The following is a 70,345-nucleotide window of genomic DNA, read 5'->3' as shown; positions in this document are numbered from 1 at the left end:
GGCTCCAGGAGGGGAATGGGGCTAGTGGGTTAGAGCGGGAGGGGCTGGGAGCCTGGACTCTTGGGTTCTATTCCCAGTCCTGGTCAGGGGTGATGGGGCACAGACCTTTCCACTTTGGCTTGGGGGTAGTCCCTGTTCTGACTGACTTGGCAGCGCTGCCCCCGGCAGCCCCAGCTGTACACAGGATGCTCACCCCCAGGAGTGCCAGTCCCCAGTGGGTGCACCCAGCAGGAGGCAGTGAACAGGGGTCAGTGCTGCTGGAGACACACGGGGAGCAAGTTTACTGGAAATTGGTGCCAGCCGGGGAAGGAAGCTGTGGACAGAGCCACACCAGGGTGGGATCAGAGCCCACCTGTACCTCTTGGAGAAGGCTCAGGGCTGGGGAGCTGCTCTGCCTTCCTCCTGTCCTCTTTAGCCAGCACTTAGACAGCTGGGAGCAGCAGGGATTGCTGGGGCGGAGCCTGCACCAGGGGGAAGAGCGTCCTTCAGGGGCTGCGTGTGTCTTGAGGGGCTGGGAGCCAACACCCCCAGCTTCAGGGGGCTCAGAATCGGTACCCTGTGCCCAGTGCAGCCCCGCTGTCCTGGGCAGGAGGATCCCATGGGTGGGGTGGCCCTGGGGGTGGGGGTAAGGTCTTAGGTCCCCTGAAGGCGGCTGCAGCTGGGAGTGGTCTGGTCCTCCTGGAGCTGTGGCCTCTCCCAGTGCCATGGGGTCAGGGTGGGCATTTGTCCCTCCCCTGCCACCAGTCCGCCAATCTGCTCCAGGAGTCTGGCTGATGGGTGGAGCCCATCCAACTCAGCACATGGGGCATCAGGTGGGGGTTTTCCCCCAGCACATTGCTGGGTCCATCCTAGCTTGGTGATTGTTCCCAAACACCTCCCCCATTTATACAGCCCCACTTCATTAGCACATGCTAAAGACTCCCCCAGCCGGGGCATGGCTGCAGAGCCTAGGGCCACGTGGGCATGTCCCTCTGCCACCTCGACCAGAAAGCTCCCCCTGCCCCCTGGGCATGGATGGTCTACGGCAAAGCCCATCCCGGAGCTCTGCCTAGGGCTAGGACTCCTGGATTCTATCTCTGACTCTGGGAGAGGAGTCTGGTCTAGTGGTTAGTGCAAGGGAGGCCCCCAGGCCCCACTGTTATAACACCTAGACCCCACTCCCTTACCCCCAGTAGGGGACAGAACCCCGGGTTCCTGGCTCCCAGCCCCTCCTGCTCTCACCACTAAACCCAGTCCCCTCCCAGATCTAGAATAAAACCCAGGAGTCCTGGTTCTTTCAGTAGAGCTCTGGGCCAGGGAATCTCCCTGAGGCTGCTCCAGTAGTGGTTGCCTCTCTCCCCACCTAAAGGGCCAGGCTGTCTGCCCCCTGTGTCACCCACGAGCAGAAAGGGGTTTTTCACGAGGATAACAGCCTGCTGCTGGGGAGCGGAGTGGTTGCTTTAGCTCAACTGACAGAGGTTGGAGCTGTGTGGGGGTGTGTGTTTCCCATTGGCTTACCTAGGCGGGGCAGTGCCAGAGGGCTGCCATTGAGTATTATTTCCTTGGGGTGGTGGCCCCCTGGGTTTGCTGATTTGCATACAGCCAAGCCAATGAGAGAGCACCGGACATCCCCCTCAACATCCTGCAGCCTTTGGCTCAGCAGTTACCCTTCCCCACAAGGGCTACGGAGGGGGTGCTCTGTCCTCCCCTGGGCCATGCTGGGGCAGTGGCAATGCAACCTGCTAGTTGTGGAAGAAGGAATCTGTGGGGGGCCTGCTCCCCGCCCCCGTGCAGAGGGAATTTGCCCCAACGTGAGGGCCCTGTAGCCTGGATCGCAGGTGCCCAAGACATGCAGGGCTTGATGCTGACTCGGGAGTCCCCCAGATCTTGTACTTTTAAACCACTCCAGTGTGGACCCTGGTGCCAGCGGCACAGGGCTTGTGGGCGGGACATTTGGGAGGCCAGATGCCCGTCAAACTCATAGTGCCTGTAACAAGGGGATAGTGCCCTCAGTTTCTACCCAGAGTAGAGCCTCTCTTATGAGCCGTATCTATCTTTCTATCTATCTATCCGTGATTCTCTCCCCAGACTGGGTCCCATGCTCTGTTCTGTAGAACTGGCATCGCTCCCCTGGCCGATATCCATGCCCCGCCTCCTCCATGCCGGGCTTATCTCTCAGCTCCGGCCCTCCATCCTGCCAGCTCCCCTTGCCAGCTGCCGGCGCCCTGATGAAGGAGCCCTTGAATGCGCGGCAGCACTCAATATGCTGGTAATGAGGACATTTAATACAGCTTTCTCTGGAGCAGCAGAGCAGAAACAGGATGAGAAATGGTGCTGGCTCCCGCCTCTCCGCTGCATGGGCCTCTGCGCTGGGAAGCGACGCCCGGCGGCTACTCGGGGCCATCACTCACCTCCCTCCCCCGCCCTGTGGGTAGGGAGCATGACATCAAAATGGGGACGCCCCTGGGGCCTGGGCACAGCGTCCTCAGTGCCAGGTGGCGCCATAGAGCAGTGGAGGGAGGGGCTGGAGCCAGTTTCAGCCTTTGTGTTGTCCCTCACCCCTGGGGACCTGCGGGCCTTTTCCAGCGGTCCTGCCCCCAGCTCTGAGTGAAGGGGAGCGGGGTTGGGTGAATTGGAGCCAGGACCCAAGGCAAATCCCAGCCTTTCCAGAGCCATAGCCCGCTCCGGGCTGCAGGGATCAGGGTGAGCTCTGGCCATGTGATCACAGTACTGGAGTGGGGGTGTTCCAGTGGATGCTGGGAAAATCCAGGCGACTCTCCCATGGTGCACCAAAGAGCACCGTCATAGAACAATGCATGCTGGGGTGTCTTGCCCCACAGGTTGCTGGGATGGGGCCAGGCTGGTTACACATACTTTGTTGTGGGTTGCATCTGCTTAGTTGCTGAGCCTGGTAGAGGGAGCTGCCCCCGAGCTAGCCTGGATCCCTGGCAGGGGACACACGCCGTTAACTGACACCCCCACTGGGGTAGGACATGACCTTGGCTTAGCTGGAGTGAGGGGTCTCAACACAGCTGTGCTGGGAGCTCCAGGGCTGGAATAAAGGACATCCTGACTCCACAGCCCTCTGTGATCCCTGCCCCCCACAGCTCTGCCGGTGTCCCTCAGTCCCGACCTGCAGTCCTCTGCTCTCCCAGCTGGGCCAGCCCTGGGCTTCCCACAGCTCTGCCAAAAGATGTCAGCACTGTCCCTCTCCAGGACAGAGACCCCTGTGGCACAGTGGGGAGAGGCTGCCACAGCTGGGCATTCCACGTACGAGTCGGGGGTGGGGGGAGCACATTGCTCCCCCCCTTGCCGTGGGGAGGGATGGAGTGGGACCAGCCCCCTGAACTCCTGATGAACTGAGCTGGGAGGTCAGAGGTCAACAGCTCCAAGGCAGCTGACTGACACTGAGGGGTAGAGGGGTGGGATGGGGGGGGTGAGGCCAGTTGCTCCGGGTGGGCACCGGGCTGCCACGGAGAGGGGCATGGTACCAATCGGGGTGGGGAGAACAACCTCCCCATTCGAGAATGGGGCGCTCCCCAGAGGCATGGAAACGCACCTGGTGACGCAGCTGGGCCGAGACAGCTCCAGCCACCTGGGGTGGGATGAGGCTGCTGTTGGGGGGAGATCTGAGCTGTGGGGCAGGTTGGGGGAGCCAGCTGTAGGGGGGATGGAAGCGGGGGGAGCTATGAGCTGTGGGGCAGGTTGGGGGATCCACAGCTGTAGGGGGGATGGAAGCAGGGGGAGCTGGCTGCTGGGGTGGGGGACCTGGCCACGTAAACAGGGAGCCAAGGCTGGTAGGGATCCCCATGGTGTCAGGCTAGGGGCTCTCCCCTCCCCTCGCTCCTGGCCCCAGCACCAGCCGCTTCCATCTGTCTCTCCTGATCTGCAGGGGCGAGGGCCTCCCCCTCTGCAGCCTGGAGTCCCTGCAGGTCAGGAGGAAGGCTGGAGGGAGGAAGGGAAGCAACCAGCTTAACCATAAAAGTTATTTATTGCCAGGTAATAACCATACAAGGAGAGCCAAACAAACAAAACAGCTACAATATTAAATCTAGCTAAATTTCATTACAAAAGTCAGGTTTCGAAAACTATAACTGATCACACAAGTCAGGGTTAGAAAGCTATACCTAGAGTAGAAAAAAAACAGAGAGAGAGAGAAAGAGTTGAGTTCCCACCACTTCGTGAAGCTTAAACTGGTCGGGGTTCCCAGGTGGTGGTGGTAGCTGAGGGTCCGGAGTGCTGGAGACAGGCAGAGCCCCCAGCACGATCAGTCAGGAGAAGATGAAGCCCCAGTGGAACTGATGCAGATTTCAGAGTAACAGCCGTGTTAGTCTGTATTCGCAAAAAGAAAAGGAGGACTTGTGGCACCTTAGAGACGAACCAATTTATTTGAGCATAAGCTTTCGTGAGCTACAGCTCACTTGATTTTGGATCCAGGCATCAGAACGCTTACTTGAGCGTGTGTAGGTTTTTTTGTAGGGAAACAATGGTTCAAGGGAGAACACTAGAATTGTTTATGGGTAAACTGATGGCTGAAGGAAGTATCCCAAAGTTGTTTTGTTCAGGCTAGACAATAGGAACTGATCATTCCTGGCTATGGGCTGTGTTCCTTGGAGGGAGCTCCCAATGCAATTAGGCAGCTTCCATATTTTGGATACCAATAAAGGATTTATTACTTGAATTGGTCTGATAACTACTGAGCTGGGTGTGTGCAGGAGTGGGTTCATTAACATCTGGAGCAGAGATTCCCCCATCATGCACCTGCTTTTCTGGTCCCAGAGTTCAGTGCAGTTCTTGCCTTGGAATCTCTGTTCTGTATGTTAATGGAGGTGCCTCCCTGTCCTATCTTCGATGCAAATGAGGCCAGGGGAGTTGCCTTACTCCTGTCACCCTTGTCAGAGGGGTTTAGGGGTGTCTCCCATGGCCTTTTCATTGCTTTTTGTCTTTTTTCTGATCGGTTTTGCTTCAAGCAGAGGCTGGTGGGGGAGGGGGGTGTCCTTCGTGAGTCAGACAGCCTGGATACTGTGCCCTGGTTCCCCAAGAACACAGAGCTGATAGGTAATATGCCCTGGGGTCCAGGACTCCTGGGTTCTATTTACAGCATTGCCGACCTGTTGCTGCATGGCCCTACCCTCCTGCCTGCCTTGTGCCTCAGTTTCCCCCCTGGAGTAACGATGAAAGCCTGGCTCCCAGGGGCTCATGGGACCCAGCCCCATGGTGGAAGGCGGTGCTTTGAGATCCCAATGGACATCCCAAGTAAATGCCAACCCTTTGCCTTTGCAGGGGCTGTCTATTGGGGGATCTCAAAGCACCACTGAAACTCCCCAATCTCCTCCTCCTCTGACCTGGGACCCAACTTAAAATTGAGGCCAGGACCCCACAGATGCATGGGGCTGGCTAAGGGGCTCTGGCCTCCTGGCCTTGCACTGCAGCTTACACCAAGGCATCACTGGTGACTCAGGGAGATGCCATTGGACCTGTTTCAAACCCCTGATCCATCTCCCAGAGTGGATGTGATGTAGCAAGAGGAAAGGGTCTCCCAGCCGGGGACTTGACCCATGATGCCCCACCTAGGACAGGTGTTCCCAGCCGGCTGAGATGAGTCAGCCATTGCCCTGGGCTGCAGTCCCAGGCCATGATCAGGACCTGGCTGAGCGGCCTGCAGAGAGTAACTCAATAGGGGGCACTCTCCTGAGCCAGTCACCACTGGCTCCAATGCCCCGGTGTGGTCCTAGGGGGCGCTGTGCTGCAGGGAGCAGGGTGGGGCTCGGTAGGGGGCGCTCTCCTCTTGCAGTCAATGCTGACCCCAATGCCCCAGAATGGGATTAAGGGGAAGGTTCTGTCCTTCAGAAGAGGCTTAAAAACAGAGACTCCTAAAGATCCCAGGCAGCAGGGTGCCCACCCAGGGCAACTTTTGACAGGAGTTGAGGCGTTAACCCCGCTGGGGCTCAGCTCAGCACTTAGCTATTATTTGTTTGTTTGTCTGCATTACAGTAGTTCCCAGGAGCCCCCGTCCTGGACCAAGACCCCTTATGCACTGGATGTCAAGCTCTCCTGCAGCGGCTCAAGAGTGAGGGTACCAAGCTCAGGGCAGAGTGTTAGGAACCAGGGCACAAACGCCAGCAACCGATGATCCTCCTCGGACACTAGACCAGCCTTAACAGGGAGTTACTGACAGCCCCCTGGATACTCTGATCTGTCTTGCCACCCAAGCAAGCCTTCCTTTGTGACAGAGGGTCCCTCACACCAAGAATCACAGCAATATTCAGGTTACTCCCAGTCCCAAAGGACCAGTCACTTACCCCAGGTCACATGCACTTTAGAGCTCACACCAAAGACAACGCTTGTAGCCAGTCCTAGAACAAGCTATTTAAAGATTTATTATATAAGAAAAGGAAACAAGAGAGTTATTTACAAGGTTAAAGCAGGTGAACATATTCACAAATGAGTTACATTTTACATTTCAAAAGGCAATAAAAGCTGCTATAATCAGCAAGCTCTATATCTTCTTTAGGGCTAACCCAGGCTAAGCACTGGGGTTTTCTTGCTTATGCCTAGAAAACCTTCCCCCACCCAGCCCAAGTCCAGGCAGCTTAAAGATACCGTTCTCCCTTGTCAGGGCTTTTTATTTTCCCCACTTGTGCTTTGAGGTGCAAACTCAGCTAATGGAAGGAATTTACTTGCATGTCTCCCCTTCATGGAGGTGGTGGTGGTGGTGGGGGGAAGCAGTCAACAGTCTTTTGTCCTCTTTGATGTTCCACAATAGTTCGTCTGGTGTTGATGGGCCTTCCTTGTTGGTACGTAACACCTTCTGTTGGAGATCAGCATTGGACACTAATTAATGTCTCTCTCCTGGCTGGTGATTTACACAGTCAAAGAGGCTTATAATACAAACCCTTAAATATTACCTTACAATATGGGCTACAAATGCTAGAAGTGAGATTAATGCAGGCGACAACTCACAAGCATTCAATACCGTCTAAATACTAATCACATTTTTATAACTCTAATACATACGCTAACAACACTGACACACGCGTGAGCCAGACGGATTCCAGCTGTGTGGCTGTCAATATTCAAACGAGTTTGGCAGAAGCTGGCACCTGGTTTGCCAGCATCACACTGTACGTTATCGATTAGGGGTAATATAGAATCATAGAATATCGGGGTTGGAAGGGACCTCAGGAGGTCATCTAGTCCAACCCCCTGCTCAAAGCAGGACCAATCCCCACTGCCCAGCTCTGAAGTCAGCACAGAAGTAAGGGTGGCAATACCATGATCCTCCTAAAATAACCTTGCCACCCCCCCGCAATTCCCCCCTGGGCCAGAACCCTGAATTTGAGAAATGTTGGTCTCCCCCATGAAATCTGTATAGTATAGGGTAAAAGCACACAAAAGATCAGATTTCATGGTCCGTGACACGTTTTTCATGGCTTTGAATTTGGTAAGGCCCTAATCATGTGGAATCCTGATGTGCTCTCACTTGCTGTTTGGAGCATTCTGGTTGTGCCTGGGAGCCCCAGCCGTGGACCAGCATCCCCTTGTGCTCGGAGCTGTACATTACTTATTAGGTATATTGTGGTAGCACCTGAGACTCCCAGTCATGGCTCAGGACCCCACTGTACCAGGTGCTGTATAAACCTATAACCAAAAGGCAGTCCCTGCCCCGAGGAGCTGACAACTGAAGTATAAAGCAAGAGACACCAGATGGATGGCAGGTATAATAGGCCAGGGGAGGCTTGATGCTTGGGTCATGGTGGTCCTGCCTGTGCTCTGCTTCTTCCCTTCCCTGCTCTGCCCCTTCCCTGAGGCCCCCACTGCCCGCTGCTCCTGGTGAGTCTGTCCCTCCTCTCCTCCACTCCACCTCCTGCCCCGAGGTCCCAGCTGCTCACCACATCCCTCCTCCTCGCCACCCCCCTTCCCTGCAGGGGCAGGTGGTCAGGAGGGACGTGGCAGGTGTGGGGAGGGTCACGGGAGGTGGCAGGAGGGTTGCAGCGGGCGGAGGGGCTTTGTGGGGGCAGGGGGTGAAGGAGAGGAGGGATGCAGAGAGCAGTGTGTGTGTGGGGTCTTGTGGGAGTGGGGGGGTGAGGAGTGACACGTTGAATGTGGGTGGCAGGGGTCTCACAGAGATGGGGGTGAGGAGGGACGTGGGGAGCGGCGGGTGGCAGGGGTCTTGCGGAGGCAGGCGGTGAGGAGGGACGCAGGGAGAGGGGTGGTGGGGTCTCGCGGAGGCGGGGGGTGAGGAGGGATGTGGGGAGCGGCAGGTGGCAGGGGTCTCGCGGAGGCGGGCGGTGAGGAGGGACACGGGGAGCGGCGGGTGGCAGAGGTCTCACAGACGCAGGGTTGGAGGAGGGGAGGGACAGTGGGGGGGCTGAGTGGGGGCGGGATCTAGGGTGGAGTGGGGGTGGAATGTGGGCGGGGCCCCAGGCAGAAGAGGCAGGACAGGGAGCTAGCCTCCCCCAGGGGAAACTTCCCCCACTGCCCATGCAAATGGGGGAGCACAGGGAAACCATGAGACAATCCCAGTCAGTGTGACAGACAGTGGCCTCAGCCCAGTCGTGAATCTTGTTTTCGCAGGCATCATGGAAAGGGAGGGGTTTAAGGAGTGTTTGAGGAGCTTTGGGGTGTTTATTTCTCCTCAGGGAGTGGGGTGGGGTGGGGTGGCAGAAAGCCGCAAGCGGCTTGTTTGCAGATGTAACAGGTGGGGGATGGAGGCTGGCATGGTTGGCCGATCAGAGGCAGGAGCTGGCATCTCAATAGCAAACGAGAGACGAGAGTTCAGGTGGGGATCGGCCATGAAGGTCCTTGACAGTGAAGATCAGCAGCTTGTGTTGGATGCGATAGAGAAGGGGGAGCCAGTGGAGGGACGCAGAGAGAGGAATAATATGGTCAAAGGGACTTTTTGTCCCCCACCAGCTGTGTCAGTGGGTTACAGCGGCGGTTCTCAACCTTTCCAGACCACTGAACCCCTTTCAGGAGTCTGATTTGTCTTGTGTACTGCCAAGTTTCACCTCACTGAAAAACTACGAGCTTACAAAATCAGACATAAAAATACAACAGTGTCACAACTCACTATTACTGACAAATTGCTTCCTTTCTCATTTTTACCATATAATTATAAAATAAATTGATTGGAATATAAATATTGTACTTACATTTCAGTGTATAGTGTATAGAGCAGTATCAACAAGTCATTGTCTGTATGAAATTGTAGTTTGCACTGACTTCGCTAGTGCTTTTTGTGTAGCCTGTTGTAAAACTTGGCAGATATCTAGATGAGTTGATGTACTCCCTGGAAGACCTCTCTGTATCCCCAGAGGTACACATTCCCCTGGCTGAGAACCACTGGGTTACAGCACCTTTCTTCACTGTCTGGGTGAAGCTCATGTGTGATGCTGCTGTGGGCTGTTAAAACAATTGTCCTGCCCTGCCCCAGAGGTGGCTGCATTACAGTATTGTGTAGGGACCAACAACAACACCATGCTTACATAGTGCAGGTCCGTAGTGCTGAGCAGTCATGGCCACAGTGTATGGCTTGATTCCAAGTGTCTAAAAGCTCCACAAGGTTATTACTGATCTGGTGCAGCCAGGTTAATCGCACACATGGCCAGGCCATGTCCCCTCCTGACATCAAGCCTGATCTTCAGAGCTTGATGTGTGGGGTTTCTGTCTCCAAGGTGGGCTATATGACCAAGAAGTGCCAGCCAGCGGTGGCCAATGGTGACTTCAAGACCTTTGTGAATGAGGCGGTTTAGGATTCTCCTGAGGATGTCTGGCTGGCTGTGTCCATTTGAGGATAACTTACTGCCTAAATAGATGAAATCATCCACTATGTCCATGGTTTGGTGTATCACAGCTCCCTGTGACGACACTCCGGATTTCTGTTTTTGCCCAAGAAGCTCTTAGCCCAAGGGCAGCTGCTGGAAGCTCTCTAGTGTGTCTATAAGGTCTTTTGCATCCTGGTCAATGAGGACAACATCATCCGCATAATGGAGGTTGGTGAAAGGAATTTAATGGACAGTTATACCAGTATTTGCAGAGACATTCAAGGAGCCAATCCATTGCGTGGCAGAACAAGGATGGGGCCAGGACACATTCCTGCTTCACCCCAGATCTAGTGTAAAACCTGTGGGTCTCCCATCGCACCTGTGCCCTGAGACATTCTGTAGGTCTCGAATTACCCTCAGGGGGATGTCAGGAACGCCAGCGCCTCGTAGGGCCTTCCACTCGGCAGCTCCAGCAACAGAGTCAGGTTGCCGTTGGGTCTGATTATGCTTGTGTCAGAGGATGACTGAATTTGTGTATATAAAATCTCCCCACTATATTTTCCACTGAATGCATCCGATGAAATGAGCTGTAGCTCATGAAAGCTTATGCTCTAATAAATTTGTTAGTCTCTAAAGTGCCACAAGTCCTCCTTTTCTTTTTATGAATTTGTGATGGATCTCAGATAAAGGGTGAAGAGCAAGTATAGCATCCATTGCAGATCGCCCGGCAGTGAAGCCTGATTGCTTTGTGCATCAGCTTTTCACAAGGGGAGGCTAGAACATGTGTAAAAACTTTTCCAGGCCTAGAACGCAGAGCGATTGGCCTGTAGCTGCTGCACTCAGTGCGTGGACCTCTGCTCATACAAAGCGGGATGCTGATCCCTTCCTTCCCGCTCTGCTGGTACCTTCCCAGTAGGCCACGTACAGGCAAAATGTTGGTGTAATGCTGCCCTCGTGGGTTCTGTGGTGCACCTGAGAAGTTGGGGTGTTACTCTGTGGGGTCCAGCAGCATGCCCGTGTCACAGTTTCTCTATGGCAGAGTGGACCTCTTCCCATGCAGGTGGATGTAGGCAGGATTTGGGGCCAGGGATTGCATCTGCTACTAACACACCCAGATCTGGGTGGGGAGTTGCTTCAGGATGGCTAAGTGAAGTTTCAGGTGCAGTGTGTAGGGGTGTGTGTGTGTGAGAGGGGGGACAGCTGCAGTGTGTAGGGATGTGTGTATGAGGGGGCAGGTGTGGTGTGTAGCGGTTGTGAGTGCATGAGGGAGAGCTGTGGTGTGTAAGGGTGTGTGTATGAAGGGGCAGGTGCAGTATGTAGGGGTGTGTGAGGGGGCAGGTGCGGTGTTGAAGGGGTGGGTTTCAGGGGGAGGGGCAGTTTGTAGTGGTGGGTTTGCATGAGGGGGCAGATGTGTGTAAGGTGTATGTGTGGGGGGCAGGTGTGGTGTTGAAGGGATGGGTCTTGGGGGCGATTTGTAGGGGTGTGTTTGTGTGAGGTGCTGTGTATGGGGCGTATAGGGAGGCAGGTGCGCTGTGTGTGTGGGATGTTGGGGAAGACATAGTGCGTAAGGGTGTATTTCTAAGCAGTGTGGTGCGGTGTGTAGGGGTGTGTGGGGTGTGTGTGCCTATATGGGGGGGTAGTTGTAGTGTGCGTGGGTGGGAGAGTGTGAGGGGGTGGGTGAGGTGCTTTGGGGGGGGGGTGTGAAAGGGCAAGTCCCCGGTGTAGGGGTACCTGAGGGGTCAGGTGAGTTGTGCAGGGATGTCTGTAAGGGGTGTGTGTTTGTATGGAGGTAGTTGCAGTGAGCGTGGGTGTAAGTGTGCAGTTGGGGGTGAGTGTGTTTGTGTGAGTGGTTGGTGCAGTGTGTGTAGGTGTGTGGCTGAGTTATACCGTGGCTTTCCAAGGCCCCTAGCTCAGATCTGCCATTCACTGACTAGTGCCCAGATCCTTTGGCCTCTGCCTGATCCATGGGGTGCATCGTCTGACCGGGTGGGGCCCAGAGAGACGGGCTGCAACCTTCCCCACTGACTAATTACAGGTCTCAGCTCTGCCACCTGCTCTAACGTGGCAAAGGTTGAACATGCGACCCAGAGGTCAGGCCAGGGGCAGGGACAGACAGCCCTAATCCCTGTGCTGGGGCAGGGACAGACAGCCCAGTGCCAGGGAAGAAGGGATTGGGGCAGGAGGGAGGGAGGCCAGGGTTGGCGATGCAGTGAGAAGGGTCCGCTGGCCCAGGGGGAGGGCTGAGCACCCTGCATCTCTGTAGATGGACAGTCCTGTGGGCTCTCGGTGTAACAATGTTCCCGATCTACCCCTCCATGCCCACCCTTGCTTCCAGCACTACAGGCAATGAGCAGGGAGGGCCCTGTAGAGGGGAGTGGTCAGTGTGTACTGGGTCCAAGCCCCAGGGAGCTGAGCTGAGAACCCCCCAGCACCAGCCAGACCCCTTCTCCTCCAGCTCAGACTCTCCCGTGATGGGCACCCTTAGGAAACCCAAACAGGCAGAGTTTGCCCCTCCCCCAGGGAGCCCCAGAAAGGCATGAGGAAAATGCAGACACCCTCAGAGCCAGTGGGCACCACTCATTACCCATAATGCTCCTGTCCCAAGGGGGCATTTGGGGCTCTGCACAGGGGCATGGACAGGCTCTGTCTATCTGGGGGCTAAGCCCTAGGTCACCACCAACCCCAGCTCCCCATCCACTGTCCCTCCTAGCCCCTGATGAACGAGCCACTCTCATGGCTCTCCCCTCCCTGCTCCCCTCAGTCACGGGGAAGATGTCAGCTGGTGTGTGTGTGTGGAGGGGGGGAAGTGGGGGGCTTGGCCTAGCAGATGGGGGCTGTGGTGCTTGGACTGAGTGGGAGGGGGAAGTTACCTTTACAGCTTTGATGCCACCCGCTCCCAAATGGCCAACTATGCAGCCAAAATGGCTGGCCCCCCACAAGGAAGACCTGCAGCCTGTCTATCGGGGTGGGGGGGTGGGGTGACACTGGCAGACCAGGTCCAAGCTCATGCCAAGGTCTCCAGGCCTCACTGAACACTGAAAAATACAGAGCTGGGGACCAGGCTGGCTCGCCCGTGGGTTAGGATGGTTAAAAACGGTATTAGATTTATAGAGACGGGTTTAGTTTTTGGACTTTATGAAGGGCTTGTGAGTTGCTGCCTGCATTCATCTCACTTACAATAGCTCTGCCCCCTGTTACCAGGTAACATTAAGGGTTTGCTCTGAAACGAGAAGCATTGCCAAGTGAGAAATACTAGTTTACCACAAGAGGTGTCGTCTCCTGCCCAACAAAAGACTACCCACGGACCCCAGCCAAACCACTGTGGAACAGCAGAGGCCAGAAGATTTTGTGGAGTGCCCTCCCCACCCCCATGCAGAGGAGACCCATGAAGCAGGTGGTTTCGTCCCATCAGCTTGAACTCTGGGGGAGGGGAATAAAAAACCCAGACAAGAAGGAGTCAGGTTTCTGTGCTGCTTGGACTTGGAAAGGGCAATATTTCTAAGCTGCAGCAAGGGATCTCCAGCTACTTAGCCTGGGCCAGCCCTAGAGGACATATAAGGCTTGTATCTTATAGCAGCTTCTATTACTGTTTGGAACCTAAGACTGTAACTCATTCGTGTGCCTTCATTTACCGGCTTTAACCTTGTAAATAACTCTCTTATTTCTTTTTCTTAGTTAATAAATCTTTAGTTTATTACAGGATTGGCTACAAGTGTTGTCTCTGATGTAGGATCTAAGGTGCAGTGGATCTGGAGTAAGTGACTGGTCCTTTGGGACTGGGAGTAACCCGAATATTGCTGCGGTTTTTGGTGTAAGGCAGTGGTTTTCAAACTTCGGGTCGCGACCCAGTAGTGGGTCGTGGAATGCAAGGCACTGGGTCACCTTGTTCAGGGACCCTGGCGGCCAGCCAGTAAAAAATTAGTAGTACCTACCTGTTCTGACACTGTGCTGTGCCCCAGAAGTGGCCAGCAGCAGGTCTGGCTCCTAGGGAGGGGGGTCTGCAGGGCTCTTCATGCTGCCCCCGCCCCGAGCACCAGCTCCGCGCTCCCATTGGCTGGGAACCGGTCAATGGGAACTGGGAATGGGGGCGGTGCCTGCAGGTGAAAGACGTGCAGAGCCGCTTGCATGCCTCCACCTAGGAGCCGGACCTGCTGCTGGCCGCTTCTGGGGCGCAGCGCGGTCCGCCGTGCCAGGACATGCGGGAAGTCTGCCTCTGCACCCCGGCTTGCGCTGCTGACTGGGAGATGCTGGAGGTAAGCCAATGCCCCAACACCGCACCCTAATCCCCTGCCCCAACCCTGATTCCCCCCCCAAACCCAGAGCTCCCTCCTCCGCCTCATCCCTGGCTCCACCCCAGAGCCTGCATCCCCAGCCCAGAGCCCTGACCCGCTTCCTGCGCCCCAACCCCCTGCCCCAGCCCAGAGCCCCCTCCCACACCCTGAACCCCTCATTCCCGGACCCACCCTGCAGCCCTCACCCCTGCACCCCAACCCTCTGCTCCAGCCCTGAGCCCCCTCCCACACCTCAAACCCCTCATCCCCAGCTCTGTTGGGTCACGGGCATCAACAATTTTCTTCAACTAGGTCACCAGAGAAAAAGTTTGAAAACCACTGGTGTAAGGGACCATCTATCACTAACAGGTAGTGTGTAAGGTTGTGTTTGTAAGGGTGTGGTGGATTGTGGCAAAACAGACCGGAGTGCCCAGGGGGACTGTAAGTGACTCCATGTTCAGGCTGTTGTAGCACTTGAGGAGTTCACACTTCGTTGGTGAAATCTAAGTCTAGACCTCATGACCAGTTTGGGGATTGTGCCCTGCTTTGTCCCAGTCTGCCCTGAGGTTAGTATTCGTGCTCCTGAGCCACTCTAGACAGCTCAATGGCGGGGGGCCCCCCAATTCCCCTTGCTGGCCTCCCCACCTTCACAGCTGGCTGGGTACATCACACCACTCTAAGCATTGGCCGAGGGTGAAGCCAGCACCTCCTCCCCTGGGGCAGCCTGTCCTAGATCTCCCCCATTGCCTGCCCCCCACAGGACAAGGCAGGCCCTGGGTGAACCCCACCAACTCATGCAGCACCTCCTGGCAGGATCTGTCTATCTGTCTGGGCCACACCCCCCGGCCAGCCTGGCCTCCCGCCTCCCATCGTCCCTCTGCTCTAGCCTCAGGATCTGGGAGGGTGCTGGGCCCTGGGGTCCCTGTGGATGGCAAGGCAGCCCTGGGAGGGCAGCAGTCGGGCACTGGGCAGGGCTACCACATCTGGGCACAAAGACCAGAACAGCCGGGATGATCCTGAGCCCATCAAACTAGCCAGCTGGCAGTCTGTACCAAGCACGGGGCAGAGCTCCCGAGGCAGGCACCTCAATCCAGGGACGGGCCTGGGGAAACCATCACAGGCAGCAACCCCAGCACTGAAGGCGGCTGCCAAGATGCCCGCTCGTTGGCCTGGCTGCCTCCCTGATCTGCTGGGGACAGCCCCGGCTCTGACCCGGGAGGAGGGGCTTTTTGGATCCTGGATTTGGTTGTATTCCCCCTAGTGTGGCCAATTTCCATGCCCTGACTGAGCCTTACAGGCCTGAGCGGGCCCTGGGAGGGGGAGGCTACCATGGGGGTGAACAGATGGGGTGTGGAGGGGCGAAGGAAGCTGGGGGCTGTTCCTGGCTCGGCCTTGCTGTGCAAATCACCCTGTATTGTGCTCTGTGCATCAGAGTCCCTCAGTCCTTCCCCCCACACCACTGTGTGTGCAATGATACCGGCCTGCCCCACACAGGGTTGGCTGGCTCGGCTCATACAGCCCCTTGTGGGTGAGGGGCTGGGGTATCTCCAGATCTGGCAGGGACAGACCCTAAAGGAGGGGCCTGGCTGCTGATTGGGCATGAGGCAAACAGTACCTGCTGCCCATTCGGGCAGGGCCCTGCCTCGGGGCTTGTGTCTTCTCTGGTAGACATAGACTGCAGGGTTGGGGGCAGAACTGAGACTCTTAAGACCAAAATCTCTCACTAGCGGAGGATGGAGGGAGCCCGGTGGGTCATCCCGTCTGGAAGAGGAGTCCTGGGGGATCTTACCCTGACCCTCTGTGCTTTGGGTGGGCACTGGCTGCTTTCTCTGGCCTCTGTTCAGACACTGCCGGCCCCAGGCCTGCAGAAGCCACGAGGCTGGTTTAAAAACTATGAGATTTGACAAAAGTAGCCCAGTTTAGGCGCTTTTTGTCTGTCTCCCATTTCCCAGCATTTCTCTGCAGCCAGAGACTGCCTTTGAAAGCTGCAATTCTCCCAGATGCACCTGACTCCAGGGCAGTGAGGCAAGCACCAAATATCATGAGCCGCGCAATGGAACCCCAAGAGTCAGCAGCACCAGGAGCGGGTAGGGTCGCCAATTCTGGTCGGACGTATTCCTGGAGGTTTCATCCCATGACATCATCTTTAGTTAAAGATTCATCTGTAAGTCCGGGAGACTCCCGGACAAACCTGAAGGGTTGGTAACCCTAGGAGCAGGTCAGAGTGGGAGAAGCTGCACGCTTCCTTATGGAGCAGTGCCCTGAGTGGCGACAGCATCCCAGAGTGTGAGGCATCGTTCAGCAGGAGCTGGTGTGTAGGGGCTACAGGGCAGGAAGAAATTGGGGCTGCTGTCATCTTTTTATCCATCCCCTCCCTCCTATCTAATCTAATCTAAATCTAATCTATCTATCTATCCATCCCTATACACCTCATCTTATCTATCTACTCCCTGTCCATTTACACCAGTTCCTGCCTGGGCAGGGCCTGGCACTCCCCTTTGCGCTGGCAGAACGGGCACCATATGGGGAGATAGTGCCCCAGCTGCCATCTTCCTGCATCTCTCTCTGACTCTCATTCCCTTTGTCTCTCCTGAACGGACGCACGGCTCCGGAAGCATGGGCTGGCAGCCCCCCCCCCGCCCCCCGCTGCTCTCCACGCTGCACCAGCGGCGGTGATGTATAGGATGCAGCTAAAATGTCAGAAAATTCTAAATTGGCCCCGAGCCTTGGAGGCGAATTCCGGGCGGCGGGGTTGGGGTGTTGGATGACAGGACAGGGGCTGGGATGGGCTTTCCCGAATCTCAGACAGGTCAGGAAATAATGCCAAGTGGAAAAGGCCGTGCCCTTGCCCCCATCCAGAGAGGTGGGGGCGATGGGGGGCTGTCTTCAGAGGTGGGCGTGGCCGGATGGGTGATATTCACCCAGCCACGGCCTCATTCCCTGCTCTCCCCCCGCCCAGCCTAAATTAGATTTTGAAGAGCGAGGGAGAAGGGAGCGCGGCCGAGCTGCCACCCCGAGGCTGCGAGCGCCTGGCGCCCTGATGGATGTGGGTTTCATAACTTCCTCTGTATTAAAGTGCGGGTTCACCGGCAGGGCAGAGCTATCCATCATGCCGCTGAATGGAGTTTTGATTTGCTGAGAGCGCCGGGCGCTGCGCTCGCTGTCTGCTGGCGTGTTTAATATCGCAGCGGCGGAGGGCGGCGTGGGGGGGGGGGGGGGGATGACACACAAAGGCAGAGCGAGGCTGGGAACGTGCTGGAGAGAGCAGGAAGGGATGAATGGATCTCGGGATCTGGGACAAACTCCCGGCTTCGAATAGGAGACTGGATCTGAGCTGCGAGTCGGGTTCGATCCTCCCGGAGCCTTGTTAGGCCCCTGTTTTGGCTCATTAAGGGTCACCCTTTACCTCCCATAGGGCTATTCACATACAAGGCTCTCAAAGCATTTGGTGCGTGCTAATGAATTAATCCACTCACGTCCAGAGGCAGGCTGGAGAGATGGAGACACAAAGTGGGGAAGCGACTTGTCCCAGGGTCATAGTGGGAGGGCTGGGGTAGATCCCAGGACGGCTGGTTCCCAGCACGTCCCTTGCTCTAACCATTGGGAACCACTCCTTTCCCGAGCTGGGAATAGAACTCAGGAGTCCTGGCTCCAAGTGCTTCCCCTGCTTTAACCACTGGGCACCACTCCTTTCCCGAGCTGGGAATAGAACCCAGGAGTCCTGATTGCCAGCCCCTGCCCCCTGCTATAATCACTAGCCCCCACTTACTTCTCTGCTAGTTGCAGCGGACTGTGGGGACACCCATTTTAGCAGAATGCTCACATGACAATTTCATGGGCTACACACTGATTTCATACGTGTATCAGAAACTTCCAATGACATTTACATGTGATACCCTCTGAGTTCATGGATGTAGCCGACGCTTCCCAGGACCCCTGATATTTGCTAAGTTTCTGTATATCACAGAAACTTCCCATGACACATGCAGTACATGCTGAGTTCAAATGAGTGGCACATACTGCACATGCCACCCTGTGAAACACACAAACTGCTTGTGATGCACAGGGCTTGTGCTCAGGCCCCATATACTGCACACGAGAGCTGTGACGACTGTAGTCCTGCAAACTTGCCCCTGGCCGAGACCAGCGTGGCGTGGCTCCTACCAGCTCGTAACCAGCCCATTGAATTGGCCGCCCCAGGGGCAGTGGATTTCCATCCAGAATAAGCTGTTCTCTGCTTGGCCAGTAGGAGGCGATGGGAATGACCGAGGGAAGAACGACCTCAGGGCACGAAGGCCCTGGGGGTGGTTTGGACATGGTCTTCCTTGTGCTGTTCCCAGCTCCAGGACTTGGTCCAGATCCATGGCCGACCGACTGGAATCCTCTTGGAGATTGATCTTGAAAGAGACCGGCTCCTTGGCAGAGGGGCCAGTGTCCCAGGCAGGGGCAGCTAGGAGCTGCGCCAGGCAGTTTGGCTAGCGATGACAGGCAAGGATGGTGACAGCGATGCTTTAGATGCAGGGAGTGGGGCTGCAGCACCCGGAGGCAGGTGGGAGATTCTTAAAGGCCAGTGCAAAGGGAATCTCAAGTCAGACAATGTGTGTGTGTGTGTGTGCGTATAGCCCTGTGAGTGTGAGTGTGAACGTGTGTGGATGTACAGATGTGTGTATGTGTCCATGTGCATGAATGCATCTGCACTGGAATGAATGTGTGCGTACGCATGAAGGTCAGCAAGTGTGTGCACGAATGCGTGTGCACAGGAGTGGGAACGTGCTTGCACTGGTGTGACTGTCCGTGTGTGGTACTGAGGGTATGTATATGTCAGGCTAGATCAGTGTACATGTATTGGCATGAGCGTGTGTGTGACTGCGTGCACTCTCCCTCCCCCACACGCCCACCCAGGGTCCATCCCCATGCTGCCTTTGCCTGCTTTTCCCCTCTAGATGAATTGTTCCCTTCTCTGAGACGCTACGGCAGGACAGAGGGGCCGATCTTTGGCGCTGCCCTGCAGGACACAGCCTGAGGGTACGGTGCTGCCCTTCTGCCAGGCTCTGCATTGCACATGTGCTGCCCCAGAGTCTCATCTTCCCTCCTTGCTTGCTGGAAAGAGCAGCCCCGCGCCGTGAGGGCTCAACTGGGGACCCCTGGAGGAATCCACTCAGCTGAGCTGTGGGCCCCTCTCTGCTCACTTCAAAGGATCCTGCGTCTTAGATGGAGCTTTCCCCACCTTTTTCATCTTGAGCTCCCTCCTGATTAGCTTGGGGCTACTGGGCCTTCTCCCTCTGCATTGCATTTAGCAGAGGGCTTTTGAAGAACAAGGGAGCTTAGCAATGCAGGAGCATCTGGGTGGGCCTGAGCCCCTGCCTGACACCCGTTCTTGCCCCCCGGCCCAGTGGGATAGCATGGGCTAAGGACACAGCATCCCTTCCCCACCCAGCCTTATGTGGCATCGCCATCCAAATCCTGCAAAGACCCAGCCAGACCCCCCAGCAAATAAAGGGGTGGCGGTGGACGGGGTGCCTGGGAGAGAGACTTGGAGGCAACTGATCTTGCAAAGGGAAATACAAGCACGGGCTTATTTATTTTTTGCTTGAAATAAATGTATCTCAGGGCATCGAGTGACCAGGTCGCTTCCCCTTGACCTAGCCCGTCCTTGGCAAACCTAGTGTTATTTCTAGCGCAGCTATGTTTTAGGGAACCAGCCAGGATCACGGCTCCCCATTCCAGCAGGAACTGCACAGACATTCCCTACCCTGAAAAAGCTCACATTACACAAAGGATGGGAAACTGAGGCACAGAAAGGGAGAGTGACTTGCCTGAGGTCACATAGCAGGTCAAAGCCAGGACTAGCACCCCCAGGCCCTGATTCCCAGCTCAGGGCCTTACTGACTGGGCCATGCTGCTAATACGCAGCCAGCATCAGATCATCCTACCTTTGGCAGGCTGCCCCCCATTTTAAGGGGCTTGGGCTGTGCCTGATGCACTGCAGACCTGCTCTCCCCACACCAGCATGGGCCCAGCACAGCCTCAGCTATGACATGGGGACCTGCCGTGGTGCCATCATGATACTCCCTTGCCATGCGGACGATTCCGGGGAGATACGGTAGCACCCCAGGAGGGGGCGTGTCTTGGGACATGTCCCCCCAACTTCTCCCTAGGGGTTAAGAGATTTCTGAGTCAGCTATCAGTCCCAGATGGGATGCGGCCCTGTTGCTCCAGGGTCTTGTTCTTTCAGCCCAGAGACCCTAGGTTCAAACCCTGCTGCGGCCCCAAGTGGGGCTGGTTACACCATCACGACAGACCCGTGGCATCACGACGATGCTTAGCTGCGATGTGGGTCGCTGGCTGGCTGAGGCCCCGGGCGGGGAATAATTGGTCTGGCCAACGCTAAGCAGTGTCCAGACAAATGAGCTGCCCCGCATCGCTGACATCGTTAACACTGCATCAGCCCAAATTACTAGCCGCTCAGCCCCGAGCTAGTGGCCGTAATGGGATTAGCTGGTGAGAGGAGATGCACTGACAGCTCCGGACTGTAACTGCCTCCCCAGTGCTATGCAGATTGGCTCCCCTTATGCAGAGTGATGGGGTGAGCTTTACCCCCCTTCCCAGGAGGAATAAACTTGTACCCTCCTTGAACTATCTCCTGTGGCTCCGCTCCCCAGCTGGGAGTGGCAGGAAGCCCTCTCCCTTCCCAGAGAGGCAGCAACACCAGCTTTCTCCATCCCCCCTGGAAGGACAGCATGAACCTTCCTCCCCTGGGGGCAGCATGGGTCTCCTCCTTGCCCCACAGAGGCAGGGGTGGAGGAGAGGGGCTCTCAGCCTGCCCCCAGCAGCTGGGGTGAAGCTGATTGGAGGGGGTTGTGACTGCTCTGTTCATCCCATCCTGCTGCACACACAACCCCTTGCTGGGGTGGGGTTGGTAGCCCCCTCCTCCGAAACAAATGGGGCTGGGAGTTAGCAACCCACTGAGATGCATGAGGCAGTTCCTCCTCTCAGAGCAATTAGCTCAGGCTCTCTGCAAACTCAGGTAGATGTCTCTATATCAGTTACACTCAAGTCACATTTTCAAGCTTCTCTTCCCAACCATGAGTCCTAGAAACTTTTTAGTTTAGTGCTTTTAGTTTAAGGAAAGCTGAGATCCTGCTATGATGCCCCAAGCTCTGGGCACGCAATTTCCAGCCCAAATTTCATGTTCTTTCTGGGTAAACAATTCTTCTTCACTTCATGATCCAGCCTGCTGTGTTGCTGGTAACCAGCCACTGTGTCCCACCCCAGGGGTGGCTGCATGGCAGCGAGGGATGGTGCGAGTGCTGTGGGATCAAAATTGTCATACCTAAGGGCAGCTGTTCTCCTGCCTCTCAATCTGGGTTCACCCTGTATGGGGTGGGGTGGGGGGGAATGCAGTTCCATGATGATGGCCTGGGGTGAAAGCAATTGCTCTTTCTCTTCCCATTGGGAATGATCCCCCTTCCCCGGGGGGGGGGAGTGAAGGGGAAGAAGTGTTTAGGGAGGAGGATGGGATTGTGCTGAGAAGTCATAAGATAGTTGGACTCTTTCGCCACCTTGCCCCATAGTAGGGCATGATGGGGAAACTGAGGCACAGGCAGGGGAAGAGTCCTGTCTTGCCCTCTAGGTCACATATCCCAGGCCCCATCACGGGGCACCCCTCCCTTCCCAGACACTTTTCAGAGGTGGGTGGTATTGATGGGTCAATATTAACAATTTTCAACAAAAAATTAGTGAGGGAATATCTTTTATTGGACCAACTTCGGTTGGTGAGCGAGAGCAGCTTTCAAACCATACAGCGCTCTTCTTCAGGTCTGGCTCTGTGTGGCTCAAAAGCTTCTCTCTCTCACCAACAGAAGTTGCTCCAATAAAAGAGATCATCTCTCCAACCTCGTCTCTCTGATGTCCTGGGACCGACATGGCCGCAACGACGCTGCACACAGCAAAAAGTTGTCATCCGCCCCCGCCCCTTTGAATATGGCCAAGAAAAAAAAAAAGTTTCAATGAACTTCCTCATAAAAATTTCTAAAGTCGTAATGTCCCAACTAGCTGGTTGGAAATCAGGATGAATTTTTCCCCAGGAAAAATTGCACACCCACAAGCACAAAATGATTTAGCAAAATTCCAATTTTTATGGCTACAAAATGCACATGACAAAAAGGGTGGTAGTGTGTGTGTGTGTGTGGGGGGGGGGACAGAAAAATTAGGCCAGTTTTCTAATTTCTTGCACTTGTAGCGATCTCAGGTTAGGGGGAGACAGTTGTTTTCTTAGCTGACACACTGGGAACTGAACCAGGACTTTCAGCCCTAAAAGCTGGAGTGGCGACAGCTTAAGTTAAAAAGCAAAGGCTCCACCTCTGGGACCATAATGGCTCATCATCTCTGTGGCGTGACACAGAGGGGGCCCTGTAACACTCGCTGGTGAATTATAGGAGTCAAGACTGACTAGAGAATCTTCGGGTGCCCACCCTGAGACCCTTGAAAGAGGCCTGGTTTTTCACAGGGTGGGTGCCCAGCACATTCTGCAAACTGGGCCCTTTAAGGGGTCTCAAATTGCACACTCCAGAAATGAAGGCACCCAGCATCGCCTGCCACAGATGAAAATCTCAGCCACGGCAGCCATGTTCTTAATATCAAAAAACCAGGACACGTTTGTGCTGACATTTGTGAATAGACACAGAATAGTGCTGCAAACGGCAAAAAACCCTTCACTTTTCAACTTGCACTCGTGTCACTGCAATTGGCCTCCAAGACTGCGGTGTACTGAAAACTGTGTTAAAATTACACGCCATAAATTCTATAGGGTTTCCTTGGCCTGCTTGGGGCTCACTAGGGAAGTGTGAGATCTGGGTCTTCAAAGCACTAGTCTGCAAAGAGCCAGCCTAGAGCAAGGTAGGGCGAGTTGAGTCTCTCTGCGTCTGGGAGCAGCCTGCTTTGTCTCTCTCTGCTTTTGATTCTTGTGTGTTAAGGTTCTGGATTCTAAACATTAAATAGCGTTACCTCCAGCAAGAGTATTTTATGTTTTTATCTAACTTCGCTGTGCATGAACATAACATATACATAGTGACGGGTATAATTCTTAAAGGGGAGGGTTTTTTCCAGTCATGTGAGTTTACCACAAAATCCTGAATAACTGTAAAGTTATGCTGAAAGATGTTAACAGGGTGGGAGCCCTTGGCTCCCAAGACAACCGCAGGCTTTGTTAAAGTCGATGAGTGGCCAAGCATGCTCTTTTGGGCTCAACAAGAGGAGCAAACCAGCCCCTTTGTGTAGTAAAGACTGAGGCAGACAATGGAGGGACTGCTCGAGGCACTTGGCTGCATGGCAGGTCAGAGCCAGGCTGTGTGGACTGCGGATTTTCCTTGACTAAAAATGCAGGAGACAGGAGATCAGTTGCAGGCTGCGCGTGTGTTGGCAGCCAGAAGCCCAGAGAAACAGTTGTGAGTGGTACCCTTAAAGGAAGCAGAAAGATGGAATTCTTGGGCACAGAGCTCACTGGAGGGGAGAGGTAGATAAGCTGGAGGGTAGGGATAGGGTCCAGAGTGACCTAGGCAAATTGGAGGATTGGGCCAAAAGAAATCTGATGAGGTTCAACAAGGACAAGTGCAGAGTCCTGCTCTTAGGATGGAAGAATCCCATGCACCGCTACAGGCTGGGGACTGACTGGCTAAGTGGCAGTTTTGCAGAAAAGGACCTGGGGATTACAGTGGATGAGAAGCTGGATATGAGTCAGCAGTGTGTCCTCGTTGCCAAGAAGGCTAATGGCATATTGAGCTGCATTAGTAGGAGCACTGCCAGCAGATCGAGGGAAGTGATTATTTCCTTCTATTCGGCATTGGTGAGGCCATATCTGGAGTATTGCGTCCAGTTTTGCCCCCCCAGAAAGGATGTGGACAAATTGGAGAGTCCAGCGGAGGGCAACGAAAATGATCAGGGGGCTGGGGCACATGACTTACGAGGAGATGCTGAGGGAACTGGGGTTATTTACTCTGCAGAAGAGAAGAGTGAGGGGGATTTGACAGCAGCCTTCAACTACCTGAAGGGGGGTTCCAAAGAGGATGGAGCTCGGCTGTTCTCAGTGGTGGCAGATGACAGAACAAGGAGCAATGGTCTCAAGTTGCAGTGGGGGAGGTCTAGGTTGGATATTAGGAAACACTATTTCACTAGGCGGGTGGTGAAGCACTGGGTTACCTAGGGAGGTGGTGGAATTTCTGTCCTTTGAGATTTTTAAGGCCCGGCTTGACAAAGCCCAGGCTGGGAGGATTTAGCTGGAGTTGGTCCTGCAGGGGGTTGGACTAGATGATCTCCTGAGGTCTCTTCCAGCCCTAATCTTCTATGATTCTATGTGGTGAGTTCTGAGCAAGAAAGCTGCTGCTGTTTGTTTCTGTGGTGCTCAGGAAAACTGGACTTTGGTGCACAATATTTTGGAAATAAAAAAAATATCACACTAAAGAATAGCCATGACTCCCATAGTCAATTTCTCCTCCTCATGGAAACAACCCAGCAAAGCCCCAAATATTGGCTAACCACTCAGGCCAAAAGAGGCCACACTTATGAATACGTGAAGCGGTGTAACCTAGTGGCTAGAGGACTGCACTGGCACTCAGAAGACCAGCGTTGTCTGCCATTGGTCGACTGGCTGTCCATGGGCAAGTCACTTGTCTGCTCCGTGCCTCAATTTCCCCAATTATAAAATGTTACTAGCCTCCTCTGTAAATAATTGTAGTAAAGTGCTTTGAGATCTATGGATGGCAAACCCTAGATAAGAGCTAGGCATTGTTATTATTAATTGCTGAGGGCCAAAGAACAGCTTTATTAGCACCTGAGTTCATCTGTTTTTTTCTTCTTCACTCCAGACACTGTTCATCGCACAGAACCCTCCTTCCATCATACGCTTGGCTCCTGGCAAGCCCAGAGCAAATTGGGCTCGGTGCAATGATACAGCTCGGACAAAAATTGTGTGCCTTGGAAAGACCCAAATGTTCTGTCCAATGGACTGAAAAATCAGAACATTTTGTGTGTCCTCAAAAACGTTCCCAGGACATCAGATGAAAAACTGGGACTGGCCCAGTAAAATGGGGATGTCTGGTCTTTTTGGGCCAGTTCCCCAAGTGCAATCATTTGCACCAGTGCAAAGTGAGTGTGAAACACAACTGTTGTGATCTAGTAGGATTCTACTCTGGTGTGCATGACAAACAAGGTGCAGCACGATGGGGAACCTGGCCCTTAATCTTAGCTGGCAGGAGGCACAGGGTTTCCAGGGGGTTTTGAGCTGTCTCTCTGAAGAAGTTTATGATGTCCCAGTCTCATTTGCCTGTGCATGGACTTCTCCCCATGTGACACTGACATTTGCTTTTCACTGACACTGCGGGAGCTTTGGGACACCGGAGCACCCCGGGATTGGGAGGATGCTCTGGAATGGTGTGCAGGGCTGGCTCAACGGCGACGCTGACTAGTAATTCGATAGCGATCTGATCAAATCACCACCGACCACCTTGTAACTGCCATTTCGATCGACCAAGCCAACGGAACCTGCCACCTCCCAGTGCCTGGCCCATATTGTGGCCGCGTGGGTAACTCGGAAGGGGTTGGATCCCAGCAGCTGGGGCCACCCAGCCCAGCTGACTACCAAGATCCACAGGTGGTGCTTTGCCCTAGCTCCTCAAGACTTTGCTTGCCTCCTGCATCTCAGTGCGGGTGGGTTGTTGCCCCTAAGGCTCGAGTCAGGAAAGTAGCTTGAGCAAGTAGTTCTAAAGCTAGTTTCTGGCCAAGGGAGCCACTGCTATGGCCCCCATGTACTCCCCTTCCCAATGGAGCCCCAGGTGAGGCCAAGAGATGGGGTTTGCAGCTGTGAAGAGTCACAAGAGCCTGCTGGGACGGGAGCAGTCAAGCTGATTTCTTAATATCTCTGACCTCCTTCTTGAACATGCTGCAAGCGGAAGAGACTGATGATGTGTGATGCAGGACCCAGCTCACTCTCCCATAGCCAGATTGGCTCTTGCAGGGCGGAAGGAATGTGTATAGAGTAAACGGATGGGATCTATCTATCGAGGTAGCGGGCTGGCCCCAATCGCCATAGGGTCTGAGTGCCTCACAATGGATTTTAGCCTCAACCCCTCTGGGCGAGGCAGAGAACGGTTATCCTCATTGTATAGATAAGGAAACTGAGCCAATTCCCTCTATGACTCAGTATTCAGTGCTCTGAGGTTTTGGGAATCCATAGGATGCATGATCCTGGCACGTACTAGACATTGTCTCTGGGAAGGGCTGCTTGTCTTGCTTCCCAGGACCTCCTGAATTGGGCAGGGAGGCCTTTGGCAGTGTTAAGTCTCATCAGAAGATCATTCTACTCTCCAAGAAGATGCCTCTCCTTCCCCTTGCAACCCCCGCACACTCAAGAGCCTGGAAGAGGCCTAGAGAAAAGCCTGGAAGAGTCTGGCAGGGGTGATAGAAACCAGGCAGATTGGGCGGGACACAGAACATATCACAGCAAGCCTGAGGAGGAGTTCCCTGACATTTGCCAGGAGAATCATCGAGCTGGCCAACTGTCCATCGTGAAGCCAAGAATAGGACAGCAGCCCTGAGTGTGGGGGTGGGGGCTGGTAGAATAAGCATGGGGATTTAGGAGGCCTGAATTCCCCACCCCGCTGTAAACTCACTCAGTGGCCCTGGGCACATTGGTTTACTCCTCAATCAGGCTTCCATCCATTGTGAAAATAGTGGTAAACCACCTGCCTCCCTGCGGGGCTGGTCTCAACACCTGGATGGTGTTTTGAAGCTATAAAGGAATGCAAAAATGCCTGTCACTGTTATTTTCTGATCAGCGGTTTGTCCACAACCCAAGCAGATTTCACCTTTATTATTATTATTTGCAGTGCAGCAGTTCCTGGGAGCCCCAGTCCTGGACCAGGACCCCATCGTGTCAGGCGCTGTACATTATTTATTAGGTGCTGGGACAGGGACACTCACCTCTTGAAGGTGCCTCTGTTGGCTGGGTGTGATGGTGCAAGCTCTCCTGCCCAGGTGCCTCCTGTAAGTTGTTGACCTCACTAAGTGGCTCTTCAGTGGCTCAGGTCACACCCTCTAAAATGGATGAACCCCTTCTGGGGGTAGGAAAGAGTTCAACACAGTCTGCCTTCACCAGGGTCTTCAACCCCATCTCTGGACCCCTTTAAGTGCTGCCCTTCACTTTGGCTTCCCAACAGAGCCTTGTCCCCTTCTTGGGTCTTAGACCGCTGCACTTAGACCACAGTGGGTGGGGGGAGGTACAACCCAGGCCGGCCCACTACTATGGGTCCCAACCCAGGGTCCCTACATACAGCAGCCACATGCAGTTTCCTTCAGTTTGCTGCTGCTCTTCTTTGGGCCCTTTCCCACATAGCCTCTTTCTCTTCACCCTGCCCTCTGGGCTGAAGTTCTCAAATCCTCTTCCTCCTTGCTGAATGCACGTACCACCAGAACCCACCTTCTGGGTCTCTTATTGAGCTCCTGTGACCAGCAATAAGCCCCCTTCCTTGCTCCTCTAGCCCCAGCCAGGAACTGACCTGGTGAGGCCATGCACCTCCTTTTAGAGGAGCCTGCTGGCTCCGATTGGCTGCTTCCACAAGGCCTCTCTAGGCAGGCCTGGAGGACCCACCTTCACTGTTCCTTCCTGGAGCAGGGTGTGGTAGGGCTGTGGGGCCTCCAGCAGGGGGCCTCAAAGGCCCTAGTACACCCCTTTACATACTCCCCTGCCCCTCCTGCCCGCCCGCCGCAGAAATAATTAGGGGTAAGTCTTCTTCCTAAGAACAGAGTCCCCCACTATTCGGGAAAGGATGTCTGTGCTCCCATGTCGGGACCCTGGGCGGTGCCTTATTGTAAAGGCAAAAGGTTGTAGCACCAGATACCACCATGTAATCCACAAGCTGGTGTCTTTCATTGCTTGCATCCAATTCATAGAATATCAGGGTTCGAAGGGACCTCAGGAGGTCATCTAGTCCAACCCCCTGCTCAAAGCAGGACCAATCCCCAGTTTTTGACCCAGATCCCTAAATGGCCCCCTTGAGGTTTGAACTCACAACCCTGGGTTTAGCAGGCCAATGCTCAACCACTGAACTATCCCTCCCCACAGTTCAAGGGAGTGTGGTTCATTAATAGTTCGAATGGGACTCCTAGGAGATAATAGCACAATGCCACCGCGGCCCAGCGACTAGCCAAGCATTCCCTTTCTGTGGGGCAGTACCTGCTTTCGCGTTGCTGGAGCTTCCGGCGCAAGCAGAGGATTGGGTGCTCTGTCCCTCGAAAGTCGTGAGATAGTTCAGCCCCCACGTCTAGGGTGGAAGCGTCACTGTGTAAAATAGAAGGCAGTGAAAAGCCTTGGCACCAGTTGCTACCCCAAAATGTCTTTTATTTTTTGCAATGCCTCCTGCCCCTCCTGTGTCCAGAGTAGAATAGTTGGTGCAGATGTCCTGGTGAGATCTGTCTAATGGTGCGGCTAATGTCCCCAAATGGGGAGTAAACCAAAGCTAACCACTGGCCCGGGCTAAAAAGGTCAATCCTTGTTTTTTTGTTTGCGGGACGGGAGTTTTTTCCAGTGCCTCTGTTTTATTTTGCAGGGGCTGTATTCTCCCATTCCCTTCAAGATAGCTCTGTGGTCTCCTGCAGGCCAAATTTACACATTTCTTTGGGTTCACCATGAGCCCAGCCTTCTCCAGTGATTGCAGAACTGCCGTTACGTGCCATAAACGTGATTGCCAATCTTCACTGAAAACCACTACATCGTTCAGATACGCAGCAGTAGATTGCCTGAGGTGACGACGTACATGACCGTTGAAAGTTGGCCGGTGCCTCATGCAATCCAAAGGGCATAGTTAGAAAATGGAACAGCCCTAATGAGGTGGCAAATGCTGTTTTTCCCCAGGAGTCAGCTGTAAGGGTTTATTTGCCAATACCCCTTGGTCAAATCCAGTGTCGTACTATCCTTCGCTTTCCCAAGCCGATTCAAGAGTTCATCAACTCTTGGCATAAGCGTCAAATTGTGAGGCTGCATTCAAGGCCTGGAAATCCACACAGAACCAGGTTGTGCCATCTGGGCACCAGTACCACTGGACTGCCCCAAGGACATTGGGATTCTTGAATGATGCCCAGTTCTGGCATTGCGTTAACCCCCTGTTATAGTGCTCCTTTGAGTTTCTTTGGAACATGGTAGGTCCTATTTTGGGGCTTTGCAGATGGGTTCATCTGTATGTGATGGACCAGGAGGTGGGTTTGACCTGGCTGAGAGAAGAAGAGATCACCAAAGTACCCAAACAGGTTCCCAGCCTTTCATCGCAGGCGTGGAGGGAAGCTCCCTGCTAGGGTACGTCTGCAGGGCCTAGGCGGTATGGCAGGTCTCGAGCAAAGGCAACGCATGGGGGCGGGGCATGCAGGGTCATGTGCCCCCCCCCGTTTACTGCTTGGCTTGTAGTGAGCATGCTTACTTAGACTGAGCATGCTCAGTAACACTGCTGAAGCCGGCTGCCCTCACTCTGTCGCCCCACTATCAGCAGACACGGGTCGTCTCTGGTCTTGAGGATGTATAAAGAGACACTTCTGTGCTTTCCAAGCCTTTAACAAGTTCACATAGATAATTTGTCTTTCCTTCTTCTTATCCAGGAAATGGGTCTCATAATCCACATTTCCTATTCGTCGTATGACCTTGTAGAGTCCCTGCCACTTGGCCAACAGCTTGCTATCAGTGCGAGGCACCAACAAGAAGACCTGGTCACCTGGATGGTAGACTCTTTCCTTGGCTCCTTTATTCTAATGTTGGGCCTGGGCTTGCTGAGCCTGCCCCAGATTCTCTCCAGTAAACCTTAACATGCAATTTAGTCGTTCACGTACCTGGACCACGTACTGCACTACATTTGGGGCTCAGGAAGCCTGCTCTTCCCATGTCTCCTTGAGCAGGTCCAGGATCTCCCAGGGTTGCTGGACATAAAGAAATTCAAAGGGGAAAACCTGTTGATGCCTACAGCAGCTTTCGTTCCACAAACATAAGATACAGCAGGAGTTGGTTCCAATTGCAGGTGTCCGTGTTTGCAAACTTTTTCAAGATGCTTTTCAGAGTTCAATTAAACCTCTCCGTTTCGGGGTGGTACATGGAGTTCCTGAGGGATTTAACCTTGAGGAGTGCCCAGACCTCCCTTAACAACCAGGACACAGAGTTTGTCCCGTGGTCTGTGAGGATCTCCATGGGCACGGCCACCCGAGAGAAAAGCCACAGCAGTTCCTTTGCTACAGTTTGTGCTGTTACCGAGAGCATGAGGATCACCTCTGGGGATCGTGTGACATTGTTAGTAAGTAGCCCTCTTCCTCCTCGCTGAATGCAAGTACCACAGGAACCCAACTTTTAGGTCTCTTCTTGAGTTCTTGTGACCAGCAACGAATCTGGTCAAGCCCTGCAGCTCCTTTTATCTGAGCCTGCTGGGTTCTGATTGGCTGCTTCCACAAGGCCTCTCTAGGCACACCTAAAGACCCCACCTTCACTGCTCCTTCCTGGGGTGAGGGGATCAGACTGTGGGGCCTCCAGCAGGGAACCTGAAAGGGCCTGGTACACCCCATCACAGGTGTGTTATGGTACTGCCAAGGAGCCCCAGGCATGGAGCTAGAAACTGTACATTATTTATTAAGTGTATAATGGTAGCTCGTAGGAGCCCCAGTCATGGACCAATATCCCATTGTGCTAGGTGCTGCACATTATTTATTAGATGCATTATGGTAGGTCCTAGACCGTGGTGCTGGGGGCTGCACAAACACAGACCACAGAGATGATCCCTGCTCCAAAGAGCTTCCAGTCTAAATAGACAAGTCCTACCAGGTGGGTAATACAAACAAGTGGGCAGAACCAAAACAGTCCTGCGGTGGAGTACAGACTAGCTCTGCACACCATGTTTAACCAGCCAGGACCCACAAGATCTCACCCCTCTCTAGCTGCTAGAGAATGGCAATGTCCTGTCTTACCAAGGTACCGATATGGTCCCGGTAACCGCAGCATCTGAGCCCCTTGCAATCTTCATGGTATTTATCCTCACCACTCCCTGGTGAGGCAAGGCAGGGCTGCCCTCCCCGCAGTACAGAGAGGCTACGGGTCCGGCTGAAGGTGTGATTTCCAGCTCGAGGATATAGGCACACGCGAGCGTGGATCGAGTTGGCACACAGCACTGGCAGCATGTACCTATGATCTCAGATGGGATTGGGCTCAGGGAGCGAACCTGGAGCTGCCCTGTCCACACTGCTATTTTTAGCACCCTGGCTCAAGTGGATCGACCTGAGCTGGGAGTTACACCTCTCGGCTGCAATGCAGGTATACCCTGAGAGACCTGTGTGAGGTCATGCAGCCGCGCCGGTCCTCTGGGCTCCAGACTGGGGCCTAACCATTAGGCCATGCTTTCCTGCATGCAGGACTCGAAGAAGACGGCAGAGGTCATGTTGTGGATTTCAACAGGGGCTTCCCCCACCACACAAGTGGCATCACAGGAAGGAACAAAGCGACTTGTGCATGAAGCAGAGCATCAGCTGAGCAAAGCTGGCTCGTTGGAGGAGGGAATTTTCCTCTCTTCACCCACCCCTGTAGCTGGGACTGAGCACCACTGTGCAGGAGCATTGTCAGGATTTCCACTCCGCTAAAGAAAAGCTGAGTTTGCTGTGCCTGGTGCGGCTGCGCTCCGCAAATTTCCCAGTGAGCGGATTTAAAGCAAACATTGGGCGGACAAATATTCCTTCTTTAGGTTGCCAGGGTTTTGTGGTAGGTCCCAGAAGGCCTCAACCCAGGCACTGCAGTCAACAGAGTGAGAGACCCTCCCTGCCCCACAGTCTAAACAGACAAAGGGTAGGAAGAGAAACTGAGGCACAGGGTGAAGTGGGGAAGTGATTTGCTCAAGGTCACCTAGCAGAGCCAGGAATAGAACCCAAGTGTCCTGAGTCTACTCACTGGGCCACGCTGCCTCTGACAGACATGGTGGGTTTGGCACTCAGCAGAGAATAAATAATGAACTCATCAAATAACACTAAATAACATTAATGGGAGGACAACATTAGCAGCTTTTTTCAACCTCATTCTTTGTAAGGATGCGGAAGAAGCTGAATACCATGTCTGAAAAGCAAAGCATAGAGGGTTGGGAGCATGTGACTGCCTATGTGGGGTGCTGTAGGCTAGGGTTAACTACACACCCAGTGACCATGAGGTCTAGCTCCCACGTCAACTCTTCCCATGACAAGCTGTAATAATGAAGTCTTCCTATTGCATTCACCCATCTTTACAGATAAGATGACCAAGGGCTTGCACCAAATCATATCAAGCAGAGCTAGGAGTAGAATGCAGGTTGCTAATGTAACAGCAAAGTCTCAGTCACGCTGCCTTTCAGAAGGAGCATGCCATACCCGGGTGCTTCTGTAACCCCCTTTTGTAACCTCCATGCTGCTCTCTAGGAGCTAGAGCACATATTGAGGCTTGTGACTGCCCTGCTACCTCCAGAGACCTGGTTCTTTACCTCAAGTGGTTCTTGCTTACATGCATCCCAGTGTCACGCCCAGCGGACAACCCAAACAGGGTGGTTGTTACATTTGGCTGCGCTTCTGGAAACCACTAGACAACACTGCTCCCAGAGCCAGGCACAGAGACCAGCAACAATCCCGATGCCCACTGTCCCACCGCTACTGTCTCACAAACTCATGTGTAACTGACCGCAATTTGTATATTGCATCTTCTCATATGGCCTGATCCAGGAAAAAATAATGGCATGCTGTCCCCTGCCAATTACTGCTGTAGCTAAAGCAGCAGACATCTGTCCTCTGGATTTAATGGTTGTGCATTCAGACTCTGCCATTTGCCCACTGGGCAACGTGGGAGATGCATTTATAAAAGCCAGACTTAGAACCCTGGAATAATGGGTGGGATGATTTTACCGGAATGAATTCGGATGTTCTGCTAATATTTGTTTGTTGCATTTATTATAATAATACCTGAGCTCTTCTCTAGCACCTTTCATCAGTAGATCTCAAAGCACTTTACAAAGATCAATATCATCCCCATTTTAGAGATGGGGAAACTGAGGCACGGAGAGGTGAAGTGACTTGCCTAAGGTTACCCAGCATGCCAATGGCAGAGCCAGGTCTCCTGAGTTCCAGTCCAGTGCTCTCTAATGTTTTTGTTTTGGTTAATGGGCTCTTTCCCTTTAACAACAGGGTGGGGTAGATATTTGTAGCGCACAGAATCATAGAACTGTAGGACTGGAAGGGACCTTGAGACAGAGTCTTCAAAAGGCTAGAACTTGATTTAGTAACCTGATCTTTCTGGAAAACAGACTCATTCTTCAAGGTGGGACATCAGTGCTAGTGGGGACTGGCTACCGCAGGCTGTCACTAAATAATGAGCCATGGACCCTTTCACATGTAGGTCACCAGTTTTTATCCTCCCCAGCATAGCACGGGTTGAAAGTTGTTCCCGTCTAATGGCTGTTTGATGGCCCTGATATGAGATGAGTTTGGTAGGTTCCAGTCTCAGCTCTCACATGACCAGCTCATCACTAGGCTCTGCATTGTACCGTGAGCTCTCTGGGGCAGGGATTCTCTCTGGGCAGCGCTTGGCCCGGTGGGGCCCCATTCTCATTTGGAGCCTCGATTAAGAGCTCCAGTAGTAGAGTCTCCAACCACATTATTTGTGAGAGCTGGCAACATTGTGATTATCACACTCACAAGGGCGAGGAGGTCAAAAGTCAGAAGACAGGCCCCAAACAGGACTTAATATTTTTTTAAAAGCTCCTGAGTTGTGGGCCAATTTCATGAGTTTTGGGGGCGGGGTCTGACTCACGATTTTTGAATGTCTGTAGTGAGCAATACTGCACATGCACACACAGGCACATATGCACAAACGTGCTCACACATATACACATGCATAAACACACAAGTACAAACATACATGCATGAGCACACACATGACCATGCGTGCCCAAACATATGCTAATGCATACATGCACACACAAGCACAAACACATGGTAACACACATGGGCAGGTGTGCACACGTGTAAAAGCACACGCTAATACATGTGCGTGTGTGTGTACACGCACAAGCAAACACATGCACCTGCATGCACAAATATACGTGAACACACGCACGCACGTACGCACGAACACACAGTCGCATGCACGGGCGTGCACGCACAAATGCAAAATCACACACTAATACATGTTTCAGCGTAGCAGCCGTGTTGGTCTGTATCCGCAGAAAGAAAAAGGAGGACTCGTGGCACCTTAGAGACTAACCAATTTCTTTGAGCGTGAGCTTTCGTGAGCTACAGCTCACGTCATCGGACGCATCCCGTGGAAAATACCAATAATACATGTGGGCACACACATGCACCTGCATACACAAACATCCACGAACGTGCACGCGTGGACACTAGTGCACATGTGCATGAACACGCACTAACATGCATGTGCACGCGTGCAAAACCAAACAATAATATGTGCGTGCACACACACACACAGACACACACACACACAGAGGCTCCCTCCCTCGTTCCTCCCTGAGATGCCGCCCTCCCCTCGGAATGAGCCTCTGCATGCCGGGCATTCCAGCCCCACTTCCCTCACTCAAGCGATAGATGGTGCCCTTTGCACAACACACTTTCCCCAGCTCCAACAGGGGACACATCCTTTGGTGCTGAAGCTGAAAACATTAACCCCTTCCTGGACGCTGGCTGGGACAGGGCGGGAGGGGGAGGGGAAGGGGCTGAGCTCCGGCCTCCCTCACAGCTTGCACCAGGTTTAGCAACCTCTTGGATCTTTGTCAATCACAAACCTCAGGTTGTTTCGGTGCCGACCCGGCCAGCCGAGCTTTTTCAAGGGCAGAGATTTATTGGGCGTATTTCTGCTGGCGTTTACAAAGGAGCCGATGGAAGTTTGGTGCCTGAATCCCATTGACTCCTAGCCACTTAGGCCCCCTTTGAAAACTCCAGAATTAGACCCTTGCTGCCGGTGATCAGATCCTGGTTTTTACCCTTCGGCTCCGGCACTTTTTGCAAACATTTATTTCTTTAGATGCATTCATGGTGTCTACAGCAACCTGTAGGGGCATTCATAGGCCAGACAGGACCCCTGTGATCACCTCCTGTATAACACAAACCTTAGGACTGCTCTGAATTAATCCCTGTTTGAATTAGAGCAGAGCTTTTTAGAAAATCAGCCCCTCTTGACTTAAAAATTGCCAGCGATGGAGACCCCACCACAGCTCTTGGGAAGTTGTTCCAATGGTTAATTACCCTCCTGGTTCAAAAAATGGCAGTTTGTTTCCAGTCTGAATTTGTCTAGCTTAAACTTCCAGTCACTGGCCTGATGATGATGATGTGTTCAGAAGTCCCAGCCGAGCCCGGGGCCCCATCATGCTGGGTGCTGCTCGGTGCTGGACTGTGAAACAGCTCCTGTTTGAAGAGCTCACAGTGTAAACTGGCCTATTGCAAATTTACAGTTAAAGCAGGACAGGAAATGGCTTTCCTGAGCTGTGAAAATCTTCAAGATATATTAAAATTGGAAAAAGTACAGAGAAGGGCAGCGGAAATGATTAGGGGTATGAAACTGTAAGAGGAGAGATTAAAAAGACTGGGACTGTTTAGCTTAGAAAAGAGATGACTAAGGGGGGATGTATAGAAGTGTATAAAATCATGAATGGCGTGGAGAGAAAACCTTTTGTAGTGGTAAACACCCATTTTTTCATGCTTTGTGTGTATAAAAAGATCTTCTATACTTTCCACAGGATGCATCCAATGAAGTGAGCTGTAGCTCACGAAAGCTTATGCTCAAATAAATTGGTTAGTCTCTAAGGTGCCACAAGTACTCCTTTTCTTTTTGTGGAGAAAGTGAAGAAGGAAGTGGTATTTTCCCCTTCCGGTAACATAAGAACCAGGGGTCACCCAATGAAATGAATAGGCAGCAGGTTTAAAACAAACAAAATGAAGAACTACTTCACTCAATTCAGTGATAACCTGTGGAACTAATTGCCAGGGGATGTTGTGCAGGCCAAAAGTAAAACTGGGTTTAAAAAACGAGATAAGTCAACAGAGGATAGATCCATCAATGGCTATTAGCCAAGACAGTCAGGGATGCAACCCCATGCTCCGTGTGTCCCTAAAATTCTGACTGCCAGAAGCTGGGGATGAATCACTTGATAAATTGCCCAATTCTCCTTATTCCCTCTAAAGCTTCTGGCACTGGCTACTGTTGGAAGACAGGGTACTGGGCTAGACGAACCATTGGTGTGACAGTATGGCCGTTCTTATGATAAGAAACAAATTTTCATGTCCTGAATTAGATGAAAAGTCAAATCTCGAAATTTTTGCAAACTGAAAATCTGAATTTTTTTTTCAGCTCGGGTCAGTTGAAACGTTTTGTTTTGAGATTTACAAAGGGTTTGTTTCAATTTTGACCTTTCTCTCTTTTCCCCACCTTTTAAAGTCTAAATTTCAAAATGAAAACTCTTTTCAGCTCAAAAATCTTTGCATTTCGACAATTTCCAAATTTCCCCCCCCCCCAATAATTTTTCATGGCAGGAGGTTCATTAAAACCAAACCTATTTGTGAAACAGGGTTGGTTCAAAATGAAGTTACAATAGACTTTCATAGACATCAATAAACTCAAATAACATGCCCCTGTGACTCCTCTGGATGCCAGCAAAGAAGCCCTTGTTCCTCAAACAAGTGCCCACCACATCTTCCCTGTCTCCCTACCCCACTCGCCTTACAGGACTCTTAGCAATCTAGTCAACCCACAGCTCCATGTTGGAAACCCACCTTCCGACCCTTGTGAGTGACTGCCTCAGTCACATGACTTTGTTTCCTGTCCCCAATTAAATGACCTCATCTTTCAAAGTGACTTCCCCAAGCAATTTCTGTCTCTGGGTCTGAGGGCCTGGGGATTGGCTCTTGGAAAATATTCCTGGACACGGAATTTGGTGGCACTATGTATGCAAATAAAATTAACATTGCAATAATACCTCCTAACTCTTATATAGCACTTTACATCTGTAGATCTCAAAGCACTTCACAAAGGAGATCAGTCCCATTATACAGGTGGGGAAGCTGAGCATGGAGCAACAAAGTGATTTACCTATGGTCACCCACTGGGCTGATGGCAGAACCAGGCCTAGAACCCGTAACTTCTGAGTGACAGTCTAGTGCTCCAGCCACTCAGCACTAGTTGCCTCTTCTCATCCCAGAAGGATCAGTGTCCTTAGTCCCATTTTACAGACAAGGAAAGCAAGGCACAGATGGTGTGACTTGACTGACATTTCGCTATGTGCCAGGAAGTGACCCCGGGAGTCCTAGTGCCTATCCACTGCACCACACTGCCTTGAACAAGAAAAGGGACGTTAGCATGAGCCAGCCCCTGCTTCTATTAAACAAACTGGTTGCAAACATTACACAAGCAGCTCTAATGCTGACACAGCCCTGTGCGCCCCTTTGCACCAGGGAGGGGGAAAACCCCAGCGAAAGGGAGCAAACCATTAGCTCCACCCCAGTCCAGAGGGGAAGAAGGATCAGGTCCCACAAAGGTTGTTTTTACCTGGGGAGGGCCTATGCCTCTGCCCAGGTCAAACTCGACCGTCACGGCTGCCGAGGGGTCGGTGTGACATGAATTGGCCAGCTTGGACCCTTCCTGTCCCTCGCTTGTCAGCCTCAGCAGAGAAGCCAGGGACACAGACTAGATCATGGGGTGTGAACCCTCCTCCCTGCCCTAGTGTGTAGGGGGTGTCTGGCACACATCAGGCTGGGTGGGACCAGGGAAGGAACTTGCTGGACCACTGTTGGGGGCCTGGGGTAAACACAGGCCCTAAGGCTCCCAGGCTGGCAATCAGACACCAGGGCACGTGAAACAGATTTTCCTTCCCTCATTGCTTGATGACGGCCTTTTTGCACCCAGCTCCTCACCCTTAGAACCCCATCTGGCCTAGGAGCTATTGTCCACCCACCAGCAATCAGAGGACGGAGAAGGTGGAATTGCTCTGGCAGAGCCCATCTCCTCCTCAACCTTGCCCCAAACCCAGGAAGTTTTGAAATCAGCCAGCATCTCCCTGCCAGCCCCAGGGAGCTGTGTCGGCGTCAGCTGTTCTCCTGATGCTGTATTGATTTCTGGCAGCAGTTCATTTATAACCAGTGGGTAGTTGAACTTTCACCCCGGCATTTCCTCCTGATGTCTCTGGGAATTGCCGGAGTGAGGGCTTTGGGTATTATTTAAAAGGTGCTTACGGGAGGAAAGGACATGGCCTCATTCATAGAAACTGCAACCCTAGGCTGGGGAGATCTGCCAAGGTGGCAGATGGAACTTGCTGTTGGTGACTGGCGTGGAAATGCCGGGCAGCGTGGATGGCTCTGCCGAATGGGGCTGATTTCTTGCCAAACCTTCGCCAGGAATTTCAGGTTTCGTTACAAACCAGGACCTCAGGTGCAAAATCCTTTTGGGCCATCAGCATTTCAAGTGAAATGGCAGCTAATTATTATTAATATTATAATAACATGCAGGTACAGCTGAGATCAGGGCCCTGCACAGACACAGTTCCTGTCCCAAAGGGCTCAGAGTCTGACTGGCCAAAGGGTGGGAAGAGAAATAGACACCCAGAAAGGAGAAGAGACTTGCCCGAGGTCACGCCTGGGAACAGAATGCAGGAGTCCAGACTCTCAGCCCAGCATCCTACTCTTTCATGGATGGGGGAACTGAGGCATCAGGTAGATTAAGTGATTTGCCCCAGGTCTCACAGGGAGTCTGTGGCAGAGCCAGGTTTTGAAGCCAGATCTCCTGTAACACAGGCCAGTGCCTGAACCACAGAAGTGTCCTTCCTCTTTAACTTGGCCACCAGGGCTGTTGACAAACTGGATGTATTACTCTGTAATGAGACCCAGCAAGGGTCACAGGAACTTTGCCCTTGATCACAAGGGTTTTCTCCTGCTCCAGTGCAGAGCCCTCACCACTAGTGGCCATGAATGATCTACCAGAGTAATCCCACTGAACACACCTCTGTTAAATCTAGAGCAGAGCCATTTTCTTTTCTCTGTCTGAGCCATTCTGCATGTCTGCATGACCCTGTTGGGTGTCCTAAGACTGTATAGTCTATCTAGGTCTTGACAATCATTTAAGAACACCTTATTAGATGCCCAAAATAGGCACAATCCCACAATCAAGGAAGAAGGCTGTGCTGGTTAAAAAATTGATGTGGTGTAGAGATAAAGTGAAGGCAGATGGCAAAAAACAATAATAAAAATAATATATAACAAATGGAAGGAAGGTGAAGTTGATAGTAATGAATATAAATTAAAAGTTAAGAATTGTAGAAAATTGATAAGGGAAGCCAAGGGACACAAGGAGAAATCATTGGCAGCAGAGTTAAGGACAATAAGGAGGAGTTTTTAAAAAATATATTCGGAACAAAAAGAACCCTGACAACAGCACTGGTACATTACTAGATTGGAATGGTAGAATTATAAATAATAATGCAGAAAAGACAGAAGGGTTCAATAAATACTTCTGTTCTGCATTTGGGGAAAAAGCAGATGATATAGTCTCATATGGTGATAACACTCTTTCCATTCCACTAGTATCTCTGAAGCATACTAAATACAAGCTACTAAAGTTAGATATTTTTAAATCAGCAGGTCCAGATAACTTGCATTCAACGGTTTTTAAAAAGCTGGCCAAGGAGCTCACTGGACAATTAATAAAAAGAAGAGGAGTACTTGTGGCACCTTAGAGACTAACAAATTTATTTGAGCATAAGCTTTCGTGAGCTACAGCTCACTTCAAGCTTATGCTCAAATAAATTTGTTAGTCTCTAAGGTGCCACAAGTCCTCCTCTTCTTTTTGTGAATACAGACTAACAGGGCTGCTACTCTGAATCCCTGGACAATTAATGTTTATTTTCAATAAGTCTTGGAGCATTGGGATGACTCTAGTAATCAGGCTGACACTGATCCTATGCAAGATAATGGAGTGGCTGATATGGGATTTGATTAATAAAGAACTACAGGAGGGTGATGTGATTAATGCAAATCAACATGGGCTTATGGAAAATAGATCCTGTCAAACTTACTTGGTATCTTTTTTTAATGAGATTACCAGTTTGTTTGGTAAAGGTAATGGTGCTGATGTAATACACTTAAAATTCAGTAAGGCGTTTGACTTGGTGCCGCACAACATTTTGATTAAAAAACTAGAAGAATATAAAATTAACAAGGCACACATTAAATGGATTAAAAACTGGCTAACTGATAGGTCTCAAAATGTAACTGAAAATGTGGAATCGTAATCGAGTGGGTCTATTTCCAGTGGGACCCTGCAGAGATCGGTTTGTGGCCCTACATTACTTAATATCTTTATCAATCACCTGGAAAACAATATAAAATCATCATTGATAAAGTTTGCATACGACACAAAAATAGAGGGTAGGTAAATAATGAAGAGGACAGGTCACTGATTCAGATTAATCTGGATTGCTTGGTAAATGAGGCACTAGCAAACAATATGCATTTTAATACAGCTAAAAGTAAAAGTATATATCTAGGAACAAAGAATGTTAGCCATACCTACAGGTTGGGAGACTATCCTGGGAAGCAGTGACTCTGAAAAAGATTTGGGGGTCATGGTGGACAATGAGCTGAACATGAGCTCCCAGTGTAATGCTGTGGCCAAAAGAGCTAATGTGATCCTTGGATGAATAAACAGAGGAATCGAGCAGGGGTACAGATGTTATTTTACCTATTTAATTAGCACTGATGTGACCACTGCTGGAATCCCGTGGTCAGTTCTGGTGCCTCAATTCAAGAAGGAAGTTGATAAACTGGAGAGGGTTCAGAGAAGAGCCACGAGAATGACTAAAGGATTAGAAAACCTGCCTTATAGTGATAGACTCAGGGCCATGCCTACACTACAAAAGTACTCCAATTTTACAGAAGTCGATTTTTGGGAACAGATTGTATAAAGTTGAGTGCATGCGTCCACCCTAAGCACATTAATTCGGCGGTGTGCGTCCACAGTACCGTGGCAAGCGTTGACATTCCGAGCGGTGCACTGTGGGTAGCTATCCCACAGTCCCCGCTGCCAACTGGAATTCTGGGCTGAGCTCCCAATGCCTGATGGGGTCAAAAATGTGTCGCAGGTGGTTATGGGTAAATGTCATCAGTTAACCCTCCCTCCCTCCGTGAAAACAACGGCAGACAATCATTTCGTGCCCTTTTCCCTGGATTGCCCGAGCAGATGCCATAGCACAGCAAGCATGGAGCCCGTTCAGCTCACCGCAGCAGTTATGACCATTGTAAACACCTCGCACTTTATCGTGCAGTTATGCAAAACCAGCACCTGAAAAACCAGGCAAGGAGGTGACAGCAGTGCGGTGATGAGGACATGAACACAGATTTCTCTAAAACCATGGTCCCCGGAAATTTGGAGATCATGGTGTTACTAGGGCAGGCTCATGCTGTGGAATGCCGATTCTGGGCCCGGGAAACAAGCACAGAGTGGTGGGACCGCATAGTGTTGCAGGTTTGGGATGATTCCCAGTGGTTCCAAAACTTTCGCATGCGTAAGGCCACTTTCATGGAACTTTGTGACTTGCTTTCCCCTGCCCTGAAGCGCAAGAATACCAAGATGAGAGCGGCCCTCACAGTTCACAAGCGAGTGGCAATAGCCCTGTGGAAGCTTGCAATGCCAGACAGCTACCGGTCAGTCGGTTATCAATCTGGAGTGGACAAATCTACTGTGGGGGTTGCTGTGATGCAAGTAGCCAATGCAATCATTGAGCTGCTGCTATCAAAGGTAGTGACTCTGGGAAATGTGCAGGTCATACTAGATGGCTTTGCTGAAATGGGATTCCCTAACTGTGGTGGGGTGACAGACGGAATGCATATCCCTATCTGGGGACTGGACCACTAGGGCAGCCAGTACATAAACCGCAAGGAGTACTTTTCAATGGTGCTGCAAGAACTGGTGGATCACAAGGGACGTTTCACCAACATCAACGTGGGATGGCTGGGAAAGATTCATGACACTCGCGTCTTCAGGAATTCTGGCCTGTTTAAATGGCTGCAGGAAGGGACTTTATTTCCAGACTAGAAAATAACTGTTGGGGATGTTGAAATGCCTATAGTTATCCTTGGGGACCCAGCCTACCCCTTAAAGCCCTGGCTCATGAACAGGCACCCTGGACTGTAGAAAGGAGCTGTTCAACTATAGGCTGAGCAAGTGCAGAATGGTGGTAGAGTGTGCATTTGGACATTTAAAGGGTCGCTGGTGCAGTTTACTGACTCATTCAGACCTCAGCGAAACCAATATTCCCATTGTTATTGCTGCTTGCTGTGTGCTCCACAATCTCTGTGAGAGTAAGGGGGAGACGTTTATGGCGGGGTGGGAGGTTGAGGCAAATCGACTGGTTGCTGAATACGTGCAGCCAGACACCGGGGTGGTTAGAAGAGCATAGCAGGAAGCGCTGTGCATCAGAGATGCTTTGAAAACCAGTTTCATGACTGGGCAGGGTACTGTGTGACACTTCTGTTTGTTTCTCCTTGATGAAAACCCACCCCCTTGGTTGCCTCTAAATTCCCTGTAAGCCACCTGCCCTCCCCGCTTCGATCACAGCTTGCTTGCAAAAGGAAATAAAGTCACTATCGTTTAAAAAACATGTATTCTTTATTAATTGATTATAAAAATAGGGAGATAACTCACAAAGTAGCCCGGGTGGGGTGTGGGAGGAGGGTAGGAGGGAAGGAAAAGGCCACTTCAAAACTTGTTGAATGACGGCCTTTTGTTGCTTGGGCTGTCCACTGGCGTGGAGTGGTTGGGTGCCCAGAGCCTCCCCCCACGCGTTCTTGGGTGTTTGGGTGAGGAGGCCATGGAACTTGGGGAGGAGGGAGCGCGATTAAATAGGGACTGCAGCGGCAGTCTGTGATCCTGCTGCCATTCATGAACCTCCACCGGACACCAGAGCATGTCCGTTTGATCCGGCAGTAGCCCCAGCGTTGCCTCATGCCTCCTCTGATCTTCCTGCCACCACCTCTCCTCATGTTCATCGGCCGCTTTCCTGTACTCTGCTATTTTGTCCCTCCACACATTCTGCTGAGCTCTGTCAGTGCTGGACGACTGCATGAGCTCAGAGAACATTTCATCACGCGTGCGTTTTTTTCGCTGCCTTATCTGAGATAGCCTTTGGGACGGAGGAGGGAGGCTTGAAACATTTGCAGCTGCTAGAGGAAAAAAAGGGAGTGAAGTATTTTAAAAGATACATTTTACAGAACAATGGCTATACTCTTTCATGGTGGACAACACTATTCACATTACATAGCACATGTGATTTTGGTACAAGGTCGCATTTTGCATCTTATATTGAGTGCCTGTGGCTTTGGAGTTAGCGATCACACACGCAGTGCCAGGTAACAGAATTTGGCTTGCAGGCGGTCATGGTAAGCCATAGCCTTTCGGCTTCTGCAGCCTTCATAACAGCAGCCTCCTCCTCTCCCATACCAAGTAAAGCACGTTGAGTTGGCCATTTAGTGCTGCAGTTTTCCTGTTAACGTGCAGCAGCAGAAACCAAACTAACCCCGACCCCCACCCCCACATCCAATTCTCTGGGATGATCGCTTTACCCCTCACCCCACCGCATGGCTGGTATCAGGGAAGATCCCTGCTAGCCAAACGCCAACAGCTCAGCGCCAGTAGCCCCCACTCCCACTGCGTGGCTAACTGCGGGGAGGATTTCTTTTCAGCCACAGGCAAACAGCCCAGTAGGAACAGCCACCTCTGAATGTCCCCTTAATTAAATTCCCCTATTTCAACCAGGTTACCATGAATGATATCACTCTCCTGAGGATAACACAGAGAGATAAAGAACGGATGTTGCTTGAATGCCAGCAAACACCGGGACCATACGCTGCCAGGCTTTGTCATGCAATGATACCAGATTACTTGCTACTAGCATGGCGTGGTAAAGTGTCCTACCATGGGGGACGGAATAAGGCTGCTCTCTCCAGAAACCATCTGCAAAGGCTTTTAGAGTACCTCCAGGAGACCTTCATGGAGATGTCCCTGGAGGATTTGTGCTCCATCCCCATACATTTTAACAGATTTTTCCAGTAGCTGTACTGGCCACGAATGCATCCCAAGTCCGCAGAGCTACTTAATCATTAAAAAACGCTTGCTTTTATAACATATATTATATTTTAAAAGGTACACTCACCAGAGGTCCCTTATCTGGCTTGGTTGGGTTGGGAGGGTTTTTCGGTCAGGGTGATAAAAAGATCCTGGCTGTCGGGAGAACAGTGTGCTGTGTGACCTCCTCAAGCTTGTCCTCCTCCTCATCTTCCCTGTCCGCAAAATCCTCAGGCATGGCGGAGAGTACCCCATCATCGGCGTCCACGGACGGGGTGGGGTAGTGGTGGCGGTCCCCCTTAGAATTGCATGCAGCTCAGCGTAGAAGCAGCATGTCTGGGGCTCTGTCCCGGAGCGTCCGTTTGATTCTTTGGTTTTCTGGTACGCTTGTCTGAGCTCCTTAAGTTTCACGGGGCACTGTGTTGCATCCCTGCTGTAGCTTCTGTCCCTCGTGGCCTTGGAGATTTTTTGAAATGTTTTGGCATTTCGTCTTTTGGAACATAGTTCTGATAGCACGGATTCCTCTCCCCATACAGCAATCAGATCCAGTACCTCCCGTTTGGTCCATGCTGGAGCTCTTTTTCGATTCTGGGACTGCATGGTCACCTGTGCTGATGAGCTCGCCTGGCCAAACAGGAGATGAGATTCAAAAGTTCCCGGGGCTTTTCCTGTACCCCTGGCCAGTTCATCCAAGTTCAGAGTGCTATCCAGAGCGGTCATAATGGTGCACTATGGGATAGCTCCCGGAGGCCAAAACATTCAAATTGCGTTCACACTAATCCTAATTCGAAATGGCGACGTCGATTTCAGCGCTAATCCCCTCATCGAGGAGGAGTACAGAAATCGGTTTTAAGTACCCTTTATGTCGAAAAGAATGGCTTCGTTGTGTGGTTGGGTGCAGGGTTAATTCGATTTAACTCTGCTAAATCTGACATAAACTCGTAGTGTAGACCAGGCCAAGGAGATCAATCTATTTAGTTTAAGAAAGAGATGGTTAAGGGGTGACTTGATCATGGTCTGTAAGTACCTACATGGCGAACAAATATTTAATAATGGGCTCTTCAGTCTAGCAGAGGAAGGTATAACACAATCCAATGGCTGGAAGTTGAAGCTAGACAAATTAATTCTGGAAATAGGGTGCACATTATTAACTGTGAGAGTAATTAGCCATTGGAACAATTTACCAAGAGTCATGGTGGACTCTCCATCACTAACCATTTTTAACTCAAGATGGGATGTTTTTCTAAAAGATCTGTTTTAGGAATTCTTCTGAGGAAGTTCCATGGCCCGTGATATACAGGAGGTCAGCAATGACCACAATGTTCCCTTCTGGCCTAAGATTCTATATGGTGCTCAGCACCATAGTATCTGAACATCTCGAGTTCACTATCATTACCCCCATTTGACAGATGGGGAAGCTGAGGCACAGCAGCTGACCAGCAGTAGAGCTAGAAATATAATGCAGGTATTGTGAGTCCCAGTCCAGGACTCTAGCCACTAGGCCACACTGCCACCCCCACACTGCTGAATGTACTCTCCACGTGGGCCATTAGCTGTGAGCTACTCCGAGTGAATATGCCTCCTTCCAGACTTGAGTCTTGCATTTCACTGCTTTGCACAGCCCCTGTCTGGAGAAAGTCCAGAGCAAGCTGCGGGTGTCTGATGCTTTGAAATGTTTGGATCTTTGGTGAGCCCTCGGCCTGGGCCTTTAAACATCATCTCACTGCTAACAACACACACACACGCACAGAGGGGCAGCTGTGGGGAAGGGGACAAGGCCACTGCTCCAACCCAGCTGATAAGTCCTAAGTGTTGACAGAAGCAATAATTAGATCCAGTCATTTCTGCTCATCGTCAGGTCTGGTGTATTTATGCCAGAACTTTTTATTTTCTTTCTTTTTTTCTAATCAGAGCAGAACATGGAATGGAAAGAGCCAGCAGTGAGTGAAAGTCCCCGGATTCTTGTCTTCCATTAGAAAGGTGATCAAATGGCAGCCCAGAGCTCTACCCACCCCAACTTGTGGGAATCCAGTTATGTATCAAAGTAGTCGCACCGTCAGCCAGTGCAAAGCGAAGCTACAAAACACTTTTCTGTTTTTCAACATGCTCCTAAATTTCCCACGCGTTCAGCTTTTGGGAGCAACTTCCTCACAGTTGGTCTTTGTCCATTGGTGAATGTTGGAGCAAAATCCCTTCAGGCATTTTGGAGTTATGGGGTGAGGGGGAGGTGGGGGCTTGTTCTGTCTTTTTTTTAATCTGGATGGAATTTTCAAAAGTGACTAGCTATTTGTGATGCCTCTGCATATAGGGGTCTGACATTATTATTATTATTATTATTTATTAGGTGTATTTTGGTAGTTCCTAAGAGCCCCCATCACAGTCATGGAGCAGGACCCCATTGTGCTAGGCGTTGTACATTATTTATTAGGGGTATTACGATAGCGCCTAGTAGCCCCAGTCATAGACCACAACCCTGTGGCTTTAGGCACTGTATATTATTTATTAGGGGTATTATGGTAGCACCTAGGAGCCCCAATCATGGAGCAGGGCCCCATTGTGTAGGTGCTCTACAAACACAGAACAAAAAGATGGTCCCTGCCCAGAAGAATTTACAATCTACACTGAGATTAGAGGTGTGCTATGAACCAATGGTTTGGTGACCAAACCGCACTCAAATGGGGGGGGGGGGGGAATTCATTTGCTTCAGGCTGCCTAGAAACAAAAACATGTCAAATTTTCCAGTGAAATGAAAAAGTCGATTTTTTTTGTTTCAAGTGAAATGAAACATTTTTAAATCAAGGTTGGATTTTTTTTTATTTTCAACAGATCTGCTCTAGCTCAAAAGGAATTAATTTAGGGCAGTTCTCTGGCCTGTGTTATACCCCAAGTCAGACTAGATGGTCACAATGGCCCCTTCTGGCCTTGGAAACTCTGAATCTACAAAGTGGCAGGGGCGCATTTTGCCCCCATTCACCTGCTTGCTGGTCTAAGTGTGAGATGTAAATCTGCTTCCATCTGTCCTCTGCACAACAAGATCTTGGGGTCCTCAAATAGCTCCCCCCTTTCTTACCCCCTGCCCACTCCCTTCTCAAAGCACGTGGAAATGCAGTATTTGTCTGTGGGGAGATCAGGCCGGTTTAAAGCAGACCTAGCGGTTGGGATCGTTCATCCATTAGGGTGATTTGTGAATTTTTAACTCCTGTTTTAAATTGGTTTTCACCTAAGGAATAATTAGACTGGGTCATTTTCATGGGATAATTGAATAAGGATCATTCTGCCTGGACTTGGTTCTTTGAACCACAGTGAATCTCCCAGCCCCTGGTGAGACTGCCTGCTTTTCCCGGTCTCATTGACCGAAAGGGAAGCATAGATTGTGCATAGCAACTCTGGATTCTGCTGGGTGAGGGTCAAGTGTGATTCAGGGATTCAGATATATCTGAGGCTTCAGAAAAAGGAGCAAGAAACTTCATACCAGGGAATTAGGGCCAGATTTTCAAAAAATCTCCAGGCCAAATTTCCAAGCCTTTAGTACCTCTTTCTATTATTTATTACTGTACTATGGTAGCACCTAGGAGCCTCAGTCATGCACCAGACCCCTTTGTGCCATACAAACACAGAACAACCCTATAATCAGCCACAATCCAGGACAGATAACTCTTGTGATTTTAGCATGAATCTCAAAACATTTGCTGTTTTTCTTCAGGCTTCAGATCATGGAGCCAGATTACTGGTCATGTTTTCAAGTTTGTAATAAAGACTCATAACCCAGAGGAAAAAACAAAAAGAAACAAAACAACCCAACCACCACCACCACCACAGATGAATTATTGCATTGTAACACCTCATAATTTTTAAATCAGTCTCATGATTTGCTGGGGCTGGCCATGATGTATTATTGTTTATTTAGATTTAAAATAATAAAAAGCCAATGCTTAAGCCTCCCTAACACATCCTTGATTGTACAATAAAACACCAGCAGCATTAAAGTTATAATTTAAACAGGAACTCAAACACCAACACATCTTCTTAGTTGTGGGAACCATATTCTGAGCCCTCTCTATAAATCCTAGCATACACATCTAACTGTATACAGTACACATCTTTTGTGTTTCTGTGTGTGTGTGTGTGTGTGTGTGTGTATGTGTGTGTGTGTGGGGGGTTGTACAGTGTCTGGAACAAGGGGGTCCTGTGCTGCTGCAATACAAATGATAGCAATAATATATCCTGTAGGTGGCTTGGAAAAATCTCACCTAGGATGTCTAAGATGTCCCCCTTTTTAGTCTTTATGAGATTATAGAGTAACAAATGGAAGGACATTTTCAGTGTGACTGACCCCAACTGTTAAAATTAATCATGAATTAATCAGGTCTTGCAAAATCACAAGACTAGCTTAAAAAAGCACAAGATTTTTATCAAAAACGATTGATTTGGGGTTCTTTTTTTTTTGCCTTCTCGTTGCTGAGCCTTTAGGCTCACACCAGGGTCATGTTTTTGAGCTTTTCTCAGCATAGAATCATACAATCATAGAAGATTAGGATTGGAAGAGACCTCAGGAGGTTATCTAGTCCAACCCCCGCCTCAAAGCAGGACCAACCCCAACTAAATCATCCCAGCCAGGGCTACCACCTCCCTCGGTAACCCATTCCAATGCTTCACCACCCTCCTAGTGAAATAGTGTTTCCTAATATCCAGCCTAGACCTCCCCCACTGCAACTGCATTATGTGGCATAGAAACTTGCTCTTCTTTCTCATGTAATTCTATGACTTCAGAAGTTGGGTCTTTTAAAAAAGCAATCTACATCAAACATTGTGAGACTTGTGATAAAATTGTGAGAATGGGCAAAACTGGGTTTTCTTTAAGAAAAAAGTATCTGGTTCTATTGTTCAACTAACTGCCTATGTCCCTATAACACTAACCTAGCCACAACCCTGTGTGTCCCTACAATACACACATACAATCCTGTGTCCTTAAAACAAGCACACACACACCTGTATGTGCATATAACCCCCCCGTGTCCTCATAACACACACGCCTGTGTATCCCTGTGACACTCACACCCCTGTGTCCCTATACCCCGCCCCGCATGTCCCTACAACACACACACAACACCTGTGTCCTTATAACACACCCACACACCCCCAGCAGTGTGTCCCCTTAACACTCACAAACACACACACGCCAAGTGACGCTGCTGTAGTAGGGAACAAGGCATCCACAGGCTTTTGCCCCCCCGGAACTACATCTCCCAGCATCCCCCGTGGCTCTCAGGAGCCTGCTGGGAGCTGTAGTGCGAGGGTGGAAGGGCTGCAGCTGAGTGTCAAGGGGGCTTGGAAGGCGGAAGGACTACAACTCCCAGAGACCATGGCGAGGGCACATGGGAAGCTGGTCACTAAGGGGGAGATCCCTGAGCTTGGAGGAGGCAGGTAAGGGGCGGGCGAGGGGGGGCGGCGCTGAGCCCTGGGGCCTGTAGGGTGAGGCAGGAGGGAAGAGCTGGATGCTGCCCCGGGGGGTGGGGGTGGGGGTGAAGAAAGGGAGGTGGGGGAAAGAGAATGCAGCTCCCCCTTTGTCTGCCTTCTCCCCCCCTGCTATGGGGGGGCTGGGAGGGGGAGTGAAGGGGGGGAGCAAAGACGGGGGGACCTGGGGGAGTGAAGAAGGGGGAGAGAAGGGGGCTGGGAGGGGGAGCGAAGAAGGAGGAAGTGGAGGGGGGAGCTGGGGAGGGGGCTGGGAGGGGGAATGAAGGAGGAAGCCGTGGGGGTGCTGGGAGGGGGAGTGAAGATGGGGTAGAGAAGGGGGTGCTTGGAGGGGGAGTGAAGAAGGAGGAAGCGGAGGGGGGAGTTGGGAGACAGAAGCTGGGAGGGGGAATTAAGAAGGGGAGAGAAGAGAGGAAGTTTGTTTTCTCCCCCCCCCCCCCTTCAGTGGGGAGGTGGAGCACCCTCTCTGGCACAGCTCTCTGGAGCTGCCCCTCCCTGAGTGTGATGCCCTGGCCTAGCTTGCGGCCTGGGCCAGGCTCCTTGATGTGACTCACCCTGCTCCCCTCCCGCAAGTCATCCCTGTCTGCATCATTCCGTTTCTCATGGCGTGAACCCAGCATGCTCGGCTTTATCAGCAGCACAGAAATCTGGGGGCAGCAAATGGGCAGGAGACCAACGCGCAAAGTGACCTGCAGATAATAGGGGGGCAAATTCAGCCTTGAGCCCCGCCCCTGTGGAGCGGGCAGACACACCACAGATACAAAGGAATGGGGGTTTCATGAGCCCCGACAGCCACACTGCTCCATTAAGATGAGTTTCTCTTCCTTTTGGCTGCTTGGCCCTGCCCTAGTAGTTTTATATACATAACCAAGTCTCAATCGCTGCACGGACAGCGTGGGATCAGAACCAGAAAGCCTCTCCAAGAGTCTTGAGGAGGGATCCCTGGCATGGAAAAATTTGAGAATTGCCCTACTATGCTCAGCCCAATTCAGTGGGGCCGAGCCAGTGGTACCATCTCTGATTGTTCCGGTGGACACATTGCTAAGTTGACAAGGCCTTGGGCTATTTCCAGGCAGCAAAAAATCAAGATTGTGCTGGGGTTAGAGCGGGGGATTTGGCACCAGACAACCTGGCTTCCACCGGTTGTGCCTCTGGCTGGCTGTGTGACCTTCGGCAAGACGGTTAGGTCTGTGTTTTTGAAATTGGCTGCTGATTTTGGATGCCCAGATTGTGACACCTTGGGCCTGCTCTTTGAGAAGAGTGGAGAGCCCACAGCTCCTGTGGATTTCAGCTGAGCCTTTGGCTGCTTAGCCCCTTGTGGTGTAAAATTGGGCACCTGAAATCAAGGGTCTTTGTTTAAAATGTTGGCCATCTGTGAAAGGGAAGCAAAGACTGCACCATAGCTGGGCCAACGGATATAGTTTGACGGGTGAGTATTTTCACAGATAGAAAGTGCCGCATTTGGTTCTCTGTGATAGGACGTGATTTGCATGGATGAAAATGTTCATGAGTCCCAAATGTTTCCCCAATTTTAGCTCTGCTACAGATGGAATTTACAAGATCTTTCCATCTCTGTTCCCTTTGTACAAAACGACCCGTGCTGGTTGGGATTCATCCGTGCAGTGTCTAGATTGGCTAGAGGTGGTGCCCTAGAGCAACTCGGGGTTCTTCCCCTGCAGCGCTTGGGACAGGGAGTAAGAGGTCAGGACTGGGTATTGAATTAGAATCTCTAGTGTGTTGCGGTAGGGACTAGCAGAGAATTAAGGGTGGATTTGAACCCAGGGCTGGAAAAGGGATCCAGAGGAGGCCTGCTGCGGATCCAGGCAGCTCCCACTCCTCTCCATCCCAGCAGCGAGAGTGCAGACACACGCCAAACCATGTTCCCTCTCAGCCTTAGGCCTGCTGATCCAGCTGCCGTTACAGGGTCTCCATGACAGGCCCTCAGACATTCCACACTTCGGTGTCGGCCTTGCCCCAGGATGAGGACACACATAATGTAGGCCCTGAAGGCTCTGTGCGTGCCCCCGGCCCCTTCCCTGCCCCCATTTTACTGGTGAAGACCTGGTGTAGTGAGCAGAGCATCCCATTCCACCTACATAGGGGGCTGTAGGATGATGCCAAGGACCCAGGCAAAATGGGGTGTGATGCCATTGACTTAGGGGTGGTGGTGCCGTCTGATGCCTTTTGTGATATTGGAGCTCCCAATGGTAGGCAACAGTCTGGCTTTAGCCAGGAGTTCGGTTGGGGGGCAGTTTTTACACTCCTCCCTGCTTGCCCCTATGCCTAGGGAATCTTCTTTTCATCTATGCTCCCCAGACCCCTGACAGAGGGGAACTTCATCTTCATAGCCCATTAGCAGGGGGTCAAGGACCCAAGGAAGGAGCCCTTTAGTGCTCCTTGTGCTGATGGGGTTTGCGATGTGGCTTCCTGTCCCCCCAAGGAACTGAACCAGCAGCTGCCCCGTCACTCCCCACTGAGCAGCACTCCCATGGTTGTGTCATTGTGGGCCCTGCCTGGGTTTGCACCAGTGACCTGGAGATGAAAGGTTCAGGGACCCATTCCCAGTGCACTTTGTTGGTTTGAGTGGTGCCCCTGTCAGATGTTTAAGGCTGGCCCATCAAGTAATCTGATCTGCTGGTAGTGACCCCTCTGGGCCTGTTTTGCAATCTAGGCCAGGTCAGAGGAGCTGCATTGCAGCCGATGTCAACAGCCCTTAGGCCTTGGACAAACTAGTTTTGCAAAGACTAAGCAGGGCAGAGGCCAGCTGCCTCAGGGGTTGGGGCCTTTGGCAGCTAGGTCAACAGTTCAGATCAGTCCTGTTGAGATGAAGAGCTGTTAGCACTGAATGATGGTGAGTTTGGTAGGTCTCAACATTATTTGTATTATAGTAGCATGTAGACCACCCATCTATGTTCCCCATTATGCTGGAGGCTGCACGGATCCATGGTGAGATATCACTGCCCCAAAGAGCTCCTAGCCTATGGGCACAGAGAAAGGAAGGGACTGGACCTAAGTTGGTGGCATAGCTGGGAATAGAACCCAGGTGTCCTGGATCCCTGGGCAGTGCCCTGCTCTTGGGCCATGCTACCTCAGCCTAGCTTCACTAGACAGATGTACAAGGCATAAAACCCATCATGAAACTTGTCCCCAGTTGGGCAGTCCCAGCAGAGCGGCCTTGGCTGGATGGGCCATGGAGACTCAGCCCCCATCCCAGCTGAGATGTGGGAGGGGATTCTGCACTTGTTGCCTTGGCCTGGGTGTTTGGGGGAAGCAGATTCCAGGGGTTATTTGCTGACACCCTATTTTGCACTCTGTAACATGAGCATCCAACCTAGGAGTGCTTTGCCGGCTCAACCAATTAGGGAAGCCGAACCACACCATGTGATTTGGCTGATCAATCGTAGTCAAACTAGTCCAGCTAGAATATTGAGGGATGGGCTTGCAGGGGACCAGGTGGCACTAAGGAAAATCCAGTTATTTGGAGGAAGCTTTGATTGGCTGGCAGCTGCAGGGAACGAGGCAGAGTTATTCATTGCAACCTATTTGCTCAGCTGCAATCTGAGGATGGGGAAGGGGGGCTGACCTAGCTGTACCTGCTTTGTGAATATCTGGGCAACTTCATTCTCCCGCTGTGTCCATCGGGCCCCTAAATTCACTCAGATGGGGAAGTGAGCATGCAATTTAGTGACGAAAGCAGAGGACTGGGAGTCAGGACTCCTGGGTTCTAACCCTGGCTGCGGCAGGGGAATGAGGTCTAGTGGGTGGGCGGGCTGGCTGGGAGTCGGGTAAAGATCCAGTTAATGGATTTTCCACAATGATGTAGCTCAGGTGCGAGCCAGCACCTGGGAGCCACCGATTTAGGAGAGGTGGCCTGAGCTTTCTGTAGTGTGGCTACTTTTCTGATTTATTTATTGCTGTAGCACCTGGGAGCCCCAGTCACATGCCGGGAGCCCCAGTCACGGGCCAGGACCCCCTGCACTAGGCGCTGTGCAAACAGAACAATAAAATGTTCTCTGCCCCAAGGAGCTGCCCATCTGAGTAGTAGGCAAGAGTCACCAAGTGCAGATGGACGGGGATCCCACAGAAGGAAATAGCGAGACTCTCATGCACTGCTCATCCTGTGATAGGATCCGAAAGCTGCATGCAGGAATTAGTGGGTGAGATTGGCTGATGCTACAGAGGAGGGTAGAGTTTCAGGCCAGAAGGGTCCATTAGAGCCTCTCTGTCACAGGCCATTCAATGTCACCAGTGACTCCTGTTTTGAGCCCAATGGCAATAGGTAGATGAAACCATTTTTGCCCTCAGGGGATGTGTGGCCATGAAAGTGCGGGGCACTTGGCCAAGCTGCGACGTTCGCTGCCGTGTGGCAGTGTCCACCCGGGACGTTCCTGTGTGGCAAGCTGGGGCCCTGGAGATTCACACCCTGGCTGGCCGTGCAGTAACTCACCCAAGTAGACAGATCCTAAATCCTTGTGCACCACAGGCAGAGAACGGGAGAGACTGAAATGCCACTGATGCCTGAGGCCCCTGTAGTGGCAGGGAGCTGATTTGGTGGGATATGCCCAGGTGATCCCAACAGGTGAGCCATGCCCCATGCTGCAAAGCAAGGCGAACCCCCCCCCCCAAGGTCCCAACCAATCTGAGCAGGGGTGGGTGGGAATTCCTTCTTGACACCCCATCAATAATGGTCCCTTCTGGCCTTCAAATCTATGACCCAAATGGGTGGGAGCTTCCTCCGCCACTGGACAGCAGAAATAATGTCCTGTACCCAAACCATGTGACTTAGCTGACCAGTGGTAACAAAGTCAGCCCAACTGGAATATTGTGGGACAGGGGCTTGCAGGGAACTGGGAGGGACTAAGGAAAATCTAGTCTTTGGAGGAAGCTGGGACTGGCTGTCTCGAGAGTCTCCAAAGCCCGTCAAATCTAGACCATCCCCATCCCCTGCTGGGGAAGTGGCTTGTGACTGATGCTCTGTGGGGAACCTGTTCCGCTAACCTTGTGTCCCATCCCCTTCCTATGTTAGAAGTTGAAGGCATCCCCTTTTCCAGCAGGTGGGATGGTGCTAATGCATCGTCTAGGAGCATGGCATTCCTAGGTGGTTTTCATCTGGGGCAGATGGCTTTATACCCTGCGCAACTGGCAAGGATATTACATTTCAGTGCAAGCAGAGCGTTTGATGATGGGACAACCCCTTCCCCCCTGCACTGAGGGTTTGAGGTTCTCCGGATTAGGAGGAGGTCGGGTGGCAGGATACCCCCATGAGGGCAGAATCAATTCTTTGCTCTGTTTTTTGAGCTCATGATTAATGATATTACCCAGACTGAGATCAGGGCCCTGCTGTGCTTGGGTGCTGGACAGATACAGAGACAGTTCCTGTCCCAAAGACCTCACAGTCTAAATAGACCAGAGATGTGAGGAGAAACCGAGGCCCAGCTCGAGGAGGTGACTTTACCACAGTAACACAGCAGGTCAGTAGCAGAGCCGGGAACAGAACCCAGCTGTCCTAAGACCCAGGCCAGTGCAGCCACTGCACCCATTGCTGCTCGATCACTTATTAATAACAGCAACGAATTCTGTGCGCTTATAGGACAGCACATTTTCATCCCTTGACCTCAAAGTGTGTTACAAAGGAAGGTCCATGGTCATTATCCCTATTTTACTGGTGGGGAAACTGAGGCGCAGATTGAGGAAGTGACTTACTCACAATTGCACAGAGAATCAGTGTTGGGGTCAGAATAGTGCCCAGTCTCCTGCTCTTACTGGCAGACACCACCTCCCCTCTGTGAGCTGGGCATAGAACCTAGAAGCCCTAACACTCAGCCCCCCTGCTTTACCCACTAGACACTACTGCCCTCACGGAGCCAGGGATCGAACCCAGGAGTTCTGCTGGATCACACTTTTCCAGCAAATTGTTTCTCCTCCCAGTGGACAACACAAATGTTTTGAACAGGAGAGTCACGAATGTCCCATTCGCAAACACCCTGCTCTCTGCAACAGGCCATCATCGGGGGGTAAAATCAGTGATGCTTTTGGCCTTCCTATTTTGCCACATGCCCGGTGCTTGGCCAGATGCTGGTGAGGAACATGTACTCCACAGTCTAGGCGCTCTCTAGGCTGGGGTGTGGCTCCCACTCCAACAACCGGCATAGCTGCACCAGTGCAGTTTGCTCTGGGAGAGCTCATGCCTGCTTCGGGGTCAGCTGCATCAGGCCGAGTGCCTTCGCCTGTCTGCCCCAGGGCTGGAGTGGTCTAAGCCCTAGTCAGCTGAATTTGGCACTCTTCAGGGGTGACTTGATCCCAGTCGACAGGGGATCCAGGTCTAGCAGGCAAATGTCTAACACAGGGGTGGGCAAACTTTTTGGTTTAGCAGGGCCACATCGGAGTTGTGAAACTCTATGGAGGGCTGGGTAGGGAAGGCTGTGCCTCCCCAAACAGCCTGGCCCCCTGCCCCCTATCTGCCCCCTCCCACTGACCACCCCCCTCAGAACTCCCGACCTATCCAACCCCCCTGCTCCTTATCCCCTGACCGCCCCCTCCCGGGACCCCCCCAACTGCTCCCCCCAGAACCTCCCCATCCAACCCCACTGCTCCCTGTCCCCTGACTGCCCTGACCCCTGTCCAACCCCCGCTCCCTGACAGGCCCTCTGGAACTCCAATGCCTATCTCACCCCCCCTGCTCCCTGTCCCCTGACTGCCCCCCAGAACCTCCTGCCCCTTATCCAACCTGCTGCTCGGAGCGGCAGTACTAGCAGCCGGGAGCCAGCCATGCTGCCTGCTTGGCGGCATGGCTGCAGGGGAGGGGCTGGGGGCTAGCCTCCCTGCCTTAGGTAGGTGCTCAAAGGCCTGGCAGGACGGTCCCGTGGGCTGTAGTTTGCCCATCTCTGGTCTAACAAGACCCAGTGATGGAAGTTGAAGCTGGATACATTGAGACTGGAACTAAGGTGCATGTTATTAGCAGTGAGGGTAATTAACCATCAAAGCGATTTACCAAGGGGCGTGGTGGGTTCTCCATCACCGGCAATTTCTAAATCAAGGTTGGACGTTGTTCTAAAAGATCCGCTCTAGTTCTAACAGGAATGATTGTGGGGAAGTTCAGTGGCCTCTGTTATGCAGAGGTCAGGCTAGAGGATCATTGGCCCTTCCGGTCTTGGGATCTATGAAAAATATTCCTGAATCAGAGCTTAAACCCTGACTAACTCTTGTTTGCAGACTGCTTAGAAATCCTCAAGTGGAAGAGGGGGTGGAAAACAACCTACTATTGTGGGGGTGTTGTGTCAGTCTCTTTGGAAGCATCACCTGTTGGCCCTGCTTCAGGTAGGATGGAGGACCAGCTGAGATCTCCTGGGACACAGCATCCGGTCCCTGCTGTCTCAGCAACCCCATCAGATAAGCCCATTCAGAAATTTAGCAAGCTCCCTCTTCACACTAGTTAGGTCCTTTGCCCCCCACTGTCCTAAGGAGACTGGTCCTGAACTGCCCTCCTTTGATGGTTAGTTCTCTGGCCTGTACTATACAGGAGGTCAGATGAGGTGATCACAGTGGTCCCTTCTGGCCTTAGAATCTCTGGATCTGGGAACAAAGCCGCCTCGTTTCCACCAGTTTGATGAAAGGGGTTGAAAATGTTATTACAATCTAAGCAAAGAAAATTTCATTCCGCCCCCCACACTTCCTGACGGTTCAAGATCAAGTATTGTCTCTCCATGGCTCGAAACGCACACAAAGCATCAGTTATACAGGCCTAGCATTGTTTGCATTGATCCATTTTTTACTCTGAAAGTAAACGTGCTCATTTTTGATTCCGTTAAGGGGCTGCCGCACTGCAAAGGCTGAGAAATGCTGGCCTAGTGGCTGGGACAGTGGATTAGGGATCAGCAGACCTGCGTGCTCTGGGGTTGCCAGGCATATGGTTTTCGAAAAGGGACCCTGTAGGCTCCAGTCAGCACAGCTGGCCGGGCCGCTAAAAGTCTGGCTGGCCACAGCGGCCGGCTCTGTGCGGCTCCCAGAAGCGGCTGGCGTGTCCCTCCAGCTCCTAGATGGAGGGGCAGCCAGGGGGGCGCCATGTGGTGCTCCTGCCTGCAGTCCAGGCACCACCCTGAGCACTGGCTCCGCAGCTCCCATTGGCTGGGAACCATGGCCAATGGGAACTGTGGGGGAGGCCCCTGCGAATGGGGGCAGTGCATGGGGGGCCCCCTGGTCACCTCTGCGCCTAGGAGCTAGAGGGACATGTCACTGCTTCCTGGGAGCTGCCTTAGGTAGGTGCTGCCCAGAGCCCACACCCCGAATGCCCTCCGTGCCTTAGCCCTGAGACCTCTCCGACACCCAAACTCCCTTCCAGAGCCTGCACCCCCTCCCTCAGGGCTCAACCCCCAGCCCTGGGCCCCCTCCTGCACTCCAAACCCCTCGGCCCCAGCCTGGAACCCAAACCCTTCATCCCTGGCCCCACCCCAGAGCCTGCACCCTCAGCCCAGAGCCCCCTCCCACACTCCAAACCCCTCAGCCCCAACCTGGAACTCCCTCCTGCACCCCAAGCCCCTCAGTCCCACCCCACAGCCCTAGCCGGAGCTCTCAGACCCTCCTGCACCCCTGCCCCAGCCTGGTGAAAATGAGTGAATGAGCGAGAGTGGGAGAGAGCGAGCGATGGAGGGAGAGGGCAGGGGCGGGGCCTTAGAGAAGGGGCAGGGCAAGGATGTTCAGTTTTCTGCAATCAGAAAGTTGGCAACCCTAAGCTCGGCCTGCTTGCTGATTGTGGGCAATTCACTTCCCCTGTCTGTGCTTAGTTTCTCCTGCTGTCCCTTGTCTGTTTAAACTGAAAGCTCTCTGGTTGGGGATTGTCTTTTTGTTCTCTGTTTGGATAGCTCCCAGCACATTCATCTGATGGGCTCCTAGGTGCTATTGTAATACACCTAATAAACGTACAGCGCCTAGCACAGTGTGGTCCTGGCCTAGATGCTGTCATAATGCACCTAAATATATTGTACAGTACCTAACATAATGGGGTCCTGGCTCATAACTGGGGCTCTGAGATGCTACTGTAATACACCTAATAAATATTGTACAGTGCCTAGAGCACAGGGGTCCTGGCCCATGACTGAGGCTCCCAGGCGCGGCTGTAATACACATAATAATAATAATAATAATAATGGGGTCCTGATCTTTGTTGTGTGCTACCGTAATTGAGTGATAATGCTCCTTGCAAGCGCCTGATGGTTGGGCTCTTGGAAGGTTAATTTTCTCCTCCCTCACGTGCGGAAGTGCGAATCTGGGTTTTGTAGGTTGTGTGTGTGTGTGTTTAATCACAGCACAAAGCATTTATAGATTATTTACAGTAATGGTTTGTATCTGAGCGAATGCTTTACTAATTACAGTAATAAAAAAGGCTATAAAAAGCACATTCCCCGTGGAGGGATCTATGTGGAGGCCTTTCTTGGTTCACTTGTAACCAGGGCTACAATGAAATCACTCATCTGAGTTACAGCACAGAAAGAATTCTGGTACAAAATAGGCTGCCTGGGGACGTAGGATTGGGATACGAGGCCTTTCTCCTCTAGGGGGCGACGGCTCCGATCTGGCCCCAGAGTGGGGGGACTGGCTGGTTCAGAGGAAATGGGGTAATGGGATATGGAGCCTATTTCCTCTAGGGGGCACCAGTTCCAATCTGGCCCCAGGCTGCTGGTGGGGGGCGGAGGGATGGCTTGGGAGATCAGGGAATGGAATATGGGGCTTTTTTCCTCGGGGCACGGGGGAAGAGGATGGACTGGTTGTGTTCCAGATGCAGGGTTGGGGGATTGACTAGCTCAAGGGGGTGGGTAATGGGATATGGGGCCTTTCCTGTTGGGAATACTGGCTCCTATCTGCCTCAGGGTCAAGGGACTGGTTGGTTTAGGAGAGACTGGGGAATGGGATATGGGGCCTTTCACCTGTAGGGTCCCCAGTTCCAATCCAGGTCATTGGCATCAGATGCTCGAGGGTGCTCAGTATAGAGCACATGTTAAAATCTGGCCCAGGTCAGGACCCGGCTGGCTCAAGGGGACGGTGCTGCCTTTCACCTTGAGGTTGTAGGTTTGAATCAGGTTCCTGGCCAGGAGGACTGGGTAGCTTGGGCTGGAGTCTTTGACCCTGAGGGCGCCAGCTCCCATCTGCCTGCGTCAGCGGGGATGACCCATCCACAGCGGCCTCTGTCAGGCAAGTTTGCTTGGTCTTGTGCTGACTCGGAGTGGGACCAAGCTGTGCGTGTGCCCAAAGCTGCCACTATAGCTGGTCCTCTGTTGGCAACCCCAGCAATGACCCAGCTCCCCTCTTCACCCTGGCAGCAGGCGCTTGGAGCTGTACAAGCCCTGTGGATAAGCAAGGGGTTGGGGAGGGAATCTGTTCCCCCACAAGGGATCTTGAAAATGGCCCCCAAACGTCACACGTCTCCCCCACCTCTCCTGCCGGGTGGTTCTTACTAGCTAGTGTTTGTTTGGCAGGAGATGGCAGCATGATGGAGCAGCTGCATGTGCCCCTCGGTGCCACCGCTGTGGGTCCGGCCTTCCCCCAGGGGGATGTCCTGGCCACCCAGTTCCTGGAGGCCGAGCTGGAGCAGAATGTGCGTCTCAGGGAGCTCTCCTTCCTCGACCCCGTCCGCTACATCTACAACCCTCTGGAATACGCCTGGGAGCCCCACGAGGACTACGTGAGGAGATATTGCCGTTCCCCCAAAGAGGTGCTTTTCCTCGGCATGAACCCCGGCCCCTTCGGGATGGCACAGACCGGGGTAAGGCAGCCTGCCCCACAGGGTGCACCTGGGCAAGGGGGGCGAACGGGAAGGTGAGGATTGGGAGCAACGACTGTGGGCAACGTCCCAGCCCCATTGGGCATTTGCCCCTTGATTTCAGTGGGGCCAGGATCTCGCCCCGGGTTGTTATGGGCCCTAGAGCCCCTTAAGGCTTTAGGCAAGACCAGTCTCTCCACATTCAAACTGGAATCTTGTGGGCAGGGGGAGAATTGGGACGTGTCTTGAGTTGCATGGTGGGTGCATTGGAAGTGCCCATGAGATGCTCCTGTACCTACTGACCACAGCCAGTGTTGGGTGATTGCTCGGGGGGGGGGGGGGGGGGATGAGACCTCGCACATTTGCACCAATGGGCCAGATCCCCAGTGGGTCTCAATCGGCCATAGCTCCATGGAAATCAATGGGGCCAGACCCCCACGAGTGTCAATCAGCCGTAGCTCCATGGAGTCAAATAACATTAGTATGTGCATTATAGCAGAGCCTAGAAGCCCCAACCAAGATCTGGATGTACGCCCGGTGCTGCGCGTACGCATAACGGGAGGCCGTCCCTGCTCCATGGAGCTCATGATCTACATATATAAAGAGCGGGAGGGGAAACTGAGGCATGGAGGGGGACTTGCCCAAGGTCACATGGCAGAGCTGGGAATAGAACCCAGGTGTCCTGGTCAGGTGCTGTACCCTTTGGACCATGACACATTTTGACGATATACCTCTAGTCCCACACTGGGATAGCCCGGAGCAGTAGCCCAGAAGCTTGCTTTGTTCAGTGGCTGCAGCTGGGAGCCGTGAGCCGCTTGATTGATACGATGCAGCTGGTTAATATTAATGGCATTAATTCGGGGAGTAATTAGGCGCCTGCACTGCAGCAGGATCTCCCGCTCGTTAATGCTCATCTGCCCAAAGAGCTGCAGCTCCCTCAAGTGTTGCTTGTATAGCAGGCTCTAACATCCTGGTTCCCTGTGCCCAGGCGGGACCAGTGTTCCCTGCCGCCTCCCCTAATGTTTGACTGGTCGGGGGCCGTGCAGATCCACTCCTGCTTTGATGCCATGCCAGGAAGCGGAGGCCACATTTCAGAGCAGAGTGGAAAGCTGCTGTCAGAGTCCAGGGCTTGCGAAGATATTGCAAAGCGCGAGTGCATGCAGTTTCTGGTCTAAAGAGCTCTCAATCTAAATGCAGCCACCTCTGGGGTGGGATGCAGCAGCTGTTTAACAGCAGCACTTTAGGAAAGGAAGTGAAGAAGGACCCTTTGTCCATACGAAGCTGCAGGGAGGGATTTTAAGGTAACAAGAATAATGGAGTTTGACCAGGAAAACCATGTCTCAGGAGCATCATGGGTAACACCTTAGCCCTGCTGTCACCCAGGGGTCTGTCCAGCCAGCTCCCTCCCAGTCCCAGCTCTAGGGCCTGATCCGGCCTGTATGACACTCAGGATCTCAGTGGGTATTTAAATAGAAGGGTGGCCAGTTTATCCAAGTGACTGGCAGAGGGGGAGAGGCAGCACCCTGTGACTACTTCCTCCCCCCCACCCACTTACCCATAGTTGAATCCATTTGCAGAGGGCCAGAAAATGGGAGAGGAGCCCATGTCTCGCTCACTGGATGATGTGAGGGGACGGGAGAGCAAGATGGAGACCCCCTCCCCAGAGCCTCTTCTCCCCTCCCGGTGCCTGACAGCTGCTCCATCACTGATCCCCTCTGACAGCCCCTGGTCCTGGGGTCAGAGGTCAAAGGATCACCTAAACAAATCATTCAATAATGCGCTTTAATTTATATTGGGGGGTTGGGGAGGGGGATGTCTCCCGCCAAGTTGCATTTGTCCAGCTGCTAATTGGCAGATCTGGCAAGCAGGGGTGAGGGGAGGCATTATCTTGACATTAGACCCAGGGGCAATCGATAGACTGGGGAGGGCGGGGGGGGGGTGTTTTGTGGGGGCTGCAGAGGGCGAGATTGGCTTCTCCTGAAATACGGTTACAGATCAGGGCAGCGCAGGGCCAGGACCGCGAGGGCCGCTGCGGCAGGACCCCAGCACTGGGAGAGGGTGGGACCCCATGGTATTTTGTATCAATTAAACTTGGGGGCGGGGGGGTTGACGAATAATGCAGCAGCCGGCTTCATTTGGCCGTGGTGTCTTTGTCCATGGTTCCTTTCTGGGGGCCAGCAGGGTTGGGAGTCTGTGGGTGGTGGCAGCAGATCTGTAGCCAGGGTGAGTGCTGGGGACTGTGGGTTAGGATCCTTCCACCCCCTTGTGATGCCATTGCCCCTGTCTATTGCACTCAGCCCTTGTTCCCAGCTTTCCCAATCCCCCTTCTGCCTCCAGAAACCACATCTGGGCATCTTCCCTCGACTCCATCTTCTTCCCTTCCGATCCCCTGCCATGCTAGCCCCTCCCCGGTGTGGCTTCCCCTGTCCGGCTCTCGGGGCAGCCTCCTTTTAACAAGGAGTCTGTGTGCACTTCAGGGGTGAGGAAGCATGGCACAGTGGTTAGGACACCAGATAGATAGCAACTCTCATGCTCCAGGGAGAAGGCTGGTTGTAGGAGTCAGGAAGGTTTTGTTTTTCCTACCACGCCAGGGCCAGATCCACAGCTCCCAGTGTGATGCTCCTACCCAGATCCTCCAAAGAGCTCAGCTCCTGACATGCCGCGTACTTGAAGATCTCGCACTTGTTAGCTCTGGGCCTCCCCCGGGGGCCAACTCGGGGTCAGATCCCGTACTGTCCGCCCCAGTCTCCTCCTTCCCCTTCCTCCACCCAACGTAGATGCTTCCAGCCTTTGTGCTCCTTCTCTGCTCCCTTTCCAAATAACCTCCATCCCATGGGCTGTGTGTGTGTGTGTGTCAGGGAGCAGAGCCACCATGCCCCTCGCGGGTGACCAGATGGCAGTGGGCTGAGTGCAGCCTCTGACCTCCAGGGTGCAGGTCTGGCCTGGTGGCCCGTGTGAAATGAACTGAGGGCCGAGGTGGCTGCACCATCTAATGCACCATGCTAGTGGGCACTGACTGGCCGCCTCCTTGCCCATCTCAGCAGAGTCAAAGGTTGGACTGGGCTTTAACTGCCCTCCGGCCACAGGTGGACGGCAGCCGCAGCCCACGAATGGTGAGTCTGTGTGCGTAGCTTGCTCCGCTGCTATCTGAGCTGTGCACTCCAGCCCCCAGAGCTGGCTGCCTGGCGGCCACTAAATTCTCATTAAGGAGAAAATAACCAGGATCCTCTACAGAACCCTGCACCAGCAGAGACCAGCAAGTGCCTTGTATGGGGAAATTGTGGCCTCTTGTGTCTCCTCTCACACCCCCCCACACTCCGCTGCTCTGCTAACATAGCCCACCCAGTCTCTCTTCTCTGCAGCTGGGTCCCCGCTGACCCCCATCCTTCATGGCCTAGCATGTCACCCCTCAATGCGGGCGGCATGAGGGGGGAAGCTCTACGGCTCCAATATGGTAACAGTTCCCCCCGTTTCCCCTCTGATCTCTGCCTGCAAATCTCTCTCTTCCCCGCACTCATCTCCAGCCAGATGCAGCCTCTACAGGCTCTTTCCTGCCCCATTGGCCTGACGCTGATGGGCTGCTCCCTGCAGGGAGCCGGGTGCTCAGTCCCAACGGTCCTAAGGCAGCTTCTCTGTGTCAGGTCCCATCCAGCAGAGAGCATTTGGGTTCCTTTTGGGTGAGTGTATGGGGTGGGGGATATGATGGGGGGCGGGGGGTGGCATCTCTGCTGAGGCTGCTGGCAAGGGGGACCGGCTGGGATGGAGGCCCCTGGCAGTGGATTTTTAGAGTTCCAGTGGCTACAGATCCGCTGCCCCTCCCCACAACTCCCATCGGCCTGAGCAGCTGCAAATGAACCCGCCAGGATCTGGAGTGCGGCTCCCGGGTCCCGAGCTGCCTCCTCCTGGGACCCTGGACTGAATCCGAACCTGGTCGGGTCCCAGTGGTGGAATGCTCTGCATCCCAATGGCACTCCCCAGGCCGGCACAGCCCCTCCATGCCCCACTTCATTAGCCTTTCAGCTAGCTGCAAAGGGTCCAGGTTGTTGTTGGCCCCAGGTGACATAAGTTTGCTGGCAGCTGCCTGGGAGTCTCCACTTAAGAGCTCTTGAGGACTGGCACAGAGGGAGGCAGGGGGCTGCAGGTCAGGATTGAGTGGCATAGGCAGAATTGGGGGGAGCCCAAGGCTGGAATAGCATGAGGCTGTGGATTGGGATTGTGGGGCACCAGGAGAGTGGGGGCGGGAGGGAGGAAGCCCAGAGCTGGGGTAGCAGGAGGCTGCAGATTGGGATTGAGGGGCACTGGCAGAGCGGGGGGAGAGGTGGGGAAGCCCAGAGCTGGGGTAGCAGGGGGCTGCGGGTCAGGATTTAGGGGCATCGGTAGAGCTGAGTGTGATTCTCACTCTCTCCCCATCTGGCCCATCAGTAAACAGCCTGCATTATTATTTTGGGGGGTGGTCCTGGGGGAGGGTGCCCCTGGTGGTGAGGGGGTGGGGGGCTACCAGCAGATTGAGGTTCAGTGGGGAGAGATAAATCCTGCCCTGTGGGATTGACTCCTGTTACCTCCTTATTGGGAGTGGGGTAATTGTACCAAGTCTCCCCTCCCCAGTCCTGCTCTGGGGGCCTGCATGGGGGGCTCTCGGGCAAGTGGGGCACCCAGTCAGTCCCAGGCATTGGCCTGTGTCTGTGTTAGGACGGAGAAGGGTGAAGCAATGTCTCCTCCCTGCCCCTTTTGCGGTGGCATCAATTCTCTGTGGCTGTTGTACAGCGGGATCCTAATGCCAGCTTGTTAGAGATGGGGCCACTTCCTACCAGGGAGTGCTTCCTTCCTCTGCCTGGCTGCATAACTGGTGGTGGTGAGGGGGGGGAGGAGGGGCAGAGAAGAGCCCTGGCTGCTTGCTCAGGCCTGGCAGGGATGGCTCTGGGGATGGGACCATGCAGATCTTCCATGGGGGGCTGTTTGCTGGGGCAGAGGGTTTGCGGGTGGGGGCTTGGTTGTCTCTGCTTTTTCTGACCAAGTGGGTAAAGGGGAGAGGGGTTAGATAAAGGGGGCTGGGAGTCAGGGCTCCTGTGTTCAGTTCCCAGCTCTCAGAGGAGACTGGGGTCCGGTGGTTAGAGCAGGGGTGGGGAATTTTGAGCCAGGAATCCTGGGCTCCATTCCAAGGACTAGAATAAAATAAGTGTTGTTTTTAGACAATGTTTGTATAGCAGGAGTGGCCAGAGGCCCAGATCCAGAATGGGGACTCAACCATCCCAGCATGCTGGCCACTGCACAGACTGAGAGATAGCCCTCCCCAAAGAGCTTGCACTCTGAATAGACAAAGGGTGGGAGGGGAAACTGAGGCACAGAGCAGGGGGAATGATTTGCCCTAGGTTATCCAGCAGGCCAATGGCAGAGACGGGACCAGCACACAACTCTCCTAACGTGATGCTTTAGCCACTAGGCCACACTGCCTCCCATGGTGTCTACCTCCTTTGGCTTCCCTGGGGCTCTTGGCTTTAGCCCATCAATGGCTGTGGCTCCGGCTCCGTGGCTCCGGCTCCGTGGCTCCCCCGATGGAGGAGGTGGGGTTTTGCTGGTCAGGCTCCTCTCTGACCCTGCTCTTGTTCCCCCACAGGTGCCCTTTGGGGAGGTGCGCCACGTCCGGGAGTGGCTGCAGATCCGCGGGCAGGTGTCTAAGCCAGCCCAGGAGCACCCCAAGAGACCTGTCCTGGGGCTGGAGTGCCCTCAGACAGAGGTGAGCGGTGCCCGCTTCTGGGGCCTCTTCCGCTCACTGTGCCCTGAGCCTGAGGCCTTCTTCCGCCGCTGCTTCGTCCACAACCACTGCCCGCTGCTCTTCATGAGCCAGAGCGGCAAGAACCTGACGCCAGCCGACCTGCCGGCCGCCCAGCGTGAGCGCCTGCTGCAGGTCTGCGACGATGGGCTGGCCCAGGCCGTGCGCTTGCTCAGTGTTGCCATGGTGATCGGCGTGGGCCGCTTCGCCGAGCAGCGGGCCCGCAAGGCCCTGGCCTCGGCTGGCCTCCAGGTCCGGGTGGAAGGCCTGATGCACCCCTCGCCCCGCAACCCCCTGGCCAACAGGGGCTGGGAGGCCATTGCCAAGGCCAGGCTAGAGGAGCTGTGTGTCCTGCCCCTGCTGATGGGCTGAGCCTGGGGCAGGGAGGGCACCCCCTGCTGAAGACACTCACTGGGTCTCATTCATGGCTGATGCTCCTGGCCACCTAGGACATACAGTTCTATTGCCGTAGCCGCTGACTAACGGATAACAGGAGTCCTGTCCTGAAGGCTGGGGCTTCCTGCACCAACACTACCTCCCCATACCACCACCTGGGATCTTGTTACCCCACATCTACATCCCCCATAGAGGACTGCAGAGGGGTGGCCTTGGGTTCTGCTCTCAACTGGTGTCTGATGGAGACAAGGACTGTAGCCTTCAGATCCTCACAGGGTGGGGGTTTGGTTCAGGCCTGTCTTCAGTTCTGCCACCTGCTGTGGCTGGGACCAGTCCTGGTTGGAAGGGCAAGTCAGATCCTTCCACCCCCGCCTTGTTAGAAACCAGTTTGGTTCCCATGCCGCTCGGCCCCCTTAACACTGAGATGAGCTGGTGTTTGACATCAGGAGGCAGCTTGGAGTTCTGACCAATTTACACCAGCCCAGATCCACCCTCTGGTGTCCTGTTGTGATGGGATCCCTGGGGTACGACCTGAAACTGTGGGACTGCTGTGCCCCCTTAACCATGTTTTGCCAAACCCCTCCAGGGGCTGTTATCATTCAGCACCAGCATGCAGGGACACACTCAGCTAAGTTGCATGAATGGTCTCCAAGCCACTCCTGAACTATGCAGAGTGAAACACCAGCACATCTCCCAAGCCCTCAGCCTTGCACCCCAGAAATATACTGTTTTACACTGCTCAAGACCTATTCTTGAACCGTGCAAGCTCATTAATTAGTTTACCCCTTCGTCAAAGGATAGGGGACATTCACCAGCCTTTGTAATCTGAGCAGATTCCCCAAGCACTTTAGACAAACTCATTGCTAAGGATAAAATATTAAAATAAAATCTATCTTCCTATAGTTAATAAACTTGCGTGATTATCAGTGTTTAGGCCCAGAGGTCAAAGTGGGTTACATAAGAAATAAAAATAGACTTGCAGTATAAATTCTAACTTGAACAGACAAAGAAAGATTTACATCAAACAGTTTTTCTTACCCCCCTGGATGTTGCAGGTAGGTTACAGTTCTTAATACACAGGCTGGATCTCTCTGTCAGCCTGGGACAAGTCTCCTCAGTTCAAAGCCTTTGTCTTCCCAGCATTCTTATTTCTTTCAGTGTAGGTAGGGGAGGAGAGAGGACAAATGATGATGTCACTGTCCTTTTTTTAATACTTTCTTCCAGGTGCTAGAAAGATCCTTGCTGTGACATGGGGGTTAGGCAGCTCCCATTGGGTATGTGGCCTCTCTGAGGAGTCTCAGAGAGTGAATTCTTCTTGATGGCTCCATCAACACGTCTGGCTGGTCCTGATGTAAATCTGTCTTGTCAGTTGTTCCTTTGTTGCCGCTGAAAGGCCAGCAGTGGGCGTTTCCCACTTACCACGTATCTCAGTTGTGATGTTGCCCCCCGTAATGCTTTATGGAAATATGCTTATGAATGTATTTGTGACATAACAGGAATATGTTTTATGCTACATATTCCATGTAACGTATCTCTGCAAAGGTTATGATCTACTGAATATATTCATCCTATTTGTATGCATGTATCACTTTTATATTCGAAGTTATGCATATTGGTTGTGTACTTGTTTGATTTTAAGTAGCCTTAGTAAGGCATTTGGTCAGCTTCTTAAGAAAGGAATTTGCAAGTTAAGTGCCCAATCAAGAAACACTTAATGGACAATGGAACCTTGGAAGACCGCAATCTACATAAGAAGTCTACCTGGGGATGTTCAAAGTAGCATGTGAACAATGGCTGCCACCTGTAAAGTTCTGAGTCATGCATAGACATGTGACTTGCCTATGTGACTCCAAAACTCCAGCTTGCAGCTGGATTCTGCATAGGAGAGAGGAGTGGGTCTCCACCCACAAGACAGAGTCTATTTAAGCCCCTGGGAGACCCCTCCATTTTGTCTTCAGCTGGCTCAAGAGAGAGTCTCTTCACCCCCAAGTATACCTGAACGAAACTGGAACAAAGGACAGTAACTACAGGGGGTGTGAGTGATTGCTGGACCCAGACTAGAAGGAGACTAGTCTGTAAAAGAATCTTACTGGAACATCTCTGAAGGTGAGATTTCATCTGCAATCACTTTCCTACTGTATTAGGCTTAGACTTGCATGTTTTATTTTATTTTGCGTGGTAATACACTTTCTTCTGTCTGTTATTACATGGAACCACTTAAATCCTACTTTTTATATTTAATAAAATCACTTTTTACTTATTTATTAACCCAGAGTATGTATTAATACCTGGCGGGAGGAGGGGGGTGCAAACAGCTGTACATATGTCTCTATCAGTGTTATAGAAGGTGAACAATTTCTGAGTTTACCCTGTATAAGCTTTATACAGGGTAAAACGGATTTATTGGGGGTTTGGACCCCATTGGGAGCTGGGCATTTGGGTGTTGGAAACAGGAACACTTCTTAAGCTGTTTTCAGTTAAGCCTGCAGCTTTTGGGGGACGTTGTTCAGACCTGGGTCTATGTTTGTAGCAGGCTAGCGTGTCTGGCTCGAATGAGGCAGGGCACTGAAGTTCCAAGCTGGCTGGGAAAATGGGCTCAGAGGTAGTCTAGGCACATCAGTTGGCAGTTCCCAAGGGGTGTTCTGTGATCCAACCCGTCACATCAGTATTGATCATAGAGCAATACTTCACAACTTCCTATACAATGATCGTACATACAGTTCAGCATGGTAGTAATGTTCAGTGGCTTAAGACTCTTTAAGTGATACCTCACAAGACAGACTTTGTACCAAACATATAATCATATCACAGTGGTGAATATGGGTGTTCCAGGGTGCTACAGAGTGTCACACCTGTCCAGCACCCTCTTTTGACCTTGCCAGCCCAGCCCAGAATGTGGTCATGGCCTGACGTCCAGCACCAGACATGTGCTGATCATTGACTGGATGCCGAATCCAGTTTGGCACTTGTCCGCCAATCCTAGGTCTTGGGTGTCATCGTTACCCACTGATGAGTGTGTGTTACAGGGTCTTCTCTGTGCTGATACACAATGGATGTGAGTTGTTACAGCCCGTTCCCCTGTAGAGACTTGGCTCAAGCTGTAGTGGCTTACACTGTTAGCTCTGGGGGTCCCTGATTCAATCCCTCATGCGTTGGTCAAGAGGGTGGCTATCATCTTAGCATTCCCAGATGCAGCCCTGTGTTGCTGGGTTTGAAGTCTGAGTGAGAGTGAGACTAAATGCACTCTAATCTTTTGGAGTCTGTACATCAAAGATTTTTGAGATGCAGGGTTTGGGTTCTGGGCTGCTTCTGTTTTTGTTGGATTTTTAGAGAGGCAATAAAATTAATAAAAAGAAAAAAGTCAGGGTAAAAGCGAAGCGCACTAAAATGCGAAATTGGCAAAAAACAAAAACAGCCAACTCCCTCCAGGGCTAATCCTTCAGGCAGAAATGGGCAAAACAAAGGATAGAAAAACTCTTTCATGGAAGGATATCTCAATGATTATGGTGCTAGCCTGGTACATGGAAGAGCTAGGTTCAGTGCTCTGCCACAGACTCCCTGTGTGACATTGAGTTAGTCACTTAGCCTCTTTGTGCCTCAGTTTCCCCATCTGTGCAATAGGGGTAATAGCACTGCTATGCTTTAAAGGGGTGTGTGTGAGGATAAATGCATTGAAGATTGTGAGGTGCTCAGATGTTATGGTAATGAGGGGCCACATAAGTACTGTAGATGGAGCTGAATTTCCCAAATTTAATAGGAATTGGAGATTCCAAACGCAGCCTAAAAAGTTCT

General features: G+C 52.3%; 1 protein-coding gene and 1 long non-coding RNA gene across 6 annotated transcripts; one reads left to right on the top strand and one right to left on the bottom strand.

Moving 5' to 3' along the window:
* Nucleotides 1-42,688: 42,688 nt before the first annotated feature.
* LOC140900800 (uncharacterized) lies at nucleotides 42,689-49,407 on the bottom strand. Of its 2 annotated transcripts, none has more exons than XR_012155719.2 (3): nucleotides 49,329-49,407; nucleotides 44,251-45,132; nucleotides 42,689-43,261 (listed from the first exon to the last, which is right to left on the bottom strand). It is a non-coding gene; the product is annotated as an uncharacterized LOC140900800 (long non-coding RNA). The 2 variants fall into 2 exon arrangements; XR_013634844.1 differs by having other exon boundaries at nucleotides 42,689-43,258.
* A 124-nt stretch (nucleotides 49,408-49,531) lies between these two features.
* Nucleotides 49,532-68,813, top strand: SMUG1 (single-strand-selective monofunctional uracil-DNA glycosylase 1). 4 transcript variants are annotated; one of them, XM_073318474.2, is made up of 3 exons: nucleotides 49,532-49,586; nucleotides 60,104-60,339; nucleotides 66,002-68,813. In XM_073318474.2, exons 1-3 carry the CDS (start codon nucleotides 49,538-49,540, stop codon nucleotides 66,527-66,529), a joined length of 813 nt encoding a protein of 270 aa, XP_073174575.1. In that variant the 5' UTR covers nucleotides 49,532-49,537; the 3' UTR covers nucleotides 66,530-68,813. The 4 variants fall into 4 exon arrangements, with proteins under 4 accessions (XP_073174575.1, XP_073174573.1, XP_073174576.1 ...); XM_073318472.2 differs by having other exon boundaries at nucleotides 60,104-60,390; XM_073318475.2 differs by having other exon boundaries at nucleotides 49,538-49,582; nucleotides 60,104-60,390.
* The last annotated feature ends 1,532 nt before the right edge of the window (nucleotides 68,814-70,345 follow it).

Source organism: Lepidochelys kempii, chromosome 20, assembly GCF_965140285.1.
Source record: "Lepidochelys kempii isolate rLepKem1 chromosome 20, rLepKem1.hap1, whole genome shotgun sequence".
Lineage (NCBI taxonomy): Eukaryota > Metazoa > Chordata > Testudines > Cheloniidae > Lepidochelys > Lepidochelys kempii.
The sequence above is the reverse complement of the archived record's forward strand: the minus strand, read 5'-3'. Positions and strand labels throughout refer to the sequence as shown.

Bases quoted from the DNA above. Each gene is read 5' to 3' on its own strand.
- SMUG1 (XM_073318472.2), top strand. From the start codon at position 49,538: ATGGGAAGCTGGTCACTAAGGGGGAGATCCCTGAGCTTGGAGGAGGCA. The intron at 49,587-60,103 runs GTAAGGGGCGGG...TTTGTTTGGCAG, and splicing joins CCTGAGCTTGGAGGAGGCAG to GAGATGGCAGCATGATGGAG. The intron at 60,391-66,001 runs GTAAGGCAGCCT...GTTCCCCCACAG, and splicing joins TCGGGATGGCACAGACCGGG to GTGCCCTTTGGGGAGGTGCG.